Below are 72,089 nucleotides of genomic sequence, written 5' to 3'. Positions count from 1 at the left end.
CATATCACACTCCATACAAAAATAAAGTCAAAATGGGTACACAACTTAGGCATAAAGGATGATACTATAAGCAAATTAGAAGAGCAAGGGACAGTTTACCTAATAAATCTTTGGAGAAGGGAGGAATTTATGGCAAAAGAACTAAAGCACATTATGAAATGCAAAATGAACAGTTTCTATTATATTAAATTAATTTTTTTTTTGCACAAACAAAACCAATGCAGCCAAGATTAAAGCACAAAGCTGTGGAAAAAATTTTACAGCCAGTGTTTTTGATAAAGGCCTCATTTCTATATAAAGAGCTGAATCAAATTTATAAGGATGAAATTCATTTCCCAACTGATAAATGGCAAAAGATATGAACAGATAATTTTCAGATGAAGAAATTAAAGCCTTCTATAGTTAAGTGAAAAAATATCCTAAATCACTATTGATTAGAGAAATGTAAATTAAAACTACTCTGAAGTACCTCCTCTCACTTCTCATATTGGCTAAGGTGACAGGAAAAAGATAATGATAAATGTTGGTGGGGATGTGGGAAAACTGGGACACTAAAGCATTTTTGGCAGAATTATGAAATGATCCAACTATTTTGGAGAGCAATTTGGAATTATGCTCAATGGGATATAAAATTGTGCATACTCTTTGATTCAATAGTGTTATTCCTGGTTCTGTATCCCAAAGAAATCATAAAAGAGTGAAAAGGACCCACATGTACAAAAATATTCATATCAGATCTTTTTGTGGTAGCCTGATGAACAGGCTGATTTAAGAAAAACCCAGAAAGGTTTATATGAACTGATGCTGAGTGAAACAAGCAGAAGCAGGAAAACATTATGCATAGCAACAGCAAGAAAGTATGATGATTAACTATGACAGACCTGGTTCTTCTCAATGATTCAGTGATCCAAGATAATCTCAGTAAACTTTGGATGGAAAACATTTTCTGCACCTGGAGAGAGATCTATGGAGACTGAATGTAAATCAATTGTGGAGACTGGATGTTCACTTTTTCCCCCTTTTTCTTATGTTTTATTTTTCTCTCATGGTTTTTCCCTTTTGTTTTGATTTTGATGACAGAAACCCAAGCCCTCACCCATTTGGGCTACTCTCCTCTGAATATGTCTTAATTTATCAATGTCCTTGCTAAAATATATGCATAAAACTGAACACAATTTTGCATTGTAATAAATCATTTTAATATTACATTATGTCCAATATGATATAGTTTCCAAGAAATTTGATTAGAATATATCATTCCAAGAATGAGGCAAATTTGGAGATTACAATATTCATGATTATCCTATCATTTTTTTTCTGGATTAAAGAATTTGGAGCATTTGCCATTGCTTCCCAAAATCATATTACAAAGCTTTCTTGAATTAAAAGGAAGCAAATAAAAAAGTACTGAAGTCAAATATATACTCATTTCCTTCTCCAAAATACTCAGTATTCAATTCATTAGTCATATCACAGATGTAAAATATTAAGTTAAATGAAAAAAACTTTCTTACAAGATGACAATTTCTATACTCTATTTTTTCCTGTTTTTTAACTTAGTTGTTCATTTTAGAATTCAACATTACTTTACAATACTTCCTAAATAAAGTTAAGTAATGATCTTCATTATTCTCTTTCCTGACAAGAGCATAAAAAACTGATCCTTAAAATGCTATAAATGGCAGTTTGTAAAGTCCCACATTAGTCAAAAGATGGAAATTTAGAATTTTCCTTGAACCACTTAATCCTTACTAAGGCAAAATCCTTAAACTAAGTAATATTGGTCCATATTTCCATCATATGGTAGAATAAGTATTTAGAATTTGTTCCAGGTCACAATGACATTTAATATTTTACAACTCTCTATGAGCCTAGATACTTAGTACTAATATATTGCCTTTTAGCTCCCCTGACAACACCATTACCCATAGTGTCCCATTCTTTTTTTCTAACTATCTCATCCTTATCAAAACTTACCTGGAACAGATCTAATTCTTTTGAAGTCTTTCTAGGACACTAGCAATTTGGAAAACATTCTCAAGTTGCTATCTGTTAAAACCTTTATACATTACTCTATCAAATAATATGTACTTTTTGCTTGCATTTTTCAGTCATAGTATAGTGAATAGAGTTCTGGCCTCAAATATGGAAGATTTGGATTTAAGTTCCACCTCTGATACACAGAATAGTGTATAACCCTAGGCACGTCACTTAATGACTTCGTATTTTAAGCCACTCTTTAAAGATATAGATTACAGAAAAAGTATAGACATGAATAGGTAGAGAGAGTTTCTTCTCCAATTACCTAAGTCAGTAAAATCACGGATCACATCTTTGTATCTCTCTGTGTGTCTCCCTGTCTCTCTGTCTCTATCTCCCCATGCATGTATGTATATTTCTAGATATATACATAATATATGTATGTATATGTGTGTGTGTGTGTGTGTGTGTGTGTGTGTATGAAAACTTTTTTCCTTAACTCAAGGAATGAATCATATATTTTGTGCAAAATAGATTTGGGGGAAGGAGAAGAAAAGGTACTGAGCTTTTCCTGGTTAACCTGAAATTATACCATAGTGTACATCCACCTATCCTGTCTAGTTCCAAAGTGAGCTCATTATCTTTAACTATGAGAATCTCACTATCCCTAACTATGAGAATCTCTTTTCTATCTTTGTTCTCTGTTATTCTAAGTTCGACTTTATTAGAGATTTATTAGAGATTTCGACTTTATTTAGAGATTGTTGGCAACATCTGAGGGAAAATCAGCGATAACCATATTTTGTGGTTTTGTGGCTAGGATAGAAAATATTAGTGAATGAAGAGATCTATATTCAACTTAATTCAACAGGCATTTATTAAATACTATATTAGGTGTAAGGAGGTAGGGAAACAAGCCACTGAAAATGTTGGGTACATGCCATAAGACATGACCCTAGAATTACTGAGATTAGTTCAAAAATAAAATGGACCGTGCCTTTAAGGAGCTTACATTCAGTAGAATGTACACAAAATAAATACATACAATGCATACGAACATCACTAGATAATTTTAAGAGAAAACATTAAATTTATATAAGCCAACAACTTCATTTTACAGATGAGGAAACTAAGGACATGAGAAACAGTGACTAGTCCATGGTCACATGGCAAGTTAGTAGACAATTTAAAATGAAGTCTTAAGTCTCTTGATGCTCAATAATTCATCCATCAACACTACAAACATTTGAGTGCCAATTATGTTCATTGGTAGGCATTACAGAAGATCCAAAGATGAACAACAACAAAAAAAAAGATAGTCCCTGCTCCTTCAGCTATCTTGAGAGTACTATACCTGATAAGCCAAAGAGATAGGAAATCTCTTTCTACCATGTACACCAATGACAAAGTACTATAATATCATGTTACATGAAACTTACTTGAAGGGACTGGTAATGGTTAGTCTAAAAAAGAGATTTACTGGGGATTGCATTTGGAAGGAAAGGATGGATTGAATTTCTACTACTTGTCCCAATAGGGAAGAAATGGGTGAAAGTTCCAAAATACCAATTTAGGATTGACATAAGGAAACTTTTCTAATAATTATAACTGTAAAAAATAAAATGGATCATCATGGGAGGCAAAAGGTTCCCATCACTGGATATTTTCAAAAAAAGTATGAATGGCCACTTGTTGAGAATGATAAAAAGGATTCTTGCCCAAATGCATGACCTCTAAAGTCCTTTCTAACTCTAAAATTAAGCTATTGTTATATTAAAGGAGCAAAATAAAAAGGCTTAATAAAAATGTACCATAAAAGGTGATATTAGTCTCTTAGCTTTACACAAATGTGAGCCTTTAGGATTCATCAGAGCTAGATAGCAAGGGTTCATTCACATATAAATTCATTTAATTTATTAAATTCATTAGTTTTATTAAGTCAACTAGAAAAGAATAATGTGATGACCACACTAGCACCCAGGACACCCCAGAATCAGCCAGAGTCAGGATAAGCAAAAGTCCTTAGTATTTATTCTTGGACTTTAGACGCAGGATTGAACAGGATGGAAGCAGACTCTCCATGACCACCTTCTCCCTCGTCTACACAAAGAGTGACCCTGGCTAGCCTTACTCTACCCCCAAGTTCCTCCTACAGTTCTCTGTATACATCAATCATTGAGCCAGCACAGGATAGTGGGAAGGACCATTCAGCATATGCCCATAGAGTATTGTCCAATCGGTAGTTAGCCTCAAGTGCTCAATATCTTGACCTCAGTACATCGACTCAATAGTTTCAGTCCTCTACACAATAGCCTTAAAAAAGAAAAAGAGGAAGCTAAAGATTTCTGTGCCCCTATCTTGTGCACCAGTAATGAATGTACCATCCCCACTCTAAAGGTCACCTCTCAGGGTGAACAGTTCTGTGAAAACTTGTATCCTATGCCATAGCTACTGTGCATTGAACTCTTGTGAAATTTTTCCTGTAAGTGAAGTAAATGCAATCCTGAAACTAAAGAACTCTTAACCTTCTCAGTCAATAAAATTTATCAAAATGCTGAGTTCTCCCCCATGCTCTTTTTATCAAAGAATCATATTCCTCAATTTCTTGACAAGATCAGTGGTCCATTAGCCAGCATTTTCCAGGCTATAGACACCAACTTCATGAAAAAAGAGTTATAATGGAATCTCATTATCGCATAGTATTTATAAACTGGAAAGGGCTTTAGAAACTATCTAGTCTAATGGCCTTGTTTTGCAGATTGAGAAACCAAAGCCTAAGGAAGTTAAAGGGCTTGCTCAAATTCGCACAGAGTAATTGTCAGTATGGTACAAATAGAAGTCAGGTCTCTAAAAATGTTATATCACACAACAAAAGAATTAAAAAATACTTCATAATTAAGAAAAGGTTTAAGGAAGTAATATATAAGTATTTAATCTCACTATTCATTTGTTTATTCTCTGATGGGATATAGAAGGCAATATTATGCAGCTAAACTCAAGGCAATACACTAAGCCATCTCTCACATATGCACTCCTGCTAGTTTTAAGTGGGTAGAAGATGGGTATAGAATAGTCCTTCTAACTCACATTTCTCCAAGAAACTCCACACTGATACAGAAGTTCACATAAGCAGATTCTAGTACTACTGCTATAGCTACTGTCTGAGTTGTATCAGAATCCTGAAGATGAAACACCCCTCTGATACCAGATGTGGTAAAGATACTGCAAATATGTCCTAAAGTCAAGGAAAGTAGATGGAAAAAAACACTGTTTCTGGATTAAGAACACCTACATTTAAATTCTGCTTCTGATATTTACTAGCTAGGTGACTGGGCAAGTCTATAATTTCCTTATAATCTAAAGGAAGTTTACAGTAGATGGTCTCTGTGGCATTTTCCAACTCTGGATTTTTGATTATCTGGAACTGGGAATCTTGTTCTGGTTATGGAATTCCTAGGTATAACACTCGCAATAGACCACAGCTAATATCATTTTCATCATCATTACTATCATCATCACAGCTGAGATGTCTCAAATGCTCTAATGGTCAAGAAAGCACTTGGCATCTATGTAATGCTCACATAGCTCTAAAAGATAAGTATCACAGAATCATTGCCCAATTTTATAGATTAAAAATCTAAGGTTCAGAGAGATTAACTGAGTTGTTCACATTCTGGTACTAGATATTCAAAATGAGATTCAACCTAGTGTCTCCCGATTCCATGTCTTCTACTCTTTCCACTCCTTAAAAGTGCCCTTAAAAATCTGAATCCCACACCTCCCAAATTCTCAGTCTGTGACTCATGATTAAGCACTTTTACCATGATGAATTGCCTCAATTCATTCACATTGAAATAATGATTTAACAGTATTCTGATATGGTCCTGAAGCTGTGTTCTCATCAATGACAGGATTCCCTCCAATGACAAAGACTCCAAAACATCCATGCTACCTAACCTAGGGGAATCTTCCCTATGTTCTTCCATATTTCTGTCATAAAGAGTTTCTTGATATTAAATACAAAGGAAACATGTGAATTATCTGTCAGTTCTCCTCTCTTTTTTCCAAAAAAAGAGATGGTAGTAACAATTTTAAAAAGTATCAGAAACAATGTAAAAAAATTTCTGATGATGATGATAGCTGTTTCCATAACATTTTAAGAGTTAATAATGATAACTAGTATTTATTACTAATGTCATACTCATGACAACTCCCATTTTACAGTTGAGGACACTAAAGTATAAAAAAAAGTTAAAATTATTTACCCAAAATCACAAAAGCTAGTAAATGTCTAAGACAGTATTTGAATTTAGATTTTTCTGATTCCAGGTCCAATGCATGCTCTATCAACCATATCATTTAGATTATAAAGTACTTTATATACACTTCATTTATTCTTTACACAGCCTTGTCAAAGATCTCTAACTAGGGTGGGGAAATGTGTGATTTGTCCCAAAGCACTATAATTTAGAAGGCTCCATTTGTATTATTTCAGAACGTATTTTTATCACTCCTCCTCCAGCAGCTACACCATTTTTGAGATTCTGTCCTACTCCCTATCCCATTGCTCTAGGCTCAAAAATCCTTAGTTATTACTCTATCAGTGAAGTTGGATTCACATATTATTGATATTTTACAAATGAGGATACTAAAGTCTATAAAATTTATATTACTGAATTACTTGTCTGTGATCACAAAGATAAGATCAGTAACAGAATTTGAACCTTCTTCTCTTAACTTCAAGTCCATCACTTTTTCCATGAGGAAAAAAAATGAAGGAAACTAATATCTGTTAAATATCTTTGATATCACAAAGAGAAGTTAGGGAAACAAATTAAATTATTTTATTGTATGAATTCCTCTTTTTCTAGCTACTTCTAGTCAAAAGATTGACATCCTTATCTTCTAAATAAGGTTTGAATTATAATATCACAGATCTGGAAGGGATCTTAGAAGTTATTTCATCTAACTCCTTTGGTTAGCAGATGAAGAAACTGAGACCCAGAAAGATGAAGTCAATTGCATAGAGCTATTAAGGTACAAAGCAATAGAGCTAATTCTTGAACTGATTCCAAATACATTCTGCTCTTCTCAACCCCATCTCTTATCCCCATCCCACTTTCTTCTCCAAATATGATTTGATTCATGTAGCAACTCTCTAATTTTTCCATAATATAAATGGTGACCATTTAACTCCACTATCTTTTAAAACTGCTTTTTGAATAATAATTTATTTTTCCTTGAGAGTTATCTAAAGAAAAATTAGAGCTATTTTTAGACTTTTCAGAAAAAGCTCTATTTTTATTTGGAAAAGGCAACTGCCAAGGTTGCAAAATGTCAGCAAATTGTGTAATACACTGTACTTATCAATTTAGTCATCTAATTTCTAGAGGCCCTTCTTAAATAACAAATAAGTCCTGCATTAGAAATGAGTTTCAGAAATGAAAATACAACTAGCTCTTTATTTGGCCTTGTCAAAACAAAATGTCTTTTAAGAAGAATTTATTGTAGGTTTTGGAGGAATTCTAATAAGCACATAAAAATCAAGATCTATACTCTAACCGCTTTGAAAAAAGCTACAAATGGACAATTACAACATTTCTACCCCCAATGTTACAAAAGAGAAAGAATAACAGAACGGATGTCCTGTCCCTAATAAAAAGAGGAACTTATGGGTGGAGAAGTTTTATTTACTTATTTTTAAACTGAAATTTGACAGAAATTCCCAAAATCAACTAACCAAACATGAAAGCACTTACTTATAAAGCACTTATTAGGTGCCAAGCTTTTTCTTGGCATTTTGGAATGAAATAACCCCTACTTACAAGTAAAAAAATAAAGTCTAAGGACTCAGATATAGTGAAATCTTGGGGAAATTCTATTTCCTAACATATTTAGTAACTTCACATAGATACATGAATGAAAAAAACTTTTAGAAAAGAGATCCCAATGAGGCTCTATGGCTGCAAAACAGATTAGCTATGTTACTGTGTTACTAAGCATCTCAGAAAAATTTTCAAGGAAGTTATTAGCTATTTTTCCAAAACAGCTACTGCTCCCCATGATCTCAATAAAGCATTGCTAAAAGTACAAGTCACCCTATGAATGGCCAAGAAAAGTTGAATCTAATCCTATGCCCATATGTAGATTGGGTGGAAGTTGCTTAATTAATTGATAATTGATCTATCCTTTTACTTTCAAACTATGTAGATACATTAATTTTACATTTATTCCTCAATTATCATATCTTCTGTTGCATTATTTATTCTTTCAAATATATGTCTTATTTCTCAGACTAAACTTAAAGATCAAGGAGATTAGATCCTAGATCTTAAATGTCTTTTCAATCTCCATGCTTAATAATATGCTTTCCACTTAAAGCCCAAGTGCTCAAGGTTGGTGGAACTACATTTTTCTGTCATGTTTGAAATGTTTCTATCCTTGTTATCTCAGTTTGATGGAAGAATTGAACTAACTAGAGTACTATGCAATCTTATATATACATATATACATATAAAATATACAATTAACTATTTTTTAAAAAATGTTTTACTGATGATATTTATCAGCAAAAAAAAAAAAACATTATATCAAACCATGTCTATTTATTACTTGTAGTCCCCCCTCTTTGACAAAGAGAAGTACATTTCCTCATTTCTAGAAATGTTAGGCCATCATAATAATATAGTGTTTAGTTTTCTTTTGTCACTTTGTTTACATTGATGATAGTCCTTGTGTACTTCTGCCTTTCTAGATTTCAACTCTATACCTCCATGTGGTATCTACTTGCCCATCAGCTTTTGAGTTCCTGGTTACATATCTTGTTACATAACAAGAATGTTACCTACTTGAGAAAAAAGACTTTCTTTTTAAAAAAAATTTTTGGGAATTTGCATTCTGATTTCTTAGAATATACCATATATTTAAGACAATAAATTGATTTCCTTTCATGCCATGCATGAACATATAGAGAGGGATATATATATATATATATATATATATATATATATATATATATATATATACATATATATGTGTGTGTGTGTGTGTGTGTATGTATATATAGGTGTAGATATTTCTTATTTGACTTAATTGGCTCAGCATTAATATTCTTCTAAGTTTCTCCAAATTCCTTATATTCATTGTTTCATATTTGTGTATCACAATATGTTTATCTATTCCCCAATGACAGGGTATCTATTTGGTTCCCAAGTTTGTTAGTTTAATTTTATTTTGAACTGGTTTTGCTACCATAAAAAGTGCTGATATGCATACCTGTGCGCATGCACGTACACACACCTACACACACACATACAACTTTCTGTTTTTGATTCTTGGGGGAGATAACATACCAAATAATAGATTCTGTTCCTCAAAGAATAGGCCATTTGTGTTACTTTTTAAAGTATAATTTTGCATTGTTTTCTCAATGATTGAATCAATTCACAGCTCCTCCAGTAGTGTGTTAATATGCCAACCTTCCCAGCTGTCCTTCAGTATTGTTTTTTGCTTTTGTCATTTTTGTCAATTTGTTGAATATAATGTGAATCCACATGCACAGTCTCACTTTTCTTCCCAACAAAGAAGAAAAGAATGTACGTTTTCTTATCACTTCTTTGGAACTAAGCTTCGTTTTGTAATTACAAAGCCTTCAGTTCTTATTTTGTTGTTCATGCTATTTACGTGGTTGTATTTATGTGCATTGTTTCCCTGGGTCTGCTTATTTTAGTTTGTATTAATTTATATAAGTTTTCCCATACTTGTTTGGATTCTTTATATTCATCAATTCTTTCAGTGCAGTAATTTCCCATTTCACTGAAGTACCACAATTTGTTTATCTATTCCCCAATTTTTGGAAACTATTTTATTTTCAGTCCTTTGCTGTTACAAAAAATTTTTTTACATATAAGCAATTTTTTAATCTTTGTATCTAATAATGGCATTATGTTTAGCAAGTCAAAGGTTATGAACATTTTATTCATTATCTTATCATAGTTCCAAAGTGCTTTCCAGAATTATACCAATTCACAACTCTAATACACAGTAGTGTGTAATTATACCTGTTCTTCCACAACCCCATTTCATCTTTTTCTATCTTTTCCCAATTTTTAGGATCCTTGAAAATTAACTAAATTTTCATTTTGTTAAGAATTTCTGGTAATAATTATGAAGGTCCCTCATTTCCTCTAACATGAAATTTTGTTTTATACTTAGATTGGTTACAAATATTTATAAAGCACTTAGCACAATATCTGGAACACAGTAGACACTTAAATGCATGTTCCTTTCACTTCATTCATTTTAAATTTATTATGGTTCATAAAAGTAAGATACTAGTCTATTTTTTTTTCTTTTCTTCTCTTTCTCTTTTTGCAAAATTTCTTTATAGTTTTCCTATTTCCTTATTGAATAAAGTAATCTACCTCAGGTAATCTACATTCTAGAATGTATCTAACATTGGGGTATTAAACTTCTTTCCCTGTTTTACCTCCATCCAATTTGTTTTCAAGTTCTATCAATTCTACCATCACAACATCTCTTGACCCTTCTATTTCTGACACTATTTATCACCCAGGTGAAAACACTCATCATTTCATACCTAGACTACTGTTCATAGATTGAAAGGACAAAGTGGAAAAAGAAAGAATAGACCAGTCATCTTCTCAAAGAAATTCAAAAACTTCCTGAAATATCATAGTCAAAATACAGAATTTTCAAGTAAAAAAAAATTGCAATCAACTGGAAAGGAAGAATTCAAGTATCAAAGAGCTACAGTCAAGATCACTTATGATTTCAAATATGATATTTCAGAAGACAAAGAATATGAACTTATACAAGAATAAGTTGCCCAGAAAAACTGAGTATAATTTTTTTAAATATAGCTTTTTATTGACAAAACATATGTATAGGTAATTTTTCAACATTGACCCTTGCAAACATTTCTGTTCCAACTTTTCCCCTGCTTCTCTCCACCCCCTCACCTAGATGGCAGGTAGTCCCATATATGTTAAACATGTTAAAGTATATGTTAAATACAATATATGTGTACATATTTATACAGTTCTCCTGTTGCATGAGAAAAATTGGATTTATAAAGGTAAAAATAACCTAGGAAGAAAAACAAAAATGCAAGTAAACAATAACAGAAAGAGTGCAAATGCTATGTTGTGGTCCACATAACTGAGTATAATGTTACAGGGTAAGGGAAAAGGGCAAAAGAAATAGACATTTAATGATATAAAGAACTTCCAAGCCTTCCTTAAAAAAAAAAAAAAGACCAGCGATGTATTAAAACTTTAAAATCCAAAACAATTAAAATAAACATAAAATAGCAAACATGAATGAACAATGAAAATTGACTAAAGTAGGATAAGTTACTTATGTTTTATTGAATTAGACATCTATTTCTAATATAGGAAAGTGATTCTTGTGTCTTCTCTGAGCACTGTTATCATCAAAGGTCATAAAGGAAATGTAATTAGGCAAGGTCTAGGAATGATTCTGTCATGTACTGATCTTAAGAGAAGAGTAGAAAAAGAGAAGTGAAATAAACTTAGTTGGGGGTGATTAAAGGAAAAAGAGTCTGGGGGAAATTATTTCATATAATCAGGGTACAAAAGTTGTTGCTGTTGTTGTTTGTCTTTCATTCTCAAAGAGAACCAAGATATCAGTAAGATTATACCAAGTGAATTGGAAAGGAGGGCTGGGCAAAGCCACCAGACTCACTTTTTCCTCCAGAGTCTTCTGAGTCCAGTGACAATATATAAATCAGGATGACTGGAGATGGCCCTGGATGCAGTTGCCTTTTTAAGCTGAAGTTTTTAAATGGTCTCAGTTTGACTGAGCTAATACCTAATCAGTGACACAAATAGATATTTATATAAACAAGGAGGAGGTAATAGGGAGAGCTACTCTCATTTCAATCTCACTTTCATTTGAATAAGGAAGAATATATAGAGATAGAGATATATAGAGATATCTACACACACACACACACACACACACACACACAGCTAGGTACAGAAGTATATTTTATTCAGCAAGAAAAGAGGAAAGAAATGTAAGGATAGGTTAATGGAAAGATTAGCTTTCAGTAAAATAAAGTCTTATATAAAGATATATAAATATCATAATATATTTTATTATTTATTTATTATATATTTAATATAATATATTAAAATATTTCTAGCTTTTTGGAATGGCAAAGAATGGGAACTGAGGGAGTGCTCAAAAAATAGGGAATGGAAAAACAAGATATGGTATATCTGACAGAATTATATTATAAGAAATGACAAAATGAATGATTTCAGAGAAACCTAGGAGGACTTGCATTATCTGATGCTGAACAAAATGAGAAGAACCAGGGGAATAATTTATATGTTGACAATATAGAAAAGTAAAAAACTTTGAAAGGCAACTAAATGATACAGCAGATAGAGACCCAAGTCTGGAGTGAAAAAGACCTAAAGTTCAAATCCAGTCTTAGACACTAGTTATGTGAAAATAGAAAAGTCATAGAACCTCTGTTTCAGTTTCTCCATTTGTAAATTCAAATAATTAGAGCACCTATCTCTCAGAGTTGTTGAGAAGATGAAATGAGATAATAATTGCCTGATACACAGCTAATATTTAATAAATGTTTGTTGTAGGTTTTTGTTTATTTTCTCTTTTTTTTTCTAATTTTAACTAATACCAAATCATTTTAATGACTGTTTAATAATATTATTTGATGTTTGGAAATGTTATTTCCTCTTTCCCCTATACCTCTCCATTGTCTCCTTTGAGATTCTAGTCCTTTTGTTCCTCCAAAGGAAGGTTGATTTTACTCTGTTCACATTAATAAAGTAATCATTGGAAGTTTGATTGCTATGGCAATAAATCCATAAGTTTATTTAGGCATTACTGTTATTTTTATTATCGGTGCAACCCTGACTATAAACAATGTATAACCTTCCAATTATTTGTCTTTCTTTATCTGCACTTATATAATATTGTAGAAAGTATACATATAAATATGTTATGTATAAATACAATAATTTATATAGTATTACGAAACACAATAAATTACATAATGTCCATATCCATCTGTTTGGAAAGCAAACCCTGAGGAGATACAGATTATTGGAAATTATTGATGACTAAGAAGAGAAGATTCTTGTTATCAAATCCTTGAAATTGTCAAATGATTCAATATGCAAAAGTTATAGGATTTTCTCAGTGGAAATTATGTTTTGAAATAATTATTACCACTTGTTTTGTTGCTGCACCCTTAGTACCAAAGAACTTTTCTGTCTGAGTTGCACTGAATTTTCCATATGTATTGTCTTTCCTATTCAAATATAAGTTTGGTAAGGCTAGGTATTACCTTATTTTTCTATTGTATTTCCAGCATTTTGTACAATGCTTTGTACAAAGCAAGTACTTAACAAATTTTTTTTTGTTCTTTATTTCATATAAGTTTTGTTTTCTGGGTAGATTGAAACTTACATATTTTATGCATTTTAAATTGTTTTCTTTTTTGTTTGTTATTCTGGACTTAACAAACATCAAATAAAATCAACATTTCAACATATAAAGTAGAGCATAAAATGGAGATTGTGAACAAAAAAAAACATGAATCTCAGATCAAGCTTGATTTTTAAAAATATAGATAAAATTCAACATGTAATATTTAAAGCTGTCATGTAATTCCTTCCATCTATATTCATTTGTGCATTTTTTTAAAAAATGCAACAATGACTTTTTATTTCTTTTCTTTCTTTCTCTTTTCCTTTTCTTTTTTTTGCTTTTTTTAGTTTTTTGGCTATTCAGTCCAAAGCCCCCTTCTTCACCAAAGAATTGAAGGTGAAATAAAAACAAAAGCCTTCTAACAAATATATATATATATTGAGTATATATATATATATACTCAAAAAACAAAGTCTTCCATTGATCATGATCAAAAATGTATAACAGTCTGAAGTTTGAATCCTTGACCTGTAAGAAGATTGATAGCATATTTCTTTATGGGCCCTTGGAATTGTGTTTAATCATTATGTTAATCAGAGTTCTGTTTTCCAAAATCCTCTGATTTTTATAATGCTGTCATCCCATGAAATGTTTCCTGATTTCTGTGTACTTCACTGTACATTGGTTTAGACAAATCTTAAAAAGGTTTTTCTGAAAACTTTTTCATCATTTCTCATTTCATTCATAAACCTGAATTCATTTATCCAACTTCCAATTGATAAGCTTGTCTTAATTTCCAATTGGGGGCTACCATTAGGTGAATTGCTATAAATGTTTTGGATACATATAAATCTCTTTCTTCTTTCATTGATCTGTTAAGTGTATAGACCTAATAGTGACATCACTAGATAAAATGGTATATACAGGTTGACCTTGGAAAAATATTTTCAAATTATTTTCCAGAATGATTAGATCTATTCATTATTCTTCTAATAATGCATTTATTACTGAGCCTTTTTTATCACAGTCCCTCCAACATGTCTTTCTCACTATTTTTGTTCTTTTCTCTCGGATTTTCCTAAAATTTGCTAAAACCTGACCATATGAATACCCTCTCCTAATCCACTCAATAAACTCCAGTAGTTCCTCCCCTTTGTGGGATCTAGAATAAATTCTGTTTTGACTTTAAATCTCTTCATAAGTCTCTTCCTATCTTTCCAGTCTTTCATACACCTTACTTTCCTCCACCTATTCTGAGATTCAATGACATTAGCACCCTTGCTGTTCCTTACCCTAAACACACTATTTCCTTAATTTGGACATTTTTCCTAGCTGTCTCCAATGCTTGGAAGCTTCTCCCTCCTTTTCTCCACCTCTTAGTTTCCCTAGCTTCCTCAATATCACTTTTAGTTAACTTCAATTCAGCACAATAAAAATCAATAAAATAGACTCACAAGTTGTTTAGTCCTCCAAAACAGCACTTAGTTCTTCCATCCATCTAGTCTATTTTTACTGAGCAGTGCTAAAGACGTCTAGTAAATTGTTTTAGATGCTTTAATTCTGAGCAAAGGTAAATTTTGGCACTTCTGATAAAGAGAAAAGGAAAAGAAAATTGTGGAAGGAACACCAGGACAATTTAAAATCATCTCTAACCATTCTCTTCTCTTCTTTAACTGATTTCTTTTTCTACTAGATGAAGAAAAGGTTTATGCTTCTAGTTCTCTCACTAATAATCTAATCTAATAATCAGTCTTGAGATTCAAGTTTCAATCTAGGGTTGCCTCTAAAGTTTTGATGAAAACAGTGTAAAAAACAGATTTAAGGATCTAGTATAAGGCCCTTGAGAATAGAGACTGCTTTTTAGTCATTATGTGACTAGCCCAGTACCTGGCACACAATAGGTGTTTAATAAATGCTGTTTATCAATTAATTGATTGATTTTTCCTTTCATAACAACTGGGGTCACTGGGTCATTAAAGCCCCTCCAATAATTGCTAGAAAGCCTAGTAGTTACTTCTGCTGCCAAACAATGCTATGATTTATTTGGTTTTGTTCTTCTTCTAGGGAAAAATAAATTCATAGAAAAATATAGGTAATATTTCCCAGCCAAAATTGAGATAAAGGAAATGAGTTAATAACTTGAATGGATCATAATGCTAAAAAGACATGTTCCTAGAGTGTTTTTTATATCCTATATGCCATAATTTCTAATATACAATTAGTGATATAATTTCTAGAAAGGATTTCTCTACATACATGCAAATATATATACTTGTATGTTCACACGCACATACAAAACACACTTAATCATATAGAAGATTGTTTTAAATTTATTCAATAGGAAACCAGTAACACCATTTAATGACAACTAGAATTTTCTCATAATGTTGCTTGTTGTAAGTAGAACCCAATGTGATTTTGCTTTGGATTGTTTCCAATTTCCCTTGAATCCTATCCAAAAGAATTTAGCTAATAATTTATTAAAGGGATTTATTTTAAGGTGACCTCAGCTAGAAGGTGTTCACACAGACATTTGGTTAATCACCTCTTGAAAAAAAAGAAAAAGTAATGAAATCTGGAAACATCAAAGAAGTCCCTTTGATCTATTAAACTGGGACACCTAAATATTCTCTCTCTCTCTTTCTCTTCTCTCTCTCTCTCTCTCTCTCTCTCTCTCTCTCTCTCTCTCTCTCTCTCTCTCTCTCTCTCTCACACACACACACACACACACAGAGCACATCTCCATAAATCCAAGGGAATGGGGATAGCTAGATGGCCCAAGGGATAGAGCACTGGCCCTGAAGTCAGGAAGACTTCAGTTCAAATGGGGACTCAGAAACTTAATGCTTCCTAGCTGTGTGACCCTAGTTACTTAATTAACCTCAATTGCCTCAGCAAAAAAAAAATGAATAAATAAATAAACCCAAAGGAATGATGAGAAAAACCAAGCAACATACTCAAAAGAGAGAAGAGAGAAAAGAGGGGGCAAGTCCAATTCTTTTCTTTTCATAGAGCACAGAATGGGTTGCTCTTCTGGCATAATCACTAATCAACTTTGATGTAACCTTCTGGTCAAAGGGATCCATAAGAGTTTTCTTCCTCATCCCAAAGTGCAAGTTCTTCAGTGCTGGCCAAGCACATATATTCTCACAGAGCTATAATGTACACGACTAGCTCCATGAAGAGTACACTCTATCAGAAGAGTTTACCTGATTACTCCCACAATGTTAAATACCAAAAATAATCAATCAACAAGGATGATGGCACCTCCCAGGCCAGTGCCTTCATTATCGCATCTTCAGAAGAGATATGAATCTTGTGTTATTTTGGACCTTTCCATTCTAGTGTTTTCCTTTCCTCTTTTCTTCTTTACCCCCTCCTTCCCAAGGTGCTTATAAGATGTCATGCATAGCAAGGGCCACAACATCTAATGCTTATGAGACCACCAGGGTCCTGAGACCTCTAACAGAAGCATACTCAAGAGCCTAGGGAGCTGATCAGGAAGTGTTTTCAAGGGTGCAGTGGGCTTATGCAATAGAACCATTTCCCTATAAAAACCTTTGGTATTTTTCTCTTTCAAGACCTCAGGCAGCATGTTTCATGGCCTGAAACTCAAAACTTTTCCAGGAATACTCAAAACACAGTGGAACACAAAGAATCACAGGAAAAGCCATCCAGGAGCAATAGATCCTTGGAATCTTATTGTCCCCATAAAGAGGTCTATTTGTACATTTGTGCTTTTTCTTCCTCAGTGTTTCTAAGATAATCAACTCTGTCATAACATAGTGATATGACATAAAAACACTAGCCACAAGAAATGTTTCTATTCAATTTTATCTACTACTGCCTGCAACCAGTCTCAGACTGGGACCTAAGTTGATGCATTCTTAGTGGTTTCAGCTGTAGGAGCTGTTTATGGCCCCACATTTCAGTTGTTCCAGTATTTTTATGTGGCAATAAATGACCCTGCCCAAACTACTCAAAATGCTGGATTTGGATTGACTAATTTTTTTTATGATATCCAAGTCTATAGCATCAATTTAGACATAGATATTTAAAGTTTCTTATCATATCATAAAAATCTTCAGATCATATTAGTCTCTTTTATTTCTTGGTTAAAAACTAATTTTTAAATGTCAATGGCATCATGGTTCAGAAAGAATACTCAATTGACAATTAGAGGACTTTGGTTTCAAACTTTAGTTCTGCTATATTCTACCTACAACTTTGGCTAAACTACTTAAGTTCCCCATTCTTCACTTGCCTCATTTGTAAAATGAGAGTGTTGGACATCTAAAGTATAATTTCAGTTCTAACTTGATGATCCCTTAAACTATAATCCATTCTTGATGTTTGTATTACCATTACAATTCCAGGCTATCAACCAAAAATATGTTCCAAGGCAAAAGCACACTAAGAAGACAAGTCAAGCACTAAAAATACTTAACATGTTTCAGAAGATCTAAGAAGATATGTTTATTCATATAATTTGTGTCTCACAGTACAAATAAAAATCTGAAAGCCAACTCTTTGTCCAAAGAACAGTACAGACTATTCAAAAACAGCTTAAGAAATATTAATTGATGAGGAAAATATTAGAAAAATTAGTAGGTAAAATTTCTTGTCTGGTTAATAGGAGAGGAATGGCAGGAACATTATATTAAGAATCATCCAAACAAAATTAACTTTCCTTAGATGAGAATTACATACCTATATTTGACCTCACTTTATCATTCTTAGAGAAATGAGCAAAGAAAGCATAGAGTAATGTGTATGGTAAATGAACAATGTTCTAATGATGTTGAAAGTTAGAGCAAATGAAGGTCAGTCAGCACTTCCCCAGTACAGTAAATACATCAGTAAAAAAAGAACCACTGTTCAATTTATATCTGATATCAAAAAAATGCAAAAAGGTGAACTATGAATTGCCTCAGAGAAAAACCATAACTTAAGCAAAATGATAGAATTATAAGAATATTTTTCTACCAAATTCTAATGAGTATTAATACCAATTCACATTTATATAGTGTTTTTAAAGTTTAAAAGCATTTTATATGTATATACTTCATTTTAAGGGTATGCAATCATGCAAATGAGTTGCTATTATTATATCCCCATTTTATAAATGAAAATAAACTAACTAGCCCATGGTCACATAGCTGACAAGGATATGATTCAGAATTTGAATTCAGATCTTTCTGAGTCTAAAGCCAGAACTCTATCAATTAAAGAATCCTGAAGGAAAAATACATAAAAGGGCAAATTTGAATGTCAAACAATAAATCAGTTACAACTGCCCAAAGTCAGAGCAAAATCCTATACATTCTTTAGGATATTACAACTTGTTCCCAGAATTGACTTACTGGACAAAGCAATATGAGCATTGGGTTCTTCTCTTTCTGTTTGGAAAGGGGTAATAGAAGGATTTTCTCCAATTTTAGACTTATTTCTCTTCACAAAAGAACAAACTGTTTACATGTCTGAAAGAGTCTAACAGTGAAAATAAACTGGTTGCTAATTTGAAAAACTGACTTCCATCTGAGGAATTTTATAGGAGTAAAGAATTGATTATCACTGAGTGATTACTATTTCTACAATTACTATAAAGGGGGCGAGGAGGGGGGAACAATAGCTAGAGTTTTTGCACTTTATACCCATGAATTGATATTTTATGCATTTAGAGTCTATAAATTCCTCTCACTGAGCAAAGCTTTTGTACTGAAATAAGACCAAACATAACTTGTGTTTTGAATTTAATGTACAAGGCAAATTTTCCATTTCATCTAATTGTGCCAATGGAAAAAGTGGTTACTATTTTACTATTTATTGTCTTTAAAATATAAGAAAACTACCATAGTGAATATTCAGTCCATAAAGTGCACTTTTTTCTTTTGTGGCACATGAAAGCAAGCATTGTGATATGACGCAAAATCTAGGTATTTGTAGGACAAATATGTTGCTCTGAGCTCCAATACTTACAGTAAACATCTAGAGTGTGAGAATGACAGACAAGGAGTAACTGAGGACATGCATTTTGTGATTTGCTTAAATACCTACATCTCCAGTAGAAATATAAGAGATCTGCATTGATCAACATGATCAGCTTTGAGCAAACTTTGTGTCATGTGGTGATAGACTCTCTATGTGAGAGAGAAGAGACAGAGAAAGAGAAAATCCAAGAGATACCCAGAGAGAAATAGAAAAAGAGGTAGAGAAACAAGAAACAGAGATACATCGAGAGACAGTCAGAGAAAGGGAAAAGTGGGGGAGAGACAGAGAAGGAGAGAGAAAAAGAGGAGAGAAAGAGAAAGAGAGAGAGGAGAGAGAGAGAGAGAGAGAGAGAGAGAGAGAGAGAGAGAGAGAGAGAAACAAGAATGAGAATGAGAACATGAAAGAGAACGAGAAGGAGAAGAAGGAGGAGGAAGGAGGGAGGAAGGGAGAGAGGGAGGGGAAAGGGAGAGAAAAGAGAGGGAAAGAGGGAAGGAGGAAGAGAAGAAAGAGACAGAGAAAGAGACAAAGATAGAGAGACAGAAACAAAAAAAACAGAAGGGGAAAGAAGAGAGATAGACCACAGAGAGAGGGGGTAAGAGAGACAAAGAGAGACAGAGACAAAGAGAGAAAGAGAGACAGAATCAGAGACAGAGAAACAGAGAGAACCTCTTTTAGCTAGGCAGAATTTTTAAAAAATGATTTCTAAGGTTTTTTTATTGATACAAATCTCCCTTCTTGGGGTCAGGAGAATCTTAGGATATTAGAGATCTTGGAGGCCAATCAACTTCTTAATTTTACAGATGAAGCCACGAGAAAGTTAAGTGTCTTTCTCAGCGCCTCATTGCCAGTAATTATCGGAGGCAAGATGTAACCCCAGACCTCCCTGGCTCCAAGCACAGCTCTGTATCCATGATACCACTTCATTGTTCTTCACTGAGAGACTAAATAACTCCAAAACCCTAACATATTAGTCTCCAGCTGTTCTAGCCTTAGCGGGCTGGTAAACGAATTATTCTTGAGCAAGAGATCCTTTCCTAACCCTTTTGACATTTGGACATGGAAAACTGCCTACTTCTACTACTCAGAAAGGAAATCCTGTGCTAAACAGATCAGTGCAGTCAAAAACAAGCTGGATTTGGCATCAGATGAGGAGCATTCAAATCCTTACTCTGTAACTCATTATATGTGCAGTTTGGGACACAAATCTTCTCATCTGTAAAATGAAGGAGTTGGATCAGGCTGTCTGTAAGTTCCCTTCCAGATCTAAGTGTATTGTCCTAAATCTTTTGACCTACACATATTCATCATATTTAAATATATTTTAGCTAGCCTTGAATAATTGAGTCAACATAAGTTTCTGTTAAATCTTTGGACATGATCTATAATTCACATTAATTGGAGTCAGCAATGTAACTTTTGAGTATAAATAAGCTTATATTTGAAAATCTAAGCTTTTGGAACTATGGAACACATAATTTCTAAGTTTATAGTGTCCTTGGATAGAAGAATAAACAATAATCATTTAGTCTATCTTTTTTGTTTTATAAATGAGAAACCTGAGGCCAAATGGGGTTAAGTGATTTGACTCTAGTCACATAACTAAGTAATCATAAAGTTAGGATTAGAATCTTTATCTTTTAGTTTCAAGCTCAATTTGGCTTTCAATTATACCATGAAATCTAAATAACCAGTATTCAGGCATGAGCCCCCCAAAAATTGTGTCTTCAAATTCTGCATATTTCTAGGTAGTACAATGAATCGTGCAGGGCCTAGAGTCAAGAAGACTCATCTTTCTCAGTTCAAATCTGGTCTCAGAAAATTATTAGCTGTGTGACCCTAGGAAAGTCACTTAACCCTATTTACCTTAATTTTCTCATTTGTATAATCAGCTCCAGAATCTTTGCCAAGAAAATTTCAAATGGCTGGACAGGATCGAACAACAACAACCTCATGACAAAGCTATTCATAATTTCTTAAGTGGAATATCTTCCTTTTCAAAATTTAGCCACTTGACTATGCCTTCTGAAGTGAGAGCAAGCAGGTAAACTAGCAAACAAGGAGTGGGGATAGAAAAAGTTCAGGAGAGGTAATATTATAGAGTAGAAAGAACATGAATTAGCATGAGAAGATGTGGATTCATATACAGACTCTGACACTTTCTTGATCTAATTTTAGTGAATTAGTTAAACTTCAGTTTCCTTATCTATATAAAGGGAATAATAATACTTACATTACTTACCTGATAGGGTTATTGTGCAATGTAAACTTTAAGGTTTTTATGAAAATAAGCTATTACTATTATTAATAAATTTATTAACTATTATTATTAACAGTAACTATTGTAAAAGAGTCTAGTAAGTGTTTTCTAGTTAAATATCCATCCTTTAAGTCCTCAAATAGACATTACTTGGAGCTTAAAACTTCATGATTTGATGTCTTGCATATCTTGCTTTAAGAGCTAAGAGCAGGATTAGTATAACTATATTTGTTTTGAACACAGTTATAAAAATAAATCTTATTTTGTCTAAAGATACAGTATCCATTTTAAGCAATGTTCTGTGGAATAGATACAACAGAACATTTTCTTTTGTATCTATATATTAGCTTTTGCAAAGAAAACAAAAAAGAAAAAAATTAAGATAAGGAAGACAAAGGATGAGTGAGTGACAAAGGATGATAAATCTCACAAAGGTTTGCTTTGAGGAAAAAAGTCAGGTGGTGACTAATAGTGAAAGAATAATATGGGTGGGGAAGATGAGAAGAAGATTCTGAAATCAATGATAAGGAACTTAAATCTGACACTAAAAGGGAGAGGAACTATTTTATGAAGTGGGAAGAGCTTGATCAGTGTAACCAAAGGCAAAGATGATTTCCTAAGTAGTAAGTAGCACTTAAAAACTAATAGAGAGGCAAATGTGTTTGTTCAGGTTGTAATATTTGTTTTCTGGAAATCAAAATTCCTAAATATTAAAATTAATTTTGTTAAATAGGGACAAAGTAGGAAACATCCTTTAGCAACATCCAACAAAATGCTAATGAGGCAATGGAAAGAAACCTGAATTTGGAATCAGAAAACCAAGGTTCAACTCTGGGTTCTGTGACTGGACAAATCCACTAACTGTACTAGACTTCACTTACCTGTCTGTAAAATGAGAGGAATGGAATCAATGATCACTAAAATTTCTTCCAACTCAAATTTAAGATATCAATATGTAACATCAATAGATGCTGGTGTTGTATTGGAACAACTAATGAAAATCTTCACTACCTTTTCTTCCCTACCCCATTTTGTCTCTGGAGCTGTAAACTGCTACACCATTATAATAATAAGTTTGTTTTAAGCCTGGGGTAATATAATGAACCTTTAGGCTTCTCCTTATCACCAATCATCCTGATCTACATCTGGCTACTGGACCCAGATGGCTCCAAAGGGGAAAGTGAGGCAGGTGACCTTGCACATTCCTCCCTCACTTATATCCAAATGCATCACCTCCCTGATGTCATCATCCTTTTCCAGAACAAAGGTCAAACAACAACTTCTACTGCTTTTAGAGGGCTAATTTTAACTTAAGTATTAGGATGAAATAATTCTAAGGATAAGCATAAGGACTGGCATAATCATAATTTGCTAAGAATTTCTCCTTACAAAGATCCCTAACATTTATTCAAAAATTTGATTCTACATGATAACCCCAAACTTTTTTGTGATTGAGGCAAAATTCAGGTTATCTGAATTGTTTGTGCTGAATCTCTAAGATAGCCAAGAAATATAAGAGGCTAAAGTTAATGTTAAGTTCAGTTTGGGACAGGTTGAGTTTGAGATGCCTCCAGTTCAAAATGTCCAAATCATCCAAAAAGACATCCAGTTCAAAATGTCCAAGAAGCAGTTAGTGATATGATTCTGAAGGTAAATAGATCTAGATATTGGATAATTAGACAATAATAGCTAGATAATTGGATAATATATATTTTTTTAAAATCTAGGTACTAGATATAGATCTAGAAATAATTTGCATGTGGATAATAATTGATTCAATGGGATGATATAATTACCAAGAAAAATAGAATAGAGTGAAATGAGAAGAAGGCTGAGGAGTGAGCCTTGGTAGATATTCACCATTAGTAAGCATAATCTAAATGAAGATTCAGCAAAGCAGGCTAAGAAGGAACAGTTGGAGAAGAACTAGGAAAGAGCAGTGTCATAAAAACCTGGAGGGAAGGGGAAAGACTGAATCAGAAGACATAAATAGTGTCAAACAATGCTGAGAGGTCATGAAAGATGAGAATTGAAGTCATTTGATTTGACTATTAAAATATCATTTAACAACTTTAGAGAAAGCAGTTTCGGTTGAATGAGTAGGTTGAAAGCCAGAGTATAAAGGGATTCAAATAATATGAATGGAAAGGAAGTGAAGGCACCATTATAAATAACCTTCTCAAGTTTAAAACACAAAAAGAAGGAAAGATATTTAATATTTTCATTGAATTGTTTTCTCAGGCCAAAAAGTCTGGGAAGTAGTATGCTACCTAAAGGGGACAAAAAAAAATCAAGAGAATGTTTTGTTTTGTTTTAAGGGAAAATATGGGTGGGTTTGCAGGCTGCAAGCTAGTAGATTGAAAGGCATTGAAGATTAGAGTAATGATAATAAAGAGGGTAATCTACCAGAAAAAAAATTGGATCAAAGGTGAATATAGAAGTTTGCCTTGGCAAGAGCAACAATACACACATAATGCTAATACAAAGCAAACAAATACAAGATAAAAAAATTTAAAAACAGGAGCATGTAGCAATTAGTAGGCATGTTAGTGAACAAATATAATTACATTCAAGGGTAATTATACTGTATGGGTAAACAATGGCATTATCATCTGGCTATGTGTATCACTGCTTCACCAGTTTTGCCTGGGATGCTATAAGTCAGTCTGTCCACTGGTCAAATGATCTTTACTTTTTTTTGACCTCCTTAATTATCTATCTGCCTTAATATCAGTGCTAGGTAGATGGTACAGATTGATCATAATACACATCAGAACTTTCATCCTGCCTTGCTAAACCTTAGATTGTGGAAGATTCTGGCTTCCTGAGTGTGTTTTTACCTGTTAAGGCAGAGTGTGCAATCTTATTCCATGGAAATGTCTTTTTCTGACCCATCATCTGGATCAGACTGACTTCATGTGAATAGTGAAAGATTTTTTTCACTTAGAATCCTTGACAACAAATGTCCATCAGTCTACATTTGCTCCTTATAGAGTACAACTAACACACCAATTAGCAACAAATAACTGTGCTTTTAGGACATCTTCTAGACTAGGAGACTATTTTGTAAATAACCAAGTATCCCATTCTCTTCAAAACTAAGTATGGAGTAAATTTTCGTTAATCTCCTAATTTGCCCAGTGGAAAGATTTCTCAGCAGAATTCTGCCACCATGTTGGAAATCTTGACAACAAATCCAAGCATTTTACCATTGTGACTTTTTTTCAACATTCTTTTAGGCTGATGTTATAAGTATGGGAGTAAGCTTTCTCTAGCTCTCTAACTAGAGAGTTGGTAAAGTACTGGTTGTAAATATCTGCAGTTTCTCCATTTACAGAGACTTCAAAACACAATTCTATAGATAAATGTGACTCACACCCAAATATCAGTAAATACAGTGAAAAGCCATTGACATTGGTCAATGGTATTGGATGCATGTGTTACACAAATAATATTTTGATATTTGATAATTTTTGATAAATTTTGATTTGATAAATATTCACTAAGAATTTTGTTCTGGTTTCAGTAAACTTAACATATTCATCTATATGAGGCTGAAACATTCAGATTGTGGCTCCCCTTGAAGGTGATTAGGTATTTTTCTATAGTTCTTAATGCCTGGCAAAGCTAACATTTCCCTAGATAATGTACTTTCAACTTTTCTATCCTGGATCCTATGGGAAGTCAAGATACTAAGAAACACTTTTTTTGCAGTATTCTGGGTCCTGACTGAGTATAACAGTCTCAATTACTACACTAGGATCATGAAAAGATACTCAAGTAGTCCATGAATAAACAATAGCCATTATTCACTTCATTATAGTCGATCTGTTTTATAATTTAAAAACTTAAAGGAAAGTGTCTCAAACTGAAAATTCATTTTCACATTCTCAGACCAGCAGAGATTAACTTCTGCTTTCTGATTATACATTTAACTCTTATGACTCTGCCTTTTCTCACATTTTTTGGGGGGTCTTGAATTTTCATCTGATGAATTCCTACTTATCCTTTAAAACCCAATTCCAAAGTCATTTCCTTTATTCTCTTCCACCTCACTCAGAGAGTACTTAGAATTCTGTCTCTTTAAGATACTTTTTGGTAGTTCTGCATATTATACTTAGTTATGCTTTTCCTATTAAAACTGAAAACTATATGAGTGAAGGGACCTTACATTATCTAAATGTATTTCCCTAATATAGCAACAAGAATTTATTAAATGCTTACTAAATATCAAGCATTAATCTAGGCTGTAAAGAGCTAAAGACAAAAATTAAACAGTTTTTGCAGAAGAATATATAAAATAAATGAGCTAAATGGATAAGGGAAGTTTGTTAGGGCAATTCATGATGGGGGGGGGAGGTTAAGGAAAGATAGGATGATCATGAAAAACTTTTGGTGTTGACATATTTATTAGTTATTTATATTTGTAATATGTCATTATTTATCTTTATTCCTCAATATGTTGTACTCTGTACTGTGCAAAAACATTATTAAATATTTATTAAGGAATGAGGTTAATCTAAGAGAATATCTAATTTTAAGTACATTATTTATGTGTTATCTTTGACTCCCCAGAAGAAAAAAAACACAACAAAAGAGGAAAGTATCTGAAAGTTTGCCTACAATCCCTAAATGTCTTTCAAAAGTCATCTTTACAATAATAGATGTTTATGGTATATATGACCATGTCATTCCAAAGTTACTCTCTATTCATGGTACTTGAAAGCACCAACACAGACACCAAACAACAAGAACCTTCTACTGTGCTTAAACAAATCTGTAGTAATTGAAAGAATAGGAGTAGAATCACAACCATCAGTGGAAAGAGCTCCACATTTGGAGTCAGAGGTTCTGAGTTTCAAACCCATCAATTATTATCACTTAGATATTGAGCCAATCACTTCCCCTCTCTCAGCCTTTGTTTCCACCCCCCTGTAAATACCTAGGTTGTACTAGGAATTCACTAAAGTCCTTCCCAGCTTTCCAGTTCTATGACCAAAAAAACAGTATATTGCTTTGGTGTCTTCAAGACCGACCTTGAGTAGATTAAGCAAATCATGGTAGAACTGGCACAGAGTAAAGTGAGCAGAACCAAGTGGACAAATTATACATTAACAACATTGTAACAAAAAAAATTTTTTTTGAAATGCTTAGAAACTATAATCAATTCAATGACTAATTATGATCACAAAGCACAGATGATGACATATGGTACCCATGTCTGAAAAAGACTCAAGATGAAAAATGAGACATATGTCTGGGGACATGGACAAATGTGGAAATTTGTTTTACTTAATTATAAATATTTCTTACAACGGTTTATTATTATTATTTTTAATTGAATACAGCATAGGAGGGAGAAAAAATTACTGGGGATATAGGATGTATCCCCTGGGACTGTTTTATCAGTCAAGAAGTAGCGCTTGCCTCTAGCTAAGCCAGCATGTCAAAATGACAAGGGTGCCCCAACAAGAAGAAAAAGTTAATATTTCCATAAATTGTAGTCACAAGTTTGGTAGAAATTTTTTTTGTTAATTTAAGATTATTTTAAAACTAAACATTTTCTGTATAGAGAAAGGAAAATCCAAATTGACAGAATCCCTCTGCTCCTTTAAGAAGAACAGTTCAACAATCAGAGAATAGAAGTCTTTTCTGATTCCTGCAAATACTGATGTTCTTTCTTCCAAATGACATGATAGTTAATTTTCTTGTATATATTTGTGTTTATTAGATTTTTAGTTATGCTTTATGTATTGTTATCTACCTGGACAGCTAGGTGGCACAGAGAATAGAATAAAAATTTCCAATCAGGAAGATTATTTATAAAAACTATCTGTGTAAATCACATCTGGGTAATTTTAATACACTTGGGATGGAAAATACCAGTTGCATCCAGAGGGTGAACTGTGGAGATTGAATGTGAATCAAAGCATAGTATTTTCACCTTTTTGTTTGTTTATTTGTTCTTTTGGGTTTTTTTTTTTATTTTGGTATGGTTTTTCTTGCAAAACATGAAAAATATGGAAATAAATTTAAAAGGATTGCACATATTTAACCTATATCAGATTGTTTGCTGTCTTAAGGAAGGAGAGGTAAGGAAGGGAGGGAGAAAAAAATTAGAATATAAAGTTTTACAAAAATGAATGTTGAAAATTGTCTTTACATTTATATGTAAAAATAAAATAATATTTTTTTTAAAAATCACATCTTGGACAAATCACTTAACTTCTCTGAATTTCAGTTTCTTTATTTGTAAAATCTATAAAGCATTATTACCTATCTTGCCAGATAGTTATGAAGATAAAATGAGATCGTATTTCTAAAGCCCTTTGCAAAACTTACAGTGCTATAGAAATGTTAGCTATATATTATATATTGTTGTTATCTTCCTCATTAGAATGTAAATTCCTCATGAATAAGGATTATTGAATTCTCTGTACTTGTAGTCCTAGTGTCTAGCATATATAAAGTAAGTAATTTATAAATATTGGTTGACTGATTGATTGATATCTATATTCCAAATCATTGTGAGGTCCTAAACTATGAAATTTTTGAACAAGCAATATTTCACAGTCAACACTGGGAAAGCATATAGACTTTAGGCAACAGTTCAGTTAATAAATTGCTTTATTAAATAAATAAAAATGGAGATTCATGATAATCAGACATTGACAATAGTCACTTTATTTTAGCATCACCTTTGGAGAATTATTTTCCAAAAATCTTTCAACCACATCTATGGGATATGGGGAAAGAGACTACTACTCTTAGGTCAATCATTACCCTGATTTGGTAAAAGTGGATTGATCAAAGATCTCTTGCCTTTGAGTGGTCATAAGTTGATAATAATATCTGTTTGAATTGAATTGTGTCCATCAGTTGGGAGAATAGCTATATAACTTATAATATATAAATGTGATGGAATATTTGTGTGCTATAAGAAATAATGAAAGATATGACTTAAAGGAAAACTTGAAGATTTACATGAACTGATTCAGAGGGATGTGAACAGAAACAGGATAACAAATTTTTTTCAGTCACAACAATATGATATCTTTTAAAGATGTAGGAGATCTAATCTGCATAATAACCAATGAGAATTCTAGACTCATGATGAAATATGGTATCTATTCCAGAGAAAGAGGCAGCTAGGTGGTATGGTGAATAGAGTACTAGTTTTGGAAATAGGAAGGTTCTGCTTTCTAAGTTCAAATTTGGCCTTAGACATTTACCAGCTTTATAATTCTGGGTAAGTCATTTAATTCTTTGTGCCTCAATTTCCTCATCTATTAAATGAACTGGAAAAGGAAAATGGCAAATTATTCCATTATCTTTACTAAGAAAACCCCAAATGAGGTCACAAAGAGTCAGATATGATGGGAAATGACTGAACAACAACATCAAACTTTCAAGAGAGGTGAAAGGCCCAAAGTGCAAAAATGAGACACATTTATATGTGTATGTTATAATACATGGAGGCTAATTATAGATATGGAATGTTCATGACAATGGATAAAGGACACAGATGGAGATTCATGATAATCAGACATTGACAAGTAAAGCCTAAATTTAACATTGAGTTGAACAGATCCATCCATGTTATCTCATCTTTGTGCCCAATGGAATGAATTTTCAAAATAGTTAGCTAGGATTCAAGATGGAATTATAAAAAAGCAAAAAGGCAATTAAAAGCTGGTGTTAAATGTCTTATACAGTATTATTTTAAGAGGATATTTCATTTCAGATGCAGAATCCAGTTAACTTCAGTTGGTATCTTTCAATATCAGAGCTCATATAGTTCTAGAATTATCGAAGGATCAAAATGCCCTCAAGAGATCATCTTCCAGCTAACTTCCTGTCTCTGTGTAGAAATGCATCTAAACTATTACATAAATGTAACTATAAGGAAGAAAGAAAATTAAAATAGCTTGGAAATATCGCTCCACAATCACAAGATAGTAAAGATCAAACTACTATTTTAAAAGTTGTAGGAAAGCAGGTAAAACTATTATAATTCTTGTGGAGCTGTGAATTGGTCCAATAATTCTGGAAAAGATTTTGGAATTATGCAAGAAAAGTGATTAAACTATTCCCATTTTTTTTATTCCATATATCCCAACTACTGAGTTTATAACAGTAAGGATATGAATAACAAAAAGAAAGAAACCATGTGTAACAAAACATTCATAGCAGTACTTTATAGTTGGAAAATGTTGGAAATAAATTATATGGTCAACAATTGGAAATGATTGAATAAATTATAGTACACAAAGTAATGAAATATTACTGCAATTGTAAGCAGTGGTAAATATGGGGAATTGAGATAAATATTGGAAAACATACAAACATGAAATGGTAAACTATCAAAAGAATAACATACACAATTATTACATAGGCTTCAAATCAAATACAAGGGTTAGTGTTGTTTCTAGATATCTGAAGTTAAACATAATTTAAGAAATAGCATATCATGAAATTAGAAAATTACATACTATGTCAATAACAAGTGCTATTCTAAATAGTTTTGTGCAATCTTTTAAAGGAAAAGTTCTTCTTTTTATTTTTTTAATAGCTTTTTATTTACAAGTTATATGTATGGGTAATTTTACAGCATTGACAATTGCCAAACCTTTTGTTCCAATTTTTCCTCTCCTTCCCCCCTCCTTCCCAGATGGCAGGATGACCAGTAGATGTTAAATATATTAAAGTATAAATTAGATACACAATAAATATACATGACCAAACCGTTATTTTGCTGTACAAAAAGAATCAGACTCTGAAATATTGTACAATTAGCCTGTGAAGAAAATACAAAATGCAGGTGGGCAAAAATATAGGGATTTGGAATTCAATGTAATGGTTCTTAGTCATCTCACAGAGTTCTTTCGCTGGGGGTAGCTGGTTCCCTTCATTACTGCTCCATTGGAACTAATTTGGTTCATCTCATTGCTGAAGATGGCCAGGTCCATCAGAATTATCATATAGTATTATTGTTGAAGTATATAATGATCTCCTGGCCCTGCTTGTTTCACTCAGCATCAGTTCATGTAAGTCTCTCCAGGCCTTTCTGAAATCATCCTGTTGGTCATTTCTTATCGAACAATAATATTCCATAATATTCATATACCACAGTTTGTTCATCCATTTTCCAATTGATGGACATCTACTCAGTTTTCAGTTTCTGGCCACTACAAAGAGGGCTGCCACAAACATTTGTGCACATACAGATCTTAAGAAAAAGTTCTATTGGAAGAGAAGCTATTGGGAAGTCATTAGAATGTTTAAAAAATATCAATAAAATCAAATATTTAAAAAGGTAGGTAACTACTACTACTATTATTGTTGTAAGCAAGACACACTTTATTCTCTAAAAATTTTCAATCATTGAAACTCTATAAAAAGAGACAGGGAGGGAAGGCAGAAGCATGGTGGGAGAGTGAGGGAGGTGTTTGTTGGATTCTGGATTAGGAAGACTATGTTTAAAAAAAAAAAAAAGGATACAAGAACCAGTAAGGGGATCACTTCCTGCCTTCTGGGAGTCCAGGGAGATCACAGTACTATCACAGTTCTCATGGAGACCAAGAAAGGCAAGTGGAATCTACATGATTCTGTTTTCCTGAAGTTGGGAACAACAAGGACAAAGCACACTGAAGAACTTTGCACTTGTAGGGGTTAGAATTCAGTCGCACAACGAAAGATGATTATCGCCATTTCCAGAGAAATAATAGCATAGATCTTTGTGGTTATGCAGGCAAAGATATTGGAGCTCTTGAGCAGCATCTCGGTAGCTCTTTATCCAAGGATATCAGGAAGACTTTAGAATCATCAGTAGCAGCAATAAAGATTAGGAAGACACATGGAGTGATCCAAGAGAGTTGTTGTTGTTGTTGTTTAAGAAAGAATAGAAAATCTCAAGACTGACAGGTCACCTGTAACTTCATTTTGAGAAAGAAGTATAGTGGACCTCCCTTACATAAGTCATTTGCTGTGTCCCCTTACTTCCTTTAAGAATCAAAAGGAATCTTCATAATTCTTGGTTAGGCATTCTGAAGGACCTCGGGAGCCTCCTGGGGGAAGAGCAGAAGCAGAATATTTGACCACATAATGCTTTGTGCCCCTGGAGCTGCCAGAAGGTTAAGTGCAGCACAATAGCCCCAACCCACTAGGAAAAAACTGGAAGCTGCCCAGCCCATATATAGGCTGTATCCCAACTCCCATTTCTGAGCATCATCACCAGGGAGTTGTAGAAGTATGTGATGATCATATTGGGCAGTCCAACACAGAGAGATCAGGATCAAGACTGCGGTGATGAGGCAAATGACCTCCTGAAGTCAGAACTAGTGGAGCTGTTGATTTCTCATCTTCTGTGCATGTGGTATACTTGCCCTCCCCAAAGTAGATTAGCAAGCCTACAAGGGGCCATAAGCAGAGCAATAACAGTGAGGGCTCTAGCTGCTTGCTAGACAAGATCATTATAGAATCATACACCTTGCACTGCATTTGACCAGTGCTCTGGACTACACAAGACATCCAGAGGTTTTCCCACATCACCTGGGACACTACAATTATGCCCATGAAGGCTGTGAATTTCCACATGGGCATGGCACAGGACACTATCACTGATATCCAGTCACATATTGAAAGGTTTATACCCAGGATCTTGAAGCTGGCAGAAGGAATGGTGCTTAAGAGAAGACCTTCCTAGGAGAGGAATAAGTGCAGTCAGAAATCAGGATAGAGTATTTATTATTTCTTCATTAAACATCCAAAGAGATGTTTGACATCACGTTTCATTTCGGTGATAGTCTGTATATTATCAATTATAGCCTGTATAAAGTCTAGTTGATTTCAAAGCAGACCTATTTCCTCTTATTTTATTTCCACAAAGACATATAATAATAACTAACAACTGTTCGCCATCACTCTAACAAAACATCTATCTACTTGAAGCTGATTAAATCCCCCAATTTTTTTATCCTTGATTAAATAAATCAAGTGTGATTTTTTTTACATATTTTATGATTTTTATGATATGATTGCTTTAATTTTACTTTCTTTTACTACTGTATTCATGGGGAATATTAGACTATATTAAACTTTCCCACAAAAGTTTTATTTTAACTCTCTATACTAATCAAACTGAAAAGCCAAGTTTATGATACTCTAGTCAGGAAACAAACTGCTATTTAAAGTCAAGCTAATTTTCAAGTCTCCCTAATCTTCTGGGGATTCCCCAGTGCTCTGGATTCCTTTTAAATCCCTAAAGCAGCAGGTGTGACTGCCAAGCTAATCTGGCTATAGTCTCAAGTAACTGATAAAAATATGGAAACAAACAGCTGTCCCACTTGTGTTTAGAGGGCTTCCTCAGGGGAATCCCCCAGCACATTTGATGACTGGGTGTCAGGTTGCAAGAGAAGCATTCTCTGTCCTAAGTGTCTTAAGACATTTTTTGTGCTCTGAACCAAGAGCTCCAAACCCCTGGTATATAACTATGTGCATATAGACACATATTACACAAAACAAATAAGGGTCTCAAATCCATATAATCACATTTCTTTATATGAATTTATGAATAAGAACATAAAATCCTTCAATTACATATGAAATATGTAATTCTTAAAATTCAATATTATATATTTTTTTATTCTGACAGTCATTCATGTATGCTTTCACTGATACAAGGTCAAAATGTCTGACATTGATTGAGCTGGCTTCTCCATATTTAGTTATTTCTCTTTCGTATTAGTGTTGGAATTTGCTCCATGCATACATTTCTTTTTTTAAAAAATAGTTTTTTATTTTAAAAAATGTGCAAAGATAGTTTTCAGCATTTACCATTGCAAAACTTTGTGTTCCAAATTTTTTCTCCCTCCCTTCCCACCACTACTTCACCTAGACAGAAAGTAATCCAATATATGTCAAACATGTGCAATCTTTTATACATATTCCATAGTTCTACAAATATTCTACAACTATCATGCTGCACAAGAAAACCCAGATCAAAAAAGTGAAAACAAAAAGAAAACAAAAAGTAAGCAAACAACAACAAATGAAGTGAAAATACTTTGTGATGATCCCCATCCAGTCCCTACAATCCTCTTTCTGCTTGCAGGTGGTTCTCAGTGTTATTTTATGGGTTTCATATTAAAGCCTGTAGCAAGACTGTATTCTTTAAGTACCACTACCTTGCCCATTTCCTTCCCATAATTTCCCTTCTCAATTCCCCATTCAAAAATGAGGATGCATACTATATCCCCACCAAGTAAATATACTGATACAACATTGGGACCTAGGAATAGGTGGAGATGGTGGACAAAGTATAGAGTCTTCAGTTAGAGTCAGGAAATCCTGCATTCAAATCTGACCTTAGATACTTAATGGCTGTGTGATTCCGAACAAGTCACTTAATCTCTTTTGCCTCAATTTCCTTATCTGTAAAAGAAAATAATAAAAATGACTAACTTCTAGGATTGTTATAAGAATAAAATTAGAAAGTATTTGTAAAGCACTTGGCAAAAAATAAAAATGCCATATAATATTATTTAGCACATATATAACATGTTAAAAGTGCTGTGAATGTTATAATTATGAGTACATCTTTTTTATTACAGTCTTAAATAGGAGCTAATTCAGGAAGAATTTTCATGTTTGAAAAGCCTCTTCTTTTCATATCCTTCTCCTACACTAAACTAAATTAAATTTTGTCAAAATTTTATCCAAATACTGTACATGAAATTTAGGAAATTTAAAATGGTATAACCAGTTGAATTGTGAGTATATGTGCTGGTATGGTTATATTATGGCTCCAATTCCATAAATTTCAATTTGTTCATTTTCCAGTCAAATTTCTCTTATCAGATTTAGTGAGAGAAAAGTTATACAAATGCTTCTATTTGTGTTATAGTAACCCAGACAGGGAAGCACTGGAACTGAACCTAAAACTTACTAGAAAAAAGAATTTTCCAATCCTCCATTGTAATGGATTCAAGTTTTTCAGGGAACAGATGAACCAAGTGGACTCCAAATGTCGTAAAGATGCAACAGTAGTACTCCATGGCTATAAAAAAGCTGAAAAGTTGACTGTTGTTTCCACCAATAATTCCCTTCCTCACCTTATTCTGGCATGACTGAGGAAGGAAGCTGGGAAATTGAGTAAGAGACTGAAGAGAAGAAGGGGGAAAAGTGGAGGTGTCTAATGTTGGTATTTTGCCTCAAATGATTAACAATGTAAGCAAGTTAATGAAAAGACACCATTACATTTGGGTAAAAGAGTGACTGGTACAAATACTTTCCTAGGGATCGGAATGCTCTAGAATTTCAGTTTTTGGTGATAACTTTAAAGCACTTAGAATAATATTAGAGGAAAGCTAAAAGAATTTACGTCAGTGACTGCTGGCTCTTTGACGGCATCCCACTATGATTCATTATTCTGGCAAACATTTTAGAGATAGGAATGTTTTATTTACAAGTTTTAAGCAAGTTAGCCATGTACAAAGCTTGTGCTTCACAGGCCTCTACTGGAGTATATCACGTCCCTTGCAGGTTTTGCAAATGTATCCAAAGTAATAATGGATGACTCGCTTAAAGAGGCCAGCAAGTGCTATTCAATTTCTTAATTTTTTTATGTTTCTGTGAAACATACTGGTTACAACTAAAAAGGAATGTTAGCCCTGGAATCTTTTTTTTTTTTCAAATTTAATGATATATAGAAACTTAGTAAATTAACATTTTATTGAATAGCAATTTTCTAGACAAAACAAAGGGGGTAACTTTGAGGAGAACATAATGAAATTATTTACTAGAAGAGATTCTAATTAGCTTAAAACTTACCACCTGTTACTGTATTTAAAGAAAGGCTTAAAATTTTTAATTTTATATAGTAATTTGAAGGAGAAAATGAATATTAATTCTATATGTGTTGTGTATGCCATCTATTTGCATTCATCTAAACACATGGGGAACCCCTTGAGTGACAATCTTAGCATAAGGAAGATCTGGGTTCAAGTTCTACCTCTGACATTCTATCTGTTAGATGGGCAAGTCACTTAAATCCTCAATGCTCCATGCAATGCAATGTAATTGCCAATTTGCAAAAATTGCAAATGCAACAAGCATTTTTTCAAATGCCTACTAATCATAGGGATACATTGACAAAAAATTAATGTCTCTACTCACAAGAAGCTTTCATTCTACCAAAGAAGACAATATGTACACTTTTGTGGATTTATAAAATACACAGAGAATAAATACCTTGTGGTTAAAATGCACAGAGATCAAAGAAGGGGACATGAGAAGTTTGAGGGGAGGGGTCAGAAAACTTCCTGTGGAAAGAAGGTAGTGCTGAACTGAGTACTAAAGGAAGAGATAACCAATGCAAAACTGTGGTCATGGAAGATGAAATGTCTGCTCTCCCTTTCTGTTGTCTCCCCAATTCAAGACTAGAAGAGACGTGTGAATTGTTGGTGTGGATTAGTGGAGGGAATTTTCTACAAAGCATGTTCTGTACATTGACAAAATTGCAAGACTGGTTAAAATCACAGCTTGATATACACATATATATGTAGATAAATACATATATATGAGAAGCATGGTGGAAAAGTCAGAGAGACAGACAGTGGCAGAAAGATACAGTGAAAGAAGGAAGGGTGCAATAGGCTTCTGAAACCAAGAGCTCCTGTAATAGCAGCAGCCCCTGAATAAACAACCTTGATTCCAGCCTGGCCCCTGAAGCCATTAGCCAAGGAATCAAACCTTGAGGAAATAATGACCTGACAGCCCTAGACTCTTCAATACCTACAACTGATGAAAATCAATAACACAAAGGTATTATTCAGAAAGGAATATGCTTTTATCAGTGGGGGAAAAATTAAAAATGAATTACCATTTGCTTTGGTACTATAGTCTAAAATACAGGGCACCCTTCCATCTAACTTTCACTTGAAATCACCTATATATTTTTTTCCTTTGGAAGGAAAGCTTCTTAAGGTAAGAATTGTCTTGTTTTTATATTTGTATCCACAGCATAGCTAATGATATTCGTTCACATTGCATAGTCCCATTTCTGTGGACTATGTCCTAGCTGTGTGAAGAAAACACACTTCTCAGTGCCCCAGACAATGATATAGGACTCAGTTTCAGCGGATATACTGGCCTGCACTGTTAGCAGGAGTATCTTCCACTGGGAGTTCTCAATACTAATGAAATCACAGATCTAGTACTTGTCCTATTTTCATACTTATACCTAGAACAATGCTCTAAGAACCTTAGAATGTCACTGTAGCTCTTGAGTGGAATTCTTTTTGTCATTTTTTTTCATAAACCTGTGAGAAATTTTTGTTTTATATTTGCAATATAGCAGAAGGCTATCATAAAGAGGGGTATACTAAAAAAAAGAATTCTTGATTTAGAATTAGGTGACTGGAAGTTGACTCAATTGCCATTTACTATGTGACTGCAGAATCTCTTTTTGCTCAGCTTTCTCATTTATAATACAAATATTCCTAATACACAAGGTTTTTGGTAAAGCCTCAACTAAGATATAATATTCTAATACAGAATGTTTTGGAGCTAATCTATAAGCTTGAGGATAAGAGGGAGAGTATGAAGCTGTGGAAAGGGTGGTAGGTTTTTTGTTAAACAGCACCAGCACTACCTTCCTTTATCCAGATGTAGCTCATATTATGAAAGCCTACACGTCAGAGCAGATAAAGAGTTGGTCTGAAGGTCAGGAAGACCCAGGATAAAACCCTGACTCTAGTACATACACACTGTGATCTTAACCAAGATACTAAATCTCTCTTTGGTCCCAGACAATTATCTAAATATAAATGGCAGGGTAGACACAAATCTGCAAAGGCAAAGAGGAGTTCCCCATGGCAGCTGTTCTCATAGTAAGGTCTGGGAATTCCTAAGGATTCTTGAGGTTCCCCTTTCAGGAAGTCCTTGAGGTCAAAATTATTTTCATAACAAAACTAAAACAATGTATTTTTAACATGATAAATATTGATAGATAAAATTCTGCATAAATAAAAGTTCTTGGGGAGAGAGGAGTTGAGGAAGAGGGAAAACATCAATAATTTTTTAGTCTGAAAGGGTCCTGATACCAAAAAGTTTGAAAAAAAATGCCTTATTCCAATGAATTTATAGGTTCAGTCCAAAAAAGCAAAACAAAACAATCTCATAGTACTCTCTTCTATGCACCCTCTACTACAACCAAAAGATCCTATTTTCTGCTTCTAGAATTCTCTGAAATTTTGAACTGTGAACTTTCAATCATATTCCCTATACATAGAATTATTCCCTCCACTGACCTCTTTACCTACTGAATTTCTACTCATTCTTTAAAGTCCACTCAAATGCTACCTGTTCCACAGTGCCTAATCTAATACCATTTATAAGTTTAAAATAAGAAAAGGAAAAAACCTTACCCTTTAAACTTTAGTATTGTTCAGTCATTTTTAGTCATGTCCAACTCTTTGTGACCCCATTTGATATTTTTTTGGCAAGGATACTGGAGTGGTTTGCTATTTTCTTCTCTAGTTTATTTTTAAATATGTAGAAACTGGGGCAAATAGAGTTAAGTGGCTTGCCCAGGGTCACATAGCCAGGAAGTATGTGAAGCCAGATTTGAACTCAGGAAGATGAGTCTTGCCCATTCCAGGCCCAGCACTCTATCCACTGCATCACTTAGCTACACCAAACCTTTCTTAGTATTTTGTTGTCTACAATGTGATATTTCTATGTAAAATAATATAGTAATATACAATTTGTTTAGTTGTATTAATTGTATCAATATACAATTTGCTATCTATTATACTATTATAGTTCTGTGTATATTATATATTTCTATGTTTATATCATTCCTTTAACTCTCTCATAAGATCTTTAAGGGCAGAGACCTGTCATACCTACACCTTCTATCTCATCTAGCATCTATCACAGTTGGCATAATGAATGTTTCTTGAAGGAATCTTAACTTATAGTACAAGCTTAATTGTTTGAGAAAGCTTCCACATAAAAATGAATTCACACCAGTGCTTGATGTATTCATCCAGTAAAGATTCATTTGTTGAAATTGCAAAGGAATTATTCCATAAAATCTTACTTCGATCTCATCATGGAATAAATGACTCAGGGTTCTGGAAGACTATGCTATCAGGACATGAGTTTCAGGAAGTTCTATCAAATAGGAAACTTCAAGTACAATCCCAGAAATTACAAAACCTATCACCTGAAAAGATATGAAATAAATTAAAAATAGAAAATGATACTCTGCCCTGTCACCTCTTTTTGTTCCCATGATGTCAGTAGGGCAAAAAGGAAGGAAGAGTGCTAAGAATCATAGTTTTTACATTCTATTATACCAACATTGATTTAGTGATAGGTACTCTCAATTTAAACATTTTACTCAATGGCCACAAATTTTTACACCACTGAAGAAACGGAGATGGAACCATATCTTTATTCTTATGAAACTGAAACAAGAAGAAATGAAAAAGTTACACCTCATTGGATGGATAATTCCCAGGTTCTCTTCAGAAAGACAAGTAAAAAAGTTGACAAGGTTGGGTTCATTATGCACACAATAAAAAACATCACTTCAATTAAATTTCAATTAAAATCATTTCTAGGGGCAGCTAGGTGGTGCAATGGATAGAGCACCAGCCCTGAAGTCAGGAGGACCTGACTTCAAATCTGATCTCAAACACTTAATCCTTCCTAGCTGTGTGACCCTGGGCAAGTCACTTAACCCTAAATGCCTCAGCAAAAATAAATAAATAAATAAGTGAACATTTCTAGTCATTTGAAAGGATACTCTAAATCACTATTGATCAGAGAAACAACTCTGAGGTCCTACTACACTCCTCTCAGATAGGCTAAGATGACAGGGAAAGATAATGATAAATGTTGGAGGAGATGTAGGAAAATTGGGACACTAATACATTGTTGGTGAAGTTGTAAACTGATTCTGGAGAACAATTGGGAACTATGCCCAAAGGGCTGTCAAACTATGCATATCCTTTGATCTAGGAAGGTCTCAATTGGGTCTGTATCCCAAAGAGATCATAAAAAGGGAAGAGGACCCACATGTGCAAAAAAGGCTTGTAGTAGTGGCAAGGAACTGGAAATTGAGTCGATGCCCATCAATTGAGAAATAGCTGAATACGTTATGGTATATGAATGTTATGGAATATATTCTAAAAGAAACAATCAGTAGGATGATTTCAGAAAGACCTGGAGAGATTTACATGAACTACTGCTAAGTGAAGTGAGCAGGACCAAGAAAACATTGTACACAGAAACAGCAAGATTATGTGATGATCAGTTCTGATGAGCATCTTTTCATCACAACTTTTCAACAGCAAGGTGATTCAGGACAATTCCAATAGACTTATGATGGAGAAAGAGATCTACATCTAGAAAGAGGACTGTGGGGATTAAATATGGATCACAACATAGTATTTTCATCTTTTTGTTTTTTTGCTTGCTTTTTATTCTCATTTTTTTCCTTTTTTGACCTGATTTTTCTTGTGCAGCATGATAAATGTGGAAATATGTATAGAAGAATTGTGCATATTACTTACCTAGAAGAACGAGTAAGGGAAAGGGAGGAAGAGATTTTGCAAGGGTGAATGATGAAAACTATCTTTGCATATATTTTGAAAATAAAAAGCTATTTAAAAAAAAGAAAGAAACCACTTCACGGGATGTCATCTCAATTTGTTCCACTCATAATGTACATAAATAAGAACATAAAGATGATTGCATTTATGCACCAACATTTAGGATAAAGCAGAAAAATTCTATGAAGAACTAGACAAGATTCTCCATAGCAAGGAAATATATAATACTCAGTGATACCAATGTGGAAATTGACAACGGAGGAAAAAGCAAAATATACATCATGGAAAATACAATTTGAAAAAAAAAATGCAAGAGTCTAAAGCCCTGGAAATCATTCAAAAGTCTCACAGAAATTGTTTCAAATTTTTTAGTAGTTCAACACAAACTAATACTGAAGACTCAAAGGAGGAAGATTGCTTGCATAAATACTGATTTATGTATATCTAAAAAAGAGAAAAAATCACATAATACAAGAACAAGAAAATAGTAATATGTAAATGCCTCAAAAAATTTAAATGGGCACTTTAAAAAGCTTATAATTATAATCAAATTAGAAGTAAAATAAATAAAGCTAAAAATTATGTAAGTAATTATGTAAGACTCCAACTTAATGCACTCTCTCAGTGAAGAAAGGAAAGGTTTGAGACAACAGCTATAGTAAAGTGTAATAGTTTATAAGAGATTAATAAAACAATCATCAAACACTATTAAAAATCCATTTGAAGTTAAATAACATAAAGATAGAGGGAACCTAGGTAATTTGGCTTCCCCCAAGAACTTTAACCATTTAAAAGGAGAAAGGGAAGAGAGCAGTAGACATCATGCATGACTGGGGTAGTGAGGCAAAAATTATGAAATGCAAATGAGGTAATGGATTAGAGAGTAGATGAGAAAATCTCATTGAAATAACCAACCATTTGTTCAAGACTCCATACGAACCAGGAACCAAATTCGGGGTGGAATAATATAATGGAAGACATGGAAAATCAAGAAATTATGGTCCAAAAGGAGAATTTAATAATTAAAAATCTTGAAAATAAACAATTTCAAGTGACTATGGGGTCTGTTTGGGAATTTCAATACATAAGTAAAATAAGGTAGAAATGGAAATCGTCATAGTAAAAGATGGATCATATTAGATAATAGCTAAAACACAGCAGTTAAGGAGAGCCAGAATGTAAAACATTGACTAGGGAACAGGCAAGTAAGAATTATTATTTTATAAGTGCTAAAAGAGAAATAATAGAAACAAAACAAGCAAAGAAAAACAAACAGAAATAGCTCTGTAAATAGATATGGGAGAGGAAGACCAAGAATTACTTTTAAAGATGATATTGAATGAATGAAAGGAAAGAAGAAAGGTCAAAAAAATAGGACTAAATAGAAATGAATGGGAACAACCTCAAAGCCATGGGATGTAACAGAGGAAAGGTGGCAGGAAGTTGAAAACAGAAAGAAATTTAGTAAGATACTATGTGCAAAGCAAGCCATAAACTACAATGTCCTGGGTTGATATGTCAAATTTTTTTTGAATATCCACAGAATATATTTGGTTGTATTTAATCTGGAGGCAAAAGAGGAAGGAGATGATCAAGAGGGGAGAAAAAAGAAAAACATGGAATTTGTTTCTTCCCATAAAGAGTTAAGAGTTTTGAGACACTTTGAAATGTCATTACATTTCCATGATCCATGAACATCAAAAGCAGAGGGATCTTCAGTCTCCCCTGGGAGTTAGATGGGACTCAGAGATATCACTTTAAGTGAATATAGTTAAGTATGAACGCCTACTGATTTTTATCCTAGGACAATTCACATTTTCCCTTCTTTGTTACTGGTCTTCTCAGCCCTAGGCTGGCAGGAGAATTAAAATGATAAGAGGAGTTGGATCAATAAACAGTTGAATCTATCACTGAATAGCTATGGAACAACCTTCTCATCCACTTCAAATTACCAATGAAGTTCTCTTACACTGGTAATAATGATAGCTAACATTTACATAACTTCTTACGGTTTATAAACTGCTTACACATGCAATTTCATTTGATCTTCAAGATAACCCTTATTATTCTCATTTTTCAGATGAGGAAACTGAGACACAGACATTAAATGACTTACCTACAGTCATAGAGAATTAAATGATTGAAGCAGCTTTTTAATTCAAACATTCCTGATTCCATCCATCAGGCACTCTATCCACTGGTCACCTGGATGTCGCTAGATGATCCAGATATATTAGTGGCTCCCTCCTACCTATCCAGCCAGTTTAATATGCGAATCCTTTCAAGGTCGAACTGTTAGTTCCAACCTTTCAGGGTGCCTCCTGCCTCTCCTCACTGCTCAATCTGTTCTTTCAAACTATTGCTAATAATAGAAAGGCAATATTCCATTAGCCTCCATGAGGCATTTCAGAGAGAACATGACCATCAAGCCCTTTCCCTGCTCTCACCCCCACAAGAACTTGCCGTCTGAGGGAAAGCTCTACAAGCTGCCAAGTCAAGAGTTGCACGCTCCAGAGAGTTGCCTTAACAGAGCCAATCAGCATCTATTTACAAAGGTCTCTGTTACAGCCAAGTCTCTTGATATATTTACAATGTATCTTGTTTCAAAGTGGAATTAACTTTTGCTCCAAGGCCAGCTGATGTTTGAAACCATATAAAATATTTTATTACAAAAAAAGAACATGTCGTGTCTATGAGGATTTTCATGCTCCTATTTTAGGACTTAGATCAAAATTCTGTTGTCCAAGCTGCCCCCACCATTATTCCATTATTCAAAGTTACCATTTGTTTTGTGTATCTCTTTTCCTGTTACTGTTTTTAGCCATGGTTTAGCCACAAGATATAGTCCAAGAAATATGTATCCTTATGCAGAGACAGATTCAAGAACAATGGAGCTGTTTTGCTTATTCTCACTAGATGGCTGTGGCATAAGATGATAAAGTTTTTTGTTTGTTTTTTTTTCCTGTTAGGAATGTACCTAACCCTAGTTGTTAAATACTCATTTTGAGCTCCCTTGAAAAAAAAATCAATAAAATTCCTGATATATTCAGGGAGTACATATTGGTTGCTTTCCTTTGGGATTCTTGAAGAGGACCACAGTGACATCATCATGTTGGAGTCAAGGTATTTCAGACTGGGGCTGATCAAACCAATAAAAATTAAGAATATTCTACCACAGGTCGAGCACAAACAATATAATATTTCAAATGAAATGTATAAAATATCATTTGGATGATAATATAGTCAAAGAATTTTTAGAGTAGGAAAAGACTTTAGAAGACATATAATATCTAACTTTACAAATAAGGAACCTGAGGCCAGAAGTTGGATGACTTGGTAATATAGCCAATTAGTGTAAGAGTTAGAAATAGAATCAAGATCTTTTCATTTGAAATTTATTTCATTCTAAATCAACTCCCCATATTTGTGCTCAGGAACTAAAAGTTCTTTTATGAAAAGCTCAAATTACTTTATAGATCATAGATATAAAAGTACAAGCAATTAGAGCCAGAAAGAGCATTAGAGAACATGTAGTTCAACTTCATCATTTTATAGATGAGGGACCTGACCCAGCTATGGCCTATGGAGACTGAAAGTCTAAATAAGTGAGATGTATTTCAGGTTCTAGCATAAATTGGAAAATTTCAACTGTACTAAAATTGTACTTAGAAGCAACAGGGCATAATGGAAAGAGGATTGAATTGGGGGTGACAAAGACCTAGATTCAAGTCTACTTCCCACACATATTAGCTGTGATCTTAACTTCTCAGTCCCTTCAGGAACTCTAAGACAATAAATTACAGATGGGTTTCCACATTGCATCAATTAAAGGAATTCCCACACAGTAATACTGATGGTTTTCTATGAATCATGTCTGAAGTATTTTCAGTATTTTGAAATATAATTAAAAAATAATTGTATTGGATTTTTTATTTCCTTGATTACCATAATGTCTCATGTATCATTTCCTTTTCCCTCCCTGTAAAGGGCTAAAACTCTGAATACGTGCACTGGAATCAGACAACCAAGCACTTACGACTTAGACAATACTCTATTAGCATATGCTTGGAAAAATGGCCCTTCTCACTATTCTGTGCTGACTTGATCTTTTGGTGTATACAGATAATCGTAGGAGGGATTAGGGAGTGGAATAAGACAAGCCAGAGTCACTTTGGAGGAGGGCGAGGAGAAGGGAGGTCAGTTGGTGGAGAGCATGTGGCAGTTTTGTCGATCCCCTTCACTTTTCCCCCTAAAGATCAAGGACTTTTGCTTATCCTGACTCCAACTGATTCTGAGGCCTCCAAGGAGCTAATCCGGACTTCATACCTCCCCAAGAACCATCCCATATGATAATTATTGGGTGTTGTTTCTGTTTGCTTTTTTGTTTTCAGAGGGAAAAAACAACATGCAATTAATCAAGCCAATAAGAACATCCAAAAACATGTACAATGTGTAACACCTTCACAAAGAAATAGTTTGGAGATGTCTTCTCATACCTCTTCATTCAGGTTTGACTTAATCTTTTTTTAATTAAAGTTTTTATTTTAAAAATACATGCATAGATAAGTTTCAACATCCACCCTTGCAAAACCTTGTTCCAATTTTTTTTCTCCCTCCTTTCCCCCCACCCCCTCCCTTAGATGGCAAGTAATCTGATATATGTTAAGCATGTGCAATTCTTCTATACATATTTCCATAATTATCACACTGCACAAGAAAAATCAGATCAAAAAAGAAAAAAATTACAAAGAAAACAAAAAGCAAGCAAATAACAAAAAAGGTGAAAATAATATCTTATGATCCACATTCAGTCCCCACAGTTCTCTCTCTGGGTGTAGATGTGATGGGTCATCACATGACTATTATAAGAAATGATCAGCAGGATAATTTCAGAGAGGCCTGGAGAGATTTACATGAACTGATGCGACATGAAATGAGCAGAACCAAGAGATCATTATACTCTGCAACAAGAAGATTATATGATAATCAATTCTGATGGACTTAGTTCTTTTCAACAGAGAGGTGATTCAGGCCAGTTCCAATAGTCATGTGTTAAGTGTCTGAGGTCAGATTTAAACTCAGGTCTTCCTGACTTCAGAACTGGTGCTCTATCCCACTGGCATGGCCCAGCCATGAACACTGAATATTCCTCAAGTTATTTAGATTGCTCTTTAATTCTTTAAAGTGAGCTTTGTAATTGAATCTGAAAACCTATTGTGAGCTTTGGGAGGTTGATCCTTAGATATTTTATTTATTTTGCAGTTATTTGGAATGTGATTTCCTTTTCTGTTATTGCTTCTTGTGATTTCTTATAATTGTATGAAAATACTTTTGATTTTTGTAGATTTATTTTGTGTCCTCTAGTATGTAGTTTATCTAGGCTTAGTGATTTAAACTTATTTAAATACATTTATGTGTCTTTTTCTATCTCCTTATTTATCTCATTTCAATTCCTAAACAATCATTTTTATTACTCCTTTTCCTATCCAAAGTTCACTTTCCTTGAAAGAGAAAATAGAAGCAAAATAGGAGCTTAATAGTTCTGTCTACTCTCTGTTATCAGTTATCATTAGGTCATGTATGATGATAATGCATGATCCTTTGTTTCTTCTTTTTTCCTAAGATAGGTAAAACAAAAATAAAACTCTCTTCTTGCCCTTAGTATTCCTCATCAAATCAGTTCATTCTGTTCACAAGCATTCCTGAAACTATTCTTATGGTTCCATGTTATGTATCTGTAGCTTCCATGTTATGTATCTGTAGCTTCCATTTCCTGCCCTTTCATCTTCAGTTCATGCTCTCTCAAAATCTAACTTGGTCAGCTCTGTACAACCATATTGGTTTTTTCAGACAACTCATTTTTCCTTCTCAATAGAATTGTTTCTTTTGATATCTTTGGAATTTCATTTTTGATGTTTTCCATATATCCTGAGACAAGTAGGTGGTACAGTAGATACAGCACTGAACCTGGAGTTAGGAAGACCTGAGTTCAACCTAGCCTTATATAAGAATATATTAGAAACTGTGCTAGAAACTTTCCCAATAAGATCAGAAGTGAAATAAGAATGTTTATTATAAACAATATTATTCAACATGGCACTAGAAATGTTAGCATGGAATTAAAAGAAGAAAAAGACATTGAAGGAATCAAAATGGCAGTGAAATTATAAAACCATTGTGAGGTTTTTTGTTTTTTTTTTTTTTTTTTTGCAGATAATATGATGTGTATAGCAGGAAAATACTAGAGATGTGACTAAAAAGCTAGTTGAAACAATAATTTTAACAAAGTATCAGGATATAAAATAAATCTAGTCACATGATCAGCATTTTTATATATCACCAATAAAGCCCTGAAAAAAAAGAATTAAAATAGCCATAGATGATATAAAATATCTGAGCATGTACTTGCCAATTTGAAAAATCCAAGAACCATATAAACATAATTATAAATTTTATAGAAATAAATTCATGTTTAAATAACTGGAGAAATATTAATTATTCATGCATAGGCAGAGCCAATATAACAAAAATGATATTTCTATTTAAATTAATCTATTCAGCACCATCCCAATCAAATTACCATACATATATATTGAGCTAGGAAAAAATGACAAAATTCATTTAGAAGAACAAAAGATCAAGAATATAAAAATAATTAATGGAAAAAATATGAAGGAAGAAAGTCTAACAGTTCTTAAAGACTTAAGTTTTGCTGATAAGAATTCACTGGCAAAAAATTGTTAGGAAAATTTGAAAGCACTCTAGCAGAAACTAATTATACACCATTATTTTACTAAGCATTTACCAAGATATGATTAAAATAGATGTGTGCTAGATATAAAGATACATATCATAAGAAAATTAGAAGAATATGAAACACAGAAATTTATGAATAAATAAGAGATAATATTGTGAGATATAAAAATAATTTTGATTATCTTAAATTTAAAAGGGATTACACAAATAAAACCAATATAGTCAAGATTAGAAGGAAAAAAGAAAATTTATGGTAGTGGTGGATTTCATAGGCACTTTATTAGATAAAAGCCTTATATTTCAAAAATATCAAAATTTTATCAAGTTCATATGAATGAATCATTCTCAAAAATAATGGTCAAAGGATATGAACAGAAAGTTTTTGAAGAAATACATCAAAGCTATATATTGTCATATAAAAATGCTCTAAACCATTTTTGATTAAAGAAATTCAAATTAAGACAACTTTGAAACACCATCTCACACATATCAGACTGGTTAAAATGATAGAAGAGGAAAACAAGAAGTGTTGGAGGTAATGTAGAAAAATTGGGACACATACACCGTTGGTGAAACTATGAACTGATCCAATAATTTTGAAGAGCAATCTGGAATTATGCCCAAAGAATTATAAAACTATGTTTGTACTCTATTTTCTAACACCACTATTAGGTCTATTTCCCAAGTTGATCAGGTGTTACAGGAGTCACCCACTAATGGCTGCTGGGAATCTGACTTTGACTAGCAGAATAGATCCCTTCATGTGAGAGGAAGATAACAATGCAAGAAGCCTGAGAGGCAGCTACATTCTCTGACCTCTCTCCTCTTCTCTCTTGCCTCCAATTTATTTCATTTCCAACTCAACATCTGTGTCAATAAAGGTTGATTTCCTTCAAGTGTGTTATGATTCACAGCTGCGGGAGTACTCAGAGAATTGACCTGCCCTTAACAATCAGGACAAAAGGAAAAGAACATATATATTTATTCTGTTACAGTGGAGAGAGTACTGGGCCTGGAGTCAGGAAGATTAATTTTTCTGAGTTTAAATCTGAACTCAAACACTTACTACCTGGGCAAGTAACTTGACCCTATTTGCCTCAGTTTCCTCATCTGTAAAATGAGCTGGAGATGGAAATAGCAAGTCACCCCAGTATCTTTGCCAGGAAAACACCAAATAGGGTCATAAAGAGTTGGACATGACTAAAACTACTCAGTAACAACAATAAATAATTTGAAACAAATAATAGTTTAAAACATAAATAAAACATGCTTTATTGTTCCCTTTGGGGACTCTAAGGTTAGTAAATCATTTGAGTGCAGAAGTTCTGACTATAATAGGACTAAAGCCAGTCTGGCTCTAATATGTTGAGTCCCTGGGTGTGGAGGACCACAGAATGCTTAAGGCAGGAGGCGGTAGGAGTGGGGAGGGGGGGGGAAAGGGGAGGGTGGAGAAAGGGAAAGGAGGGAGTTAAACCTACCCAAGTCTGAAAAATTGGAGAAGGTTAAAGCTTCTCTGTTGATCAGTATTGGGAATGAGCCTCTTGAGTGACCACTGCTTTTCCAGTTTTATTGGGATAAAAAGACACAGTCTCAACAAAAACCAAACAAATGAAAAAACACCTCCAAAATCTTAAAAGAAACTATAACTCCTATTGTAAGGCAGATAGATGGCAACATGGATAGAGAGATAGACTTGAAGTTCCGAAGGTTCATCTCTGTGAGTTCAAATCTGGCCTCAGACATTTACTAGTTGTGTGACTACTGAGCCAGTCACTTAACTCTGTTTCCCTCAGCTTCCTCATCTATAAAATGAGCTAGACAAGAAAATGACAAACCACTCCAGTGTCTTTGCCAAGAAAACCACAACAAAAAAAAGTTGTGTATAGTTGAAACAAATGAAAAACAAAAATTCTAAAATATCTGTAATAGCTCTGTTTGTAGTGATAAAGAATTGGAAACTGAGGGGATACCCATCAATTATGAAATGACTGGATATATTGTGGCATACAACTGTGATTGAATACTGCTGTGCTGTAAGAAATGATGAGCAGTTTGGTTTTAGGAAAACATGGAAAGATTTGTATGAAACAATCCACCAAAACAAGCAAATCCAAGAGAATGTTGTATATGATAACAGCATTATTGCTGAAGAGTAAATATAAATTACTAAGCTACCCTGAGTTATATGACTATTCAAATCAGCTATAAAGGACTTATAAAGAAAGTTACTATCTACCTCCAGGGGAAAAAAACTGATATATGGAACAATGTATTGCATAATTTCACATATACATCTTGTTTAATGTTGGCCTTCTCAAATGCAAGTTTGAGAGGGAGAAAGGGAAACAACTTGGAACTCAAATATAACCCCCAAAAGTTAAATAAATATTTTTTCAATTCCAAAATATAACGTAAAGTGAGCTATTCTTATTTTTATCATTAATTACTATAACTGTTTAGGTTTTGAATTCAGCTAAATGGAAACTATTATTTTTCACATATTCCAAATAAAGAGGTTATGAATTTGATTTTCTACTCAGTTACAACAAAACCCTGAAAAATTCATTTTAATGTTCCACTAAGATTGATCATAAACTGAAACCAGATGAAAATACTGACATTTTTTAAATAAAGATTAAAACTTCTTTTGCTGTGAGAGATGGAAATTTTTTCCAAGGATTAATTAATATTCTATGTTTACTACATATACTTAACATTTATTTGGACACCATACAAATAATATTTGTGTATGTGTATATATACATAAATTATATATGTAAATATACACATGTATTAATTGTATTTTCACACATACATATACAATGTTAAGTTTAGATTCACATGTGTGACTTATATCAGAGAAGATGGGAAATAAATACAATATTTATTGTAACTATTCCTTGGAAAGGCTTTCCGTCCCACATACACAAAAAAGAGATTTTAAAATTATTCAAGAAATATATGCATACATGTATGTACACATGTACTTATATGTGTATTTGTGTGTGTGTATAAACCTACCATTCTTCCAAGAAAAAGATTATTATAAATTCCTCAAGTTTAACATTTCATAATTTACAAAGAAGAAATTAAATAAATGAAGAATTGGCACTTGTCCCTACAATCCTTCACTTAAAACTGTCTGGCATATAGTAGGCATTTCAGTATTGACTGATTGACTGACCAAAAAGATTATAGATTAGAAAAGTAAATTGACTTTGTTGTTTATTCTTTGCTCTCAAAGACAATCAATGATATCAGTAGAGTGATGTCTTGACTTGCAGATGATTTGGATTTAAATGAGAATTTTAAGTGTATTAAATGAGGATTTAAGAGCTGTGAAGACATCAGCTTCTCTCTCTTCTCCAGAATCATCAGAGTCCAGTAGCAAAGCATAGATCAAGATTATAAAAGTAGAGGGAAGGTGGGAAAGTAGATAAGAAAATGAACTGGTCTATTAGTGATTATCTATTTATATCTTCATTTATTAATTAAACTAGTTTTGATCAGCTGACAGAATTTTATGTTTGGTTTTGATTGCAATAGGTAACTACTGGATTAATTCAGTAGGAGAGAATAACATGATTAGACCCACATTAAGGAAGATAACTGATATCTAAGTATAAGATGGACAGTATTAAGGAGAAATTTGAGGAAGAACAAGCAGAAAGCTATTACAATAATTCAGTTTTGAAACAATTAAGACCTGCCCTAAAATGGTAGCAATTTGGAGGAAAGAAGGAGGTATATATTAGGGATGTCACAAAGGTAAATTTGATAGAAATTGGCAATTAATTGATAAGATATGGTAAGTGAAAAGAATAAGAAATCAAGGCTGATATCTAGGTTGTGAGCCTGAGTGATTGGAAGGATTGTGTGACTTCAACAGTTACAAAGAAGTCTGAAAAAAAGGATGGTTTTGGAGGAAATATAGCAAGTTCAGTTTTGAACATATTGAGTTTAAGATATCTACAGGAGTTTGAGATGTTCAATAAGTAATTGGAAATATGGAATTGAAGGCCAGGAGAGAGGTATAGGGATTAGATAAGTAGATCCAGAGTCACTGATGAGATCAAACCATCATATACCAAGTTAAATGGTATGTGAGGAAATGAAAGGAAATTAGACTAGAAAAGAGAAGAAGAACTTACAACAGAGCCTTGGGAGACAGTCATGGCTCATGGTTGTAACACAGATAAAAATCCCAAAAAGGAGACAAAAAGAAGCAGGCAAAGAAGCAAAAGCCTAGAGGGAAGAAGACCAAGAACAGGTGATGAACAGTGTCAGATACTATAGAGAGGTCAAGAAGGATAAAGATTAAGAAAATATCATTAAATTTGGCAATTGCTATAAATGGTAACTTTGAAGAGAGAATTTTCACTTGCATGATGAGATGAGGAACTATATAGAAAAATTAGAAAAAGAATAACAGGAAACAAAGTGAAGGCACTAATTAGAAATATTTTTCAAGAAGTATATACACAAAAAGGAAGAGGTATAGGACAATAACTAGCAGAGATGGCTGGATCAAGTGAAGTTTTTTTTGTTTGTTTGTTTGTTTTTAAAATAGGAGAGGCAACAGAGAAGTAGCCTTTAGATAAGGAGAGATTGAATATTAATGAACAAGTAAGGATGGTTAGGAGGAAGGGCATTCTGCATGGAATGGGATTACTCGTGCATGTAGAAAGGGTTTCCTTTATAAGAAGGGATACCTCTTCATGTGAGATTGCCCCTTTTCAACTCAAATGCTACTCCCAGGAAAAAGTCATGTTTTCTTAACTCATTACCATGCTGCTAATTCAAGCAAGCTTTCATTAATACCACCTCCTTCAGCCTCCTCTCTACTCTAATTGGAGGGCTGGAGGGCAGAGTATCTAACTCTTCTCAATACCTTCCTTCATAGAGGGCAGAAACTGATCTTAGGTCACTTTGCATTTGCTTTCATGTCTGTTTTCAGCTCCATGGAACCAGATGCTCCCAAGCCTGGTTCTGTTACCACAATCCCTTTCCTGTTTCTTTTTGTGTGTTGTCTTCCCCTTTAGATTATAAATTTGCTGATATATTATTATATCGTCAGCACTTAGCACAGGGACACAATAGGTACCTAACAAATGTTTGTCGAATTTTTTGGATTGCCATTAAAAGGCAATATATTTTGTGAAGACAAGATAAAAAGAAAACTATGACTTTATATTTCTCTTTAGGGAAAAAAGTCATCTTGTATAGTAGAAAAGATATTGGCACTGATGCTAACTCTAGCTCTGAAGTTAGGGGAAGATTTGTATTAATTCTCATCTGTTATTTAGCAGCTATTCCCGGATCCATCAATAGCCAGCTTCACAAGTCATATAATCTCTCTGAGTTTGTTTCTTCATTGGGGTTGATATGAGGTGCAAAACAGATAATAAATCGCCATATAATTGTTAGCTATTATTATTATTGTCCATCTCACAAAGTTCTTTTGAGGAAAATGCTTTTTAAATTGCCAGATACTATATACATTTAAGGTACTTTGGAGGGAGGAGAAAGGAAAATTGAATGGAACTGTAATTTTATTGATATAGTGTTCCAAGGGAAGAACGTTCCTCTACAAATAGAGCAAATAGTTTATATAAGTACCTGAAGTACCAAGAAATTAAGTAATTTTCTCTATATGTATCAGAAGCAGAACCTGATCTAGCTGACTTCCAATTTCTGCTATCTATCCACTATAATTTATGCATTTATCCACTGGCCTCTCTTATAATGGTCCTAAATGAAACGAAAAGGTTTAGAAATAATCTGAGGGCCTCTTGGAATGCTGTTTTCTTTTACAAATCAACATTAGGATTCACAAGGTCTCTTTCAGTACTATATTTGGTCAAAATGTCCAATCTTGCTTTCTCTTCTCTGATGAAATTTTTCTGCTCTCTTAACACCTTACTAATGTAAAAAGAATTGCAAGGAAATGTCACCAATTCACCAAAGTTCCAAACTTGCTTTATTTGCTTCTGATTCACTTTATTGGCGTATTTTCCTCCACAGCTATGAACAGGACACATAAGTAATGCTTCCCTTTGACATTGTTCTGCTAGTTTATGAAATTGTTTTATCTCAGCTGTGTTATGACCTGTTACCAACAGTAGGAAAGACACCGGATATCTCAATGCCCTTTATCAGAGGTTAATGAACACTAGTGAATGCCACAATCTCAAGGCTCCAGAAGTCTATGGTAGCAGTGTGGTTTCTACCACAACTCCTGGCATTGTTCCATTGTCTACTTCCTACAGAGCCTGATGCTAACCGTGAAGAACCAAAGAAGGAAATTTTGTTCACCTTGAACTTTAAGCAATGAGTGTAAGTTACTATTATTAGGTACTACCTAACTGGTCCTTATGGTTCAGATAGAATGTTTCAAAATGTTTATTTAAAGAGATGGGTGCTTGTTTTTTGTTTATTTGTTTGTTTTGTTTTATTTTTTAATGTATCAGTTGTGATGGGTTTTTTGTTTTTATTTTTGTTTTTTTACTGGGACAACTCTCTGGGAAAGAGAAAAAGAAAAGACACTGGAATAACTACAGTGATGTAAGAAACAGAAAATATCAACAAAAACTTATTTAAATTTCTTTTAAATAAAGAGATAAGTAATAAGGGAATTCAAAATGACATCAAAAAGTAGAAAACAAAAGGGGAAAAAAAGCTTCTATCAAACAGTAAAGCTGCATTGCAACCCTGAAAATGTTTGATTTTTCTTGATGACTTATACTCAGCCATAGTTTCATCCAGGAATCTCTAATCACTTTAAGGGATATTACAAAATTCTCCAAACATAATTCATTTTAATTTTCTGTAATTAAAAAAATGAAACTTTGTTAAAATGTTACTTTTGAGAGGGAAGGAAAAGTGTCAGGAGTCACAGAAATCGAATAACAAGCAGGGTTGGAAGTCATTCACTTTTTGGTTAATTAATAAGTAAATACAAGGATACAGAACAACTTTCTTAAAGAAGCACCATTCTGAGCCTTACAGTCCTGTCACTATACTCAATTCTAGTCCCATTGTTTCAAGGTATCACTATAATTCTCAGAAGCAGTAAATGAGTTCTTAGTGCCTTTATAAAGTCTGGGTGCAGTTTTTCTTTGCTTCCAGTACAGAAACCAATGATTTAATGTCTGGTGTGCAGCTCCATTATCCATCTGCAGAGGCTACTCAAGAAGGAAGATAGGATAATAAAATAGCCAAGAAATAGCATCTATATAGCACTTGAGGGTTTATAAAGCTTTTTATAAATATTACCTCATTTTATCTTCACAACAACCATGGAAGGTAGAGATGAGGAAATTAAAGGAGATACAGTTTAAGTGACTTGGGGTGACAAATGTACCATTGCTTTCTAGAGTCACCATGCCAGGGTAATTAAAATATACCATCTTAGTGGAGAAATGATGAGGAGGGACTCCCAAGGATGGTGGGAAAATGGAGTCCCATTTATTTCAAGGACTTTCCCTTTTTTATACCCTCATACACTTAGGTGACAAAAACTCTGGGCATGTGCCCAGTATATATTGGGCACATGGGACCATATAAACAACTTGCTATTGTATGTAGTTTGCCATCTGGTATTACTCTTCCACCTGGTATCATTCTGCATCAATCCCAACACAGGTAGTCTTCTCAGGAAGGCCAAGAGCCCTTAGGAGATTTGGGGAGTTGAATCAGACATTGTTGCAGGTTCCCCTGAAGGGTCTTATGCCTCACCCAAAGTTTCCCCACTGTCTGTGACTCTCTATATCTTGCCCTTTCTTTTGTTTTAATTGAGCAGGTATATATACCAGTTAAATTCATCACCATGGGAGGAATTACACAGGCAAGTTGTAATGTCATACAAACAAGTAGTAATATAACAAACAATATAAATAAACAAAATACTATAAAAGATTTCTACGAGTCCCAAAAGGAAGGTGTAAAAAATAACTATTAATTCACAACCACATATATACCTCCTTCAGCAGCCAAGAAATAGTCCAAAACCAATCTATTGTCCGTCACTTCATGTGTCAGGGAATCCAATGGTTCCTGCTGGTTTTGAAGTCCTGCATCAGTCTTATGTCTCAGGGAATCCAATGATCCCTTCAGGTTGTGAAGTCTGCATCAATTTCATTGACAATTATTTTTGATGTTCATGAGTACACAAAGGCTTAACTGCCAGGCTCTTGTGGTGGGCACAGTCAGCAAGGGAACCATCTAATGTTTCTTGGGTCTTTTCTTTCTTTCTCAGATGGACAAAGCAAATACGGCTTGTGGGTACCCATCGGGTTCCTTCTCCATCTGTTGAGATACAAGCAAACCTCTTCCCCAAGCAGTTAACCTCTCTGGTCCCTTCCATTCACCACTTTCTGGATCTCTCCACATCACCTGGCGAATATCTAAAGATACTGGAGCTGCTCGCACTGGACACTGCCCTTCCAACAGATTATGAAACATGTCTGCCGGAGCCAGTACATTTTCATCAAAAAAAAAAAAAAATTAATACATAAAGTTAAATTTAGAAGTTCTTTAGAGTTATCTGTGGCTCCCCCTCTCTTATTTTTGGAGGAGCATCTTGATGTCTTCAAATTTCCATCTCAAAGGGGTAGTACTAAGTTCAACTGCTACTGATCCTCCTATTCTATTTGCTGTAATCTTTGGCCAGTGACTGGAAAATCAATGTATGGATGGGCACTGTTTTGTAAGCACTCTCAGAAGGTGAAATGGTCAATCCGACTGTGTGTGTGGAGGCAAGGGCCTACGGGTCAAACAGAGACAGATTTCAGCTTTCCAGGGGATATCTCAGTAGTCCCAGTAGCATACAGCGCTATTCTCCCTAATTGCAATCCCTTTCCCCCCCTTGCTTAAAGTCTCTTTGGGTATAATAGCAGTTGCCATCAAGCCCCAAGAGTTTTTTGCCTGGGGCCTTGGAGCTGAGCCCCACCTCTTGTAATGAGGACATAGGAGGTGATCAAAACTGCTTCATGGGTAATGTTGATGGTGTCATTGCCCCTCCTACTCCTCCTCTTCCTCCTACCCATGAAGGCAGAGTTGAGGGAGGAGGGTCAGGAAACGGGGAATACCCTAAGGGCACATGTTCAGGTGTAGGTAGAATGGAAAATGAATTTTGAAAGTGAAAAGCAAGCTTATCAGCAAGATACTTAAGATACTTAATTCCTTTTCTGCCCAACAGACAATTGTTCTTAAGATATTTAACTATTTTCTAGACCAACTGGGGACCAAATAGACCAGCCTTCTAGGGCAGTAAGAAGCAATATAAATCAGTAAAATACTTTGAAAGACTTCCTTAGCTCTGCCCCATGTGCTGTACCCTCCAGGGCTAAAGCACCAACCCTCTGCTTGTTTTCCTCCTTGTACTTCTTGGTTTGACCAATCAAGATAAAATCTTTCCTCTTTTTAAAATTTGTGGGATTCATTAAAACCAATTTTAATCCATTGTATTCAATTAGTTGTTCTCCCCCAAACTTCCACATCTCTGGCTCCAAACTCTCCTTCTTACAAAGCCACAGAGACGTGTACTCCAGAGCATCTAAGAACTCAGTGATCTGCTTCTGAGTTACCAACAAACCTTGCTTCTCTGTTAACCTAACTAAGCATGCTTCATACTTTCCTGGTGGAGGGAGGTGGGGAAGAGGAGAGGGGTGGTTGTGGAGGCTCTTAGTATTTACTTCATTTAAGCTGAAAAATGAAAGTGACCTAGAATAGCTCTCACTGATTCTTCCCACTTGCCTATTTTTATACTTACCCTTCCAAGTCATGGGGACTTCTCCACTAAACTCAGCCAATCCAGTCAGTCAAGCTGATGTGTGTAGGACCTCACCTAGAACCCCACGTTTGGGTACCAAATGTTGTGTCTTGTTTTCTACAGCCCCCACACTAGAGTGATTAAAATATCCTGCTTTCTAGAGCCCCCAAGTTGGGGTGACAAAACATACTGTGCTTTCTAGAGCCCCCATGCCAGAGTGATTAAAATTTACTGTCCTAGTGGAGAATAAGGTAGGACTCCTGAGGATGGTGGGAAAAAGGAGTCCATTTATTTCAAGGACTTTCCCCTTTTTATACCCTCATATCCTTATGTAACAAAAACCCTGGGCGTGTGACCAGTATATACGGGGCATGTGAGACCACGTAAACAACTTGCTATTGTACATAGTTTGCCACCTGGTATCAGTCTTCCACCTGGTATCACTCTGCTTCAATCACAACACAGGTTGTTACTGCCCCCTGACTTCTCAGGAAGGCAGAGAGCCCTTGGGGGATGGGTAGCCAAACCAGGCATTGTCAGCAGGTTCCCTCTGGGCTGAAGGGTCTTATACCTCACCCAGAGTTTCCCCACTGTGACCTCTACACTGATGTCATGAAAAAAAAAAAAAAAAAAAAGCAAATCTAGTCATTATAAGTAAAGAGCCAAAACATTTTTAATTAACCAAGGAAGTATCACTTTAAAAGCCAAGATCCAAAGAGCTCCCCCCCCCCTACAAAATTAAACAGAATTGGGGAGAGATTGGGTAAAGAGATCATAAACTTCTTTTGTTTAAAAAAAATCCAGGAGCAGAACTCTTGAGGAAGCCAAAAAGGAAGGAGTCTTTTTCATCTTGCAAATCCTAGGGCAAACCATTTTCAGCCTCAGTTTCCTCAGCAATAAAATAAGGATAATAATAACACATACCTACCAGGATTGTTGTGAGAATAAAATGAGATATTTATAAAGAACTGTGCAAATCTTAAAGAACTATACAAATGGTAGTTATTATTATTATAAAAGAGAAAAATGGGGAAAGTGTTGTGAAGAATTTCTGCATCTGATCTTTGGTAAAATTCAAGGAGAGACAAAGGAGTCCAGAGGAAAAAGAATTGTGTATTGCCAGGATCTGACATATGTATAGCATAAAATACATGAGATATACACATAGTTATATACATATGTATCTATAAATATGTATATGTATTTATATATGTATATATTACACAAAGCATGTCAAAAATATACTATGACAGACAAGAATACTAAGGGCAATATTAAGCTACATTAGGTAGCTAATAGATGTTTTCCTTGTTTAAAAGTCCTCCCTCTTTTCCTTACAATTTCTAATCTTTTAAAATTTCTACCTTCCTTTAAAGTTTTTCTCTTTTTCTCTAGCAATATGCTAACTCTGAAGGAAAGCCTTTTCTGATTCCCTTAGTTACTAGTATTCTAGTAACTCTTCAACTTAAATTTATCGTGTGTGTGTGTATGTGTGTGTGTGTGTGTGTGTGGGTATGTACATGTATGTGGGTATAGTTATGTGTGTGTGGTGGTGTGTGTGTGATATGTGTGTATGGTTATATGTGTGATAGATACATGTGGTATCTATTAATGGAATAGAAGGTACTTGAAGGCAAGAATAGTTATCTTTTTATACCCAGAATCTAGATTAATACCTTACACTTAATAATGAGTTCATAATACATTTTTCCTGCATTGGTTTGGATCAGAATTTGAATGAATGGTATCCGTCTGCATTATTTAAAATCTGAAGAGCTGTCACGTGGGATGGAGATCAGATTTATTTTTCTAGGGCCCAGAGGTCAGAACCACTAGTAGCAGATAATGGAGGAAAATTTGGACGGGAAATAAAATCTTCAACAATTAGAGAATTACCATGGCAGAGCCAAGATGGTGAAGAAAAAACAGTTTCCATGCTCTCCCCCAAACCCTTCTAAATATCTTTAAATAATGCCATAAAACAATTGCTGAAGCAGCAGACATTTCTCCAAGGAATAGGAGGAATAATTTTCCATCTAAAGACAACTTAGAAATTCAGTAAGAAAGGTCTGTTATACTTTGGTAAGAGTAGAATACAATCTAGCATAGCCTAAGTCAACATAGATCCAATCCCAGCAAATGAGAAATAGCTCTGGGAGTCACTGAATCAGCAGGGGCAGTAACCGCTTCTGGGACCTCTCAGCCCAAAAGTGGTAAAAGGGTCAAACAACTGGTCAGAAAGAGATTACAGGGGTCTCTCTGCTAGCACTAAGGCAGGACTCTACTGCCTTGCCATTCTAAGATGTTCACAATCCTGGGTGGCAGTGCCTGGACAGGGGGAGCACTAGCACACCAGAGCCTGTGGCAGCAGTGGAGCAAAAGACCCTGGTCCCACTTCCAGGATAGAAAAGAGTGTTTGGGTCACTCACAGACCAAAGCACAGGCTAGGAGAAAAATTGACACACCTCTCCTTAGATCATACTACCTTGGAAGAATGAAAAACTTAACATATCCCCCAAAGTAGCTCTGAAAACAAGTGTACAAAACTCCTAAAGTTTAGGACAATGTATTCTTCATCCTGGAAACAGACTCCTACTTCAACAAAGAGCTATTTCCCAGAAATAGTCTAGGAAAATGAACAAACAACAGAAAAATAATTCTGACCATGGAAAGTTACTACAGTGACAAGAAAGATTAAAACATAGACTTAGAAAATAATAAAATCAAAGCTCCTACATCCAAAGCTTCCAAGAAAAATATGAATTGGTCTCGGACATGGAATAACTCAAAAAGAATTTTAAAAATCAAGTAAGACAGGTAGAGGAAAAATTGGAAGAAAACTGAGAGTGATGGAAGAAAATTATGATTAATCAACAGTGTCATAACGTAGACATACACACACAAAAAAAGAAAGAAAGTAATTTAAAAACAAAATATGTTAAATGATAAAAGAAATACAAAAAGCCAGTGGAAAAGCAGAATTAGTCAAATTGGATAAAGAGACACAAAAATTCACTGAAGAAAAAAACTCTTTAAAAAGTAGACTTGGCCAGATAAAAAATTCACTGAAATGTAATTATTTAAAAATTAAATTTGATCTGTGAAGTGATATAATGAAATCCATGCAGCATTTTGTTATAAGATTAAAGCTTAAAAGTTACCCCAAAAAATTAGAATTGAGCAAATGGAAGCTAATGACTTTATAAAAAATCAAGAAACAATAAAACAAAACCAAAAGAATCAAAAAAATAGAAGACAATATGAAATATTTCACTGGAAAAACAACTGATCTGGAAAGTAGGCCCCAGAGAGGTTCTTCAAGGAAAGATTAGTGTTTTGTTAAGTGGATACTTATCCATGTATTGATTAGATTACAAAGCTTCCAAGGTTCTTTCCAACTCAGATTATATGATTTTGCTGTTATTTAAACTCTGATTTTGTTTCCTTATCATCTAACTTAACTGAACTCTTATAAGTTCATGCAAAGCATTAGAAAGGGATGTGACAGGAGAAAGACTTTTTGAAAGTTCTGATAAAGAATAGATATGTTCTATTTCCTTCCATACAATTTAGCATGGTAGATGATTCATATAGTTTTTTTTGTTTTTAAAAATTTGTATATAATTCCTGATTTATTGATTACTTTAATACCAGCTTAGAAAATATAACCTATGCAAAAAAGTAAAAAGTCAAAGAAGTCATTTGCTATTGCTTTCTGATGAGACCAAATTTTCAGATCACACTATCTTCTCCATTGCTTCCCCCTCTCACATATATAGAGAGAAATCTCTCAATAGGAGCAAAGTCAAGGGTGACTAAAAAGGTCATGCCCAACAGAAGGAGAAAAAGAATGTCTGGACCAGATCAAGAATGCATACATTCCACGGTAGAGAGCCAGAAGAATAAGTGCATACCTCTCCTTTTCATTTCTATCCTCACCCTCCAAACTCTGACAGTACAAAAGAAGTACAACACACCAGTAAGTACAACAAAGTACAACATGATCTGGGCAAAGTACTCTAGGAAAATTTGAGAAATTTATTGAAAGTAGTAATATTAATGAAGTCATTAAGGAACACAACTGTTGGTTGAGAGAGCTTCATTGACAGAAATCAAACTTTTATGAAAAGATGTTGCAGGAATAACCACTAGAGATCTATAGTGCAATTATTAGACATCGCCCTTCTTCAAATTAGGAGCCTTTATTATAACATTATAATTGCCTAGAATAAATAGTTATTTGTTATTTGAAGAAGAAAATATACATTTAGACATTTAATTAAACTCAACAGGTATTTAGTGTCTACCCAATACTTCCTCAGTTTGCAATTTTTTCTAAGAAAATATCCACTTCGTAGATTATCTGAGCTGGAACAGAACTAAACAGAGATAATTGAATTAGCTACTTAACTTTAGCTGACTGAGTAAACTAATTTTTAGAGAATGGACTTGGAGTTATAAAATCCTTAGTTCTAATCCTGCCTCTGTCATTAATTAGCTTGTGGTTCTGGGAAAAGATTTTTAACTTAGCCTCAGGATCCTTATCTATAAAATGGAGCATTGATAATAAAATAATTAAAAGTTGATAATAATTATTTGAATTATATTATCTGAACAGGGTTGTTAAAAGGATCAATCAAGAAAATACATTTAACGTGTTCTGAAAACCTTAAAGAAATATTCGCTATTATTATTATTATCCAACTTCCTCATTTTATAGAGGGAAAGGTACAGAGATTAACAGATTCCTCCATGGTCCCACAACCAATAAGCACCAGAGCTGAGAACTGAACCAGGAGTCCTGACTCAAGTCCAACACTCTTTTCTTCCTTTGCTGACCTAGTTGCTGTACTTTGTCTCTGTGCTGCCATTGACATCATTCCTTTGTGGGAAATTTGTAGCTATACTAGGAATAAAGGCACAATTCAATTCTGAAGGCTCAGCAAGAGCACATTAGTAGCTGCCATATCTTTCACACTTTTCCATACTATTATAATTTTATTTTCTCCCTTCTCTTGACTCCATAGACATGTATTCTGAGTTCTTACCATGTAACTGACTATCATTTATCATTTGAATGTAAGTGTAAGTTTGTATAAGTGAAGGAGTGTGGGAAAACAAGCAAAATGTTTCAAACAGTTCATTTAGTCAAAGGAAAATGTATGGTTTATGGAGGCTTTTTTGTGTATCTTTCCTGTGTTTACGAACTTCAAAATGGAGAGTGTGAGGTAAATGATTAAAGGAAAAGTTCAAATTCTTGAATCTTATGTATTTTCCCCCTCTTGTATTTATTTTTATACCCATCATTTAATCTACATGGGAGGTACAGACTTGGCAATATCTTTATGATTTATCAGGTCAGCAAAATACAACAATTTTGATGACAAAATTCTAATTTTATCCAGTGTTACAGTGTTTCTAAACCTAAATGTCAAACACAAATTCAAAAATAGCCCTTGGGAGTGTTTCCCTCAAACAGTACAAATTAGCCCATAAGCTCCAGAGGTCAAGGATGTGCAAAGTTTAAAAACAGGGCAGAAAACACTACGAAAACGCTAAAATATTAGCAGGCATGTTAAAGATTTATGATTAGGAATATATTACGAGATTCTATTTTCAGTCCAAACTTTTTCAATAGTAGAATATCCAGTGTGTACAAGAGCTATCCTAGTTATTGAAAAATAAACATGATGAGAAAGACTCTCTAAAAATAGAATTTCTTTAAAAGAGCTTATTTTTTAAAGTACCAACATCAAGATATTTGCACTCACTCACCAATCTCAACTAACACCCTTGAATGTCTCTCCCTCTTCACATCCCATCTTTAATCTCCTAATATTTAACTTTGAGAGACCTGAGGTTTCACTCATAGGGGTTATATTCCTACCAGTGGAGGTCAGAATCTATTTGTGACTTTCTAGGCCATTCTTACCATGATCTTTCATAAATATTGCACTGAGAATCTGCCCAACATTCTAGAGGCCTTTCTCTAAATTTTAAAATATTTTACAGATACCACCACACTCATGATGTCCATCTCTAACACTAAGTATCAGTCAATAGGGTTCTGGGGTTGGAATCAGGGATGCCTGAGTTAAAATTTGGCCTCAAATCCATGTGACTCTGGACAAATTATTTAACCAATCTCTGTCTGCTTCAGTTTCCTCATCTGTGAAATGGAGATAATAACACTTACCTCCTCCTTGGGTTGTTGTATAGATCAAATGAAATATTTGTAAAGAGTTTTGCAAATTTTAAAATGTTATGTAAATAATGCTTTTATTATCACTGTTATTGTATCAGTACACAATAAGCTCACTTTTCTTTTCTGATCAAATATACCTCTGCTGATATCTTTTGTACCATTTCTTGTATGTATTGTGTTGTTGATAAAATGCTGCTAATTACCGTAGTTCTGATACTCCTGTTTTGAGGTATGATTAAATTTTTTTTAAATCACTGAATAGATAGAACTTGGGCTGAAGTAAAATAAGGCATAATAATTGTATCTTAACTACAAATAATTTAGGCAGTTTTTAAATGTCTATTGAAAAATACAACTTATACTTTTAAAATAAAGTACCAAGAGACAAAAACAATAATAATTTTGCTGGAATTCTTCCCCCTGACAAAAATCCTGAATATTTTATTGTATATCACTTGAGTACTGATCCTAGCACCAATGCAACACAGTATTTACAAAGTATCTCCTATGTTTAAGTACCTGTAAGCACAAAATGACCCAGTCCCTTCCCTTCAATTGAAGAATTTAGATTCTGGAATGTAGCTGAATAAGTATCAAACAATTCAGATAGTGATTTGGTAGTAAAATTACAAGGGAAAGGAAAATACATGTTGGAGGGAATGAGGAACAAAGAAAGGAATGAAGGATGGAAGAAGGAGGGAAGTAGGGAAGGAAGGAATGAAAGTAAATAGATAGATAAGGAGTGAGAGAGGAAGAGAGGCAGGGAGGAGGAAGAAGGAAATAAGGAAAACTCCTTAATGTTAACTATATCCCAGGTACTGTACTAAGTACTTTAAAATATTTTGATCTTCACAACAGTGCTATAGGTACATTTTTATTTCTATTTTACAGTTGAGGAAACTAAGTCAGATAGAAGTTGAGTGACTTACCCATAGTCACAGAGTTAGGGATTATCTAAGACTGAATTTGAACTCATCTTGTAGATTTTACAGATGCTACAAATAGGAAAGTTATAACAGAAGAGGTGTCATTTGAACTGGATCTCCAAGAAAAAAGAATGTAAGATAGGGATGAGTAGTAATATATAGTCATGGAAGACAGCTTTTATAAATACCTGAAAGCAAGAGCTATTGTATTTGATTCAAAGAACTAGTAGTCTAGAATACACATAAGGAAATAATGTGGAAAAAGATTGGAAAGGTAAGCAAGAAAACATTTAACATGTTTGTATGGCATGTTAAATGTATAACATGTTAAATGTTTAACATGTTTATATTTTATCTTAGAGGTAACAACAAGCAATTGAAAGTTTATAGGCAAGAGAGGTCTAGTCACATCTGTACCAAAGAAGAATATTTTTATAGCTGAGTATAAGAAATTAAGGAGAGGAGAGAACAGAGGCAGGGAGAGCAGTTAAAAGATTATCACAATATTTAGAAGATGAGTGAAAAAAAATGGACTGGATACAAGAGATGTGGTAGAGGTAGAATTTACATAATCTATACTGGACTTGGGCTCAATTTAAATTAGTCACCTGGTAGTTTAGGCTCAATAGTAGAGCAAAATGACACATTATAAGTCTTTGAACTATCAAGAAAGGGATTTATTTAGCCATAGAAGGAGAAAGACATTGAATAAGGAGAGGCACAGAGGACATCTTGAGTTGATTAAGCTTGTTGGAGTTCAAAAGGACCCCCAAAATGTTGGATTCCAGACCAGTGTCAAAATGTCTCGAAAGAATTTGTAGGCTTAGACCCATCTCCAAGTCGAGGAGCAAAGTTTATTACAATTGTAACACAAATTAAAGCAGGCTAAGTTTCAAAAGATGTTAACAAAGAACCAGAAGCAAGAAAATAAATTTATGAGAAGTGAGAGGGATCAGGTGCTTCATGTCACTAATATGCTAATTTTATGGCTTAGAGGTAGAGTTGAAGAATGGTTTGGTTCTGACTTTGTACACAGATTCAGTACCCATACTTTTCTGGGCTGAGGTTACAAGGAGCAGGGTGGGATGAGGGAACCTTCTGTTTTTAGGCTTGAAATGTCACTAAATCAAGTGGTGGACTCAATTTTGTTCTGCACCTGATTAAATACCTCATTATTGTTGCTTATTATTTTCAAAAACTCTATTATAGCTGATCAACAGGCTGTTATCTGACAGTCATCAATATTTGTGTCCTTAGCATTTTGGTCATATAGAGTAAACTGGGGCAGGATTGCCTAGGGGAAGAAACAAATCCTTTCTAACTTACATCACACCCAAGGCCAGGTGGCTTTAGCAGCTTCCCCATAATAAGCAGAGAGAGGCTTTCTTGCCTGAAGTACCCATCATAATCTACCAGTCAAAACCTGTATCCCTCCAAGGGCTCTTCATGGCTGCTTTGTAGTTAGGTGTTGAGGAAATTATCTCAAGAGTCTGAGTCCTTAGTCTCCTGAGCAAACCAGGTATCAAGAAATGACTTTTATAGAAAACTAATTTAATCTGCATAGAGGAGTGGTAAGAATTTTATTCCTTCCCAGTCCAGAGTGAGAGAAAGGGAAGAGAGTCAAAGATGACTGTGAGGTATTAATCCTGGGTAATGGGAAGAATATGGTGTCATCAATAGAAATAGGAAGGTTAGAAAGAGAAGCTTGTTAAGGTAGAATGATGATGAGTTCAATTTTCAAAGATGAGAAGTAAAGAAGGAACAATCAATAAGGAAAACCCCTGAAGAGATTAGTGTGGTGGTGAATGATGAACCATGAAAAAAAAAGAAGTCATAGAGGAAATAGGAGGGAAGTGTGTTCAAAGGGTCATAAATGTGAATATGAAATCCTAAACAATAAAGAAAGGCCTGGTTTGGAAAGGAAGGCTATGAAATAGGTATTGAACTCATTGAAGAAATGTTTGCTAAATTGAATAAAAGAAGAAAATCTAAAATAGATAATTTTGATTATATAAAATTAAAAAGTTTTTGCACAAATAAAATTAATGTCACCAAAATTAAAAGGAAAGCATAAAATGTAATTCTGATAAAAGCCTCATTTCTCAAATATATAGATAACTGAGTCAAATTTATAAGAATATAATTGATAAATGATCAAAGGATATGAACAGTTGGTTTTGAAACCAAGAAATCAAAACTTTCTATAGTGATATGAAAAAATGCTTTAAATCATTATTCATCGGAGAAATGCGAATTAAAACAACTCTGAAGTACCATTTTATATCTATCAGATTGGCTATATTACAAAAAAGGAAAAATGATGAATGTTGAAGGAAATGTAGGAAAACTGGAAAACTAATGCACTTTTAGTGGAGTTGTGAACTGGTCATTCTGGAGAACAATGTGGGACTTTTCCCAAAGAGCTATAAAACTGTGCATATCCTTTGATCTAATAAATGCCACTGCCATGTTTATAACCCAAAGACATGCCCCAAGAAGGGAAAAATGGCATATTTGTACAAAATATTTATAGCAGGTCTTTTTGTGGTGGCAAAGAGATACCCATCAACTGGAGAATGACTAAACAAATTGTGGTATATGATTATGAAAGAATATTATTGTGCTATAAGAAATGGCAAGCATCACAACTTCAGAAAAACCCAGAAAGATTTTATATGAATGGATGCAAAGTGAAATGAGCAGAACCAGGAAAATATTATACACTGCACTAGCAATATTGTTCATGAAGAATTATGAATGATTTAGCTATTCTCAACAATACAATGATCCAGGATACTTCCAAAGGATTCATGCTGAAGCATGCTATCTGCTGCCAAAGAAAGAACTTATATGGTCTGCAAGCATAGTGAAGCATGCTATTTTTCTTTTCTTCCTTCCTTCCCTCCTCTCCTTTCTAGTTTTCTTCTCTTCTTCCTTCTTTCTTTCCCACCTCCCTCCTTTGTTCATTCCTTTTTTCTTTCCTTCTTTCTATCTTCCTTTGTTTCCTTTCTTTCTTTTGTTCTTTTTCTTTCCTTCCTTCCTTCTTTCCTTTCTTATTTCCTTTCATTCTTTCTTCCCTTCTTTCTTTTCTTCTTCTTTTCTTTCATTCTTTCTTCTCCATTTTTTCTAAGCATAAATGCATGTAGATTTTGCAGAGCAAGAACATGTGTAAGTGAACATTTCAAACTTAAAATATGTCTTGTCCTTCTACATACTGCACTTACAGCTTTCAGAATCCCTCACTTGCTGGCATGATTATAGTACTCTCTCTCCTTTACCAGTTGAATCCATGAACAAGGCCAGTCATATATCCACTTTGAGCCCAGACTTAAAAAACAAGAAGTCTTTTTTAAAAAATGGCCTCAGAACCCAGGTCCCAAACTTTCAAATTTGTTCACCCCAAATAACGAAGCACAACTTGCCAAGCTGCCTTGGTTTCTATTTCATTTGCTGGAATCTATAACAATGGCTAGGTAATTGTAGACAAACAGCATATCCCTCCCTCTTCTGCCATTCTACTTCCCAGTAAAGTGTGGAGTAATGTTGCTGCAGAGTCCTTCCCCTCACTGTACTCCAACAATAGTTAGCATCTAGTCAAAATAATGAAAGCCAGTGCAATGGAGGCAGTTATTCAAGCTATTTCACAAGGTCCAAGGCCAAAGTCCCAAGGAGGCAAGCATCTAGTGTTCTCCTTTATGAATCATCTGATGGATTTCCAGGCGATGGTCAAGACTACTTGCTGATTCTCTTCAAGAATCTCATTTATAGCCATGTAGATAATTTTCATGAATATTTTAGAGATGAAAAAGAAGGTGATAGATGAGCAGCTAATGACATCTACTTAGTTTCATTCTTTCTGTGGGAATTTGTCATTTCCTTCTCCAAGTCATTTTACAGATAAAGAAATTAAGGAAAATTGGTTAAGTGACTTGTCCAGGGTCACACAGCTAGTAAGTATTTGAGGCTATATTTTAACTCAGATCTTCTTTACCTCAGAACCAATCTCTATCCATTGCCCTATCCAGCCAATTCAAGTCTTAAGGAAGACTTGAATTCACATCTTACACTTAACTGTGTGACCCTCAACAAGCTCTTCTAAGCATTAGTTCCTTCATCTGTAAAACAGAGATAATTTTAGCAACTACCTCAGACGTTTTTATAAGGATCAAATTAAATAATGGATTTTGAGTAATTGTTTTCTAAAACATTAAAGTGCTATGGAAATTGCTCTGTTCTTTTAAGTCCTAAAATATTGTCTGCATGTTTTCCCAGTTTGTTGCTTCCCTTCTAATCTTGTTTGCATTAGTTTTGTTTGCTATACTACATCTCAAACTGTATAATAAAGTGGTTATTATCAAAACAATCTGATACTAGCTAAGAAATAGAGTGGTGGATCAGTGGAATAAAGTAGATACAATAGTCCTAAAATAGTCTGTGTGACTTTGAACAAATCAAGTCTCTTTGTCACTCCATTTCTTCATGTGCAAGATCAGAAAGTTGTATTAAATGATTCCCAAGACATGCTTTATCTCAAATTTTGTGATCTCCTTTCTCTCCCATCTCATCACCAAATGCTCAATAAGTAAATATACTAAGCATCCAGGAGAGAATTTGCTTTTGTAGAAAAGGCAGCATGACCCTTTGGAAAGACCAGTATACACAATAAGAAAACAAGGAGCTGAATCCTAATTATGATATCTAGCAGTTGTGTGATCATGGAAGTCATTTAGCTGCACCACAGTATCCTAATCTGTACATTAATAAAAATGTTTCCATACCAGGTCTGTTATGAGGAAAGCATGGTGGGTTATTCCATAGTTGTTGATGGGAGTACAAAGAAAAATGTCATCTTACCAGCATTAAACAAAATTACTTGAAGTTATAGAATTCAACCTTTGAATGAGAAAGCCACACTTATATAGGAAAAAATTAGCTTTAGATTAATGCTTAATCTATCGATTAGCAGCTGACTTGGGCAGATCATATCAAAATATATGACTGGGTAATGTAATAGGTAAAAACATACCACAAAAATCCAGTATCTTTTTATTAAAGCTGTACATTTTATAGGAAGTATGATTTATGCTAAGCTTACATAAATAATCATATAAAGGAATTTCAAATGCTTGGGCTGGAGGGACCTTTAACAAAGTCTAATTCAGCCCTCTCATTTTACAGATGAAAAAGATAGGACCAAATGAAGTGAATTGAAAGAAGAATAGTGCCAGATAAGACTCCACTTTACATATACAGCCATGTCTAGTTATAACTCCACAGAACCTAGAATAAATTCATCACTTTTAAATTCACTATACTTCTATTCAAGCTTTGATTGATACCACCTACCTAGCCTCTTTTCCCTCTAATTGGAAGGCAGAATAATTCTTCCATCATCTTCCTTTATAGAAGACTGAAACTAGACTCCACTTTGCATCTGCTGGTCTTCCTGATTTCAACTTCTCAAAGAAAATAAATATATGTTGGCTATTCCCTGGTATTCTGTCCTTCCTGTCTCTCCCCAAGTTTCTGCCTCCTTTTGTACATTGTCTCCCGCTTTAGATTAAGCATATTAAAGCAGAGATTTTTTTTTAATTTATCATACCTCCAGCTTTTAGCACAGCACCTATAATGTTATAGTGATTTAATAAATGTTGTTTGGATTAGAGTGAATTGAAGCAAGAAAGGTAGACAATCATTAGATTATGTAAGATTGGAAATTCTTAGCTTATGGGTTTGTATCACTATAGAAAATGGGGAACAAATGAAGGTTTTCAGTAGAAAATAACAGTCCACTAATTAGGATAATTATTCATGTAGTAGTCTATAGGATAAAAGGACATGAGGCAAAACTGGAGGCAGAGAAAGCAACAAGAAAGTCATATAAAGTATCTGAGTACAGTAATGATGACATGAAAGAGAATGAGGAAATCAGAAATGGAAAGGGGTATGGATTGAGTAAAGGAGCTGTTAAGGAAAAAATCAAGACTTTAGAAAGTGATTCAGGAAGGTATTCAGTCTTTATGAATAAGACTGGTTGACCTTTGATATTCCTTTCAAATCCTTTTTTCTTTTTTTTTTTTTGCTTTTTTGCTGAGGCAGTTGGGATTAAGTGACTTGTCTAGAGTCACCCAGCTAGAAAGCATTAACTGTCTGAGGTCATATTTGAACTCAGTCCTCCTGACTTCAGGGTTGGTGCTCTATCCACTGTGCCACCTAGCTGCCCTGACTTTTCAATTCTTTTTAAAAATTTTTTTAATATTTTTATTTAAAGTTTTGAATTCCAAATTCTATTCCTCCTTCTTCTTTTGTTTTCCTTAGATATGGTAAGCAATTAGATATAAATTATACATCCATATTAGTCATTTTGTACAAGACTCTAATAGAAAAAAATGTACGAAAGTGAAAATAATATGCTTTAGTCTATATTCAATCAGTATCAGTTCTTTCTCTGGAAGCAGATAGTGTGCTTCATTATGAGTTCTTTGGGAGTGTGTTGTATCATTGTATTACTGAAAATAGCTAAGTCATTTACAATTCTTCATTGAACAATATTGCTTTTACAATGTACAATGTTCACCAGGTTCTGATTACTTCACTTGGTATCCATTCATGTAAGTCTTTTCAGGTTTTTCTGAAATTATCCTGCTTGTCACTTCTTATAGTACAATAATATTCCATTATACTATATACTTGGTTAGCCATTTCCCAGATGATGGGCATCCTTTTGATTTTGAATGCCTACCTACTATAGAAAGAGTTGCTATAAATATTTTTGTACACATACATCCTTTTCCCTTTTTTGAGATGTCTTTGGATGTAAACGTAGTAGTGTTATTTCTGTATCAAAGGATATGCACAATTTTATGATCCTTTGGGAAGAGTTTTATCTTGTTCTCCAAAATTGTTGGATCAATTCACAACTCCAACAGTGCATCAGTGTCCCAATTTTCCCACATTCCCTTCAACAACTAATGTTTTTCTTTTTTTTTTTCATACTAGTCATTCTCTGATAGGCACAAAGTGGTATCAAAGATGTTTAGAGAATTTTTTCATATGATTATAAATAGTTGCTATCTTGGTCTGAAAACTGCCTGTTAATATCCTTTGACTACTGATCAAGGGGAATGACTAGCAATTTTTATAAGTTTGTTCTCATTTCTTTATATATTTGAGATGTGAAGGTTATATTAGAGATACTTGTTCTAAAATATTTTTCCTGCTTTCCTTATACTTTTGATTGCTTTAGCTTTGTGCAAAAATGTTTTAATTTTATATAATCAAAATTATGTTTTACATTTTGAAGTGTTTTCTATAATCTTCTTTCAACTTAAATTCTTCCCTTATCCATAAATTTGACAAACCATTCTATGCTCTCTAAATGTGCTTATAGTATCATCCTTTATGTGTAAATCATATTACCCATTTTGCTCTTATTTTAGTAAAAAGTGCCAGATGTTTTATGTTTAGTTTATACCATGCTGTTTTCCAGTTTTCCCAGGAGTTTTTGTCAAATAATGAGTTTTTGTTTTAAAAACTTGGAACACTGGGTTTAACATATGCTAGATTACTATGATCATTTACAATTATGTAATTTGTATCTACTTTATTCCACTGATCCACCACTCTATTTCTTAGCTAGTATCAGATTGTTTTGATAATAACCACTTTATAATCCAGTTTGAGATGTAGTATAGCAAACAAAACTAATGCAAACAAGATTAGAAGGGAAGCAACAAACTGGGAAAACATCTTCACAGTTAAAGGTTCTGATAAAGGCCTCATTTCCAAAATATATAGAGAATTGACTCAAATTTATAAGAAATCAAGCCATTCTCTAATTGATAAATGGTCAAAGGATATGAACAGACAATTTTCAGATGATGAAATTGAAACTATTACCACTCATATGAAAGAGTGTTCCAAATCACTATTGATCAGAGAAATGCAAATTAAGACAACTCTGAGATACCACTACACACCTGTCAGATTGGCTAAGATGACAGGAAAAAAATAATGATGAATGTTGGAGGGGATGCGGGAAAACTGGGACACTGATGCATTGTTGGTGGAGTTGTGAACGAAATCAACCATTCTGGAGAACAATCTGGAATTATGCCCAAAAAGTTATCAA

The 72,089-nt window shown here is 33.9% G+C and overlaps 1 pseudogene; it reads right to left on the bottom strand.

Moving 5' to 3' along the window:
- Nucleotides 1-30,230: 30,230 nt before the first annotated feature.
- Nucleotides 30,231-61,704, bottom strand: LOC127561597 (claudin-6-like; annotated as a pseudogene).
- Nucleotides 61,705-72,089: the final 10,385 nt, after the last annotated feature.

This window comes from Antechinus flavipes, chromosome 4 (genome assembly GCF_016432865.1).
Source record: "Antechinus flavipes isolate AdamAnt ecotype Samford, QLD, Australia chromosome 4, AdamAnt_v2, whole genome shotgun sequence".
Taxonomy (NCBI): domain Eukaryota; kingdom Metazoa; phylum Chordata; class Mammalia; order Dasyuromorphia; family Dasyuridae; genus Antechinus; species Antechinus flavipes.
Note: the sequence above shows the minus strand (reverse complement) of the source record. Positions and strands in the feature narration are given on the sequence as shown.